Raw genomic sequence first — 69,610 nt, forward strand, 5'->3', positions numbered from 1 at the left:
CGAGAGAGAGAAAGAAAGAGAGAAAGAGAATTAGGGAGAGCATACTTAAATTCACACAGGACACCGGATAAGACAGGAGAAGTACTCCAGATATAACAAACTGACCTTAGCCCCACCGACACAAACTACTGCAGCATAAATACTGGAGGCTGAGACAAGAGGGGTCAGGAGACACTGTGGCCCCATCCGATGATACCCCCGGACAGGGCCAAACAGGAAGGATATAACCCCACCCACTTTGCCAAAACACAGCCCCCACTCCACTTGAGGGATATCTTCAACCACCATCGTACCATCCTGAGAAAAGGCAGAGTATAGCCCACAAAGATCTCCGCCATGGCACAACCCAAGGGGGGGGGGCGCCAACCCATAGATCCCCATGTGATAGGGGGAATGGAATGCAAGCTTACCAAACACATGTAAATAGTTTAAACATTTCTAGACTGTCTCTCTAGAGGTAACAGGGTTGATGTGTTATAATTCACCCACCCAGTGGTGATTGCAGCATGTACATCTTGGTGGGGAAAACTCCCCCAAAATGTTTTAGATGAATGCCAGCAAAGCCACTACACAACACAACACTAAACAATACATTAATTGCACTATAACTTTAACAAACGATGCCCACAAACTGTTAGGGTCTACATAAAGCTGATGAACGTAGTCAATATAACAATTTGTTCAGCACTTTTGAAATGAACATGGGCCATTCTTACAGCATTCTCCCTGTACACCAAGTCATAACTACATATAAGCAGACAATGAAAGCTCTTACAATATCTGATGATTACATGTCTCTAAAACAGGCTATAGTCTACATGTGCATCATCAAGTCAGAGCAGTAGGCTAAGTTATGAGAGGGGAAAGGGACAACATTATTAGGGTGAGGCAAATGGGCTCCTAACAGCTTACTTACTACGGGGTGGCAGGGTAGTCTAGTGGTTAGAGTGTTGGACTAGTAACCAAAAGGTTGCAGGTTCAAATCCCTGAGCTGACAAGGTACAAATCTGTCATTCTGCCCCTGAACCGGCAGTTAACCCACTGTTCCTAGGCCGTCATTGAAAATAAGAATTTGTTCTTAACTGACTTGCCTAGTAAAATAAAGCACAACATACACTTAGTATTACTTTCTTATCTAAAGTATACACATCTCCCTGGCATATTACATCATTTATAGAGCAGCATTCATTACATTTTTGGACTCACCTTGTTGTGCTGTGCTCACTTGAACAGGAAGGTGTAGCGGCGGTTTGGCATCAAGCTCAGTCATTCTCTGGATTTATGGTGCTTTCAAGACAACTGGGAACTCGGGAAAAAACAAGGTTGAATCATGACGTCAGTGATCTTCAGGTCAGAGCGCAAGAAAGAGGCCCGAGTTCCCGACTTGGAGTTCTGAGTTTGATGACCGTTCAAAACTGGTTTTCCCAGTCAGAGTTCCCAGTTGTCTTGAACTCACTGAAGTCTAAGATTTCCCAGTTCCGAGTTTCCAGTTGTCTTGAACTCACTGAAGTCTAAGATTTCCCAGTTCCGAGTTTCCAGTTGTTTTGATTGCGGCAAGAGTCATGTTGAATAGCAGGCTAGTGTTTGGTTTGTTATGCTTGCAGTTAGCCACTGATTCCTTCCAAACCACTCATTGTTGAAGAATGAGAACTACAACAAAAAAATCATGACGTCAGTCATCTTCTGGTCTGGAAAGTTTGGAACTCCAGAAAGATACACAAGTGTCCGACTTTGAATTCTGAGTTGGATGAAAAGATTTTATCAGTCGGATCTCGTTTTTTCCCCAGTTGTTAAGAATGCCCTGGAATCGGAGACTTCAGACCTCCGAGTTGCTATCTCTAGTCCTCGGAGGATGTCTCTAGTCCTGTAGGCTCAAAGGAGGGAGGGAGAGAACATAACCGATGTGAAATGGCTAGCTAGTTAGCGGTGGTGCGCGCTAATAGCGTTTCAATCGGGTGACGTCACTAGCTCTGAGACCTGAAGTAGTTGTTACCCTTGCTCTGCAACGCCCGCGGCTTTTGTGGCGCGATTGGTAACGATGCTTTGTGGGTGACTGTTGATATATGCAGAGAGTTCCTGGTTTGAGCCTGGGTTGGGGCGAGGGGATGGACTAAAGTTATACTGTTACAAGAGCATGAGAGGGTTCACCTTCCACGGCCCCTGCTCTCTCTCCCTCCATTCCTCCAGGGAGACTGAATAGAGAGAGGGGACACCTGATGGCGAAACTCGAATCACACTGCATATCTGCCTCATGCACAAATGCATGTTCTGCCTGTGACCAGAGAAAGCTAAATATTCCTTTCTGATGGGCCAGTGAAGGTAGGAAACATCTCCTCCACCCCGCTGATCCTCAACACTGGGGCCCCACAAGGGTGCGTGCTCAGCCCACTCCTGTTCTCACTGTTCACCCATGACTGCGTGGACATGCACGCCTCCAACTCAATCAGCAAGTTTGCATATGACATAACAGTAGTAGGCTTGATTACCAACGACTATGAGACAGCTTACAGGGAGGAGGTGAGAGCTCTAGGAGTGTGGTGACAGGAAAATAACCTCTCCCTCAACGTCAACAAAACAAAGGAGATGATCATGGACTTCAGGAAACAGCAGAGGGAGCACCCTCCTATTCACATCGATGGGACAGCTGTGGAGAAGGTGGAAAGTTTTAAGTTCCTCGGCGTACACATCACTGACCAAACTGAAATAGTCCACAGACAGTGTGGTGAAGAAGGCGTAACAGCGCCTCTTCAACCTCAGGAGGCTGAATAAATTTGGCTTGTCACCTAAAACCTGTCGTGCTGTATCGCTGCCTGGTACGGAAACTGCACTACACACAACCAGCAGGGCTCTCCAGAGGGTGGTGAGGTCTGCACAAAGCATCACGGGGGCAAACTACCTGCCCTCCAGGACACCTACACCACCCGATGTTACAGGAAGGCCATAAAGATCATCAAGGACAACAACCACCCGAGCCACTGCCTGTTCACCCCGCTATCATCCAGAAGGCGAGGACAGTACAGGTGCATCAAAGCTGGGACCGAGAGACTGAAAAACAGCTTCTATCTCAAGGCCATCAGACTGTTAAACAGCCACCACTGACACAGAGAGGCTGCTGCCTACATACACAGACTTGAAATCATTGGCCACTTTAATTATGCCACTTTAATAATGTTTACATATCTTATACTATTCTACTGTATCTTAGTCTATGCTGCTCTGACATTTCTCATCAATATATTTATATATTCTTAATTCCATTATTTTACTTAGATTTCTGTGTATTGGGTATTTGTTGTGAAATTGTTGGATATTACATGTTAGATAGATATTTCTGCACTGTCGGAAACTAGAAACACAAGCATTTCGCTACACCCGAAATAACATCTGCTAAACACGTGTATGTGACCAATTAAATATGATTTGATGTGATATTAAAACTCACACAACCAGCTGCTAATAATAATTAAAACGCAGCACTATCAATACACTTGGCAACTCACTCATTGCAGCGCAAGTGGAAGTAGGGAGAAGCACGTTTTATGTTTTGTAAGAGTGTTGAATAAAAACAGTGTTGATAGTAATGTGTAGGCTAGTATCAATCTTTGTAGGCTAGTATCAATCTTTGTAGGCTAGTATCTCACCTTGTCTAGCCTATTTAGTTTTGTCGACATTTGGAAAGTTGTTATGTTTCCATCAGGCTTGTCATTAAAATGTTTTGCCCGACATACCTAACTCGCATTAAAAAAAAAGTTGGATGGAAACCGGGTTAGTGTCGTAGAATAAACCGCCCAAGTTTGACCCCCACCTAACTGCGGTTCGCCCAAAAGCGGGTAGCTAACCTCCAGAACGGTTGAAGTATGTACTTGATCCTCACGGTATTGGACCTGACGGAATCCCTATGAGAGAGGGCTGAGCTGAATCCGGGTTGACGTAATAACGTACTGTAGCCCTGTTATGCGCTGCTTCTGCGTTGTCGAGCGCGAGCAAAAAACAAACATATCCCAAGCGTCAGTGATTAGGCCTATTATTCGCGTGAATATTGAGGACAACGGACAAGGTGGATACTATTGACACGATAATAACATCGTTAGCAACCTGCTTAAACGTAAGTATAGTCGCCTTCGTGTCTTTCTAGTAGAAGGCTGTGATATAATGGTAAGAGAGGGAGAGGGGAGAAGCAATGCAGCATTGCTTGGACAGCATCACATCGGAAGCTGGAAAATCACGCCGTAGCACCATAACGGTAAAGGAACAGCAAAAACCGGTCTTGCAACAAAAAATGTCGTTATTGATAATGGGCCTATATCGCTTCAAGTGCATTTTAGACTACCGTAGCCAGTAGCGGATCTTAGTCTGTAGCCTAACATTTCTGTGAAGGAATCATACGTTGCCATGAAACGGGCCTCGATCTGCTATAAACCTTTACAAAATTGTCTCCAACAATAGTCGTTTCGATCTTGGTGTTGGTACTGACTTCGCCATGTGGTCTATATGAAAGGGCACTTCATTGAATATAACAGGCTTTTTGAAAATGAAGTATTGTTGCACAATTTCTACTTAGAATATCAAAAGGGACGCACGTTGAATCATTTCATAGAATGACCCAGCCTATAGATGCTCTATATGAGCCTAAGCAATGTATTTACGTGAAATAGTCAAACTATTTCTGATAGCATACCCGATGTTGAGAGTTGTGACAACAAAGCAGCGCTTGTTCTTGTGCTCTGCTCTTGTCTCTATAACTGCGTTGTGTTGTTATTGTCGTGTTTTTATTGTCGAGTTTTTATTGTCGCCTCTGCGGCTGTGGAACGCACTTCCAGACACTCTTGGGGTTTCAGAGTCTCTGTTCTCCTTTATGGCACAGCTCAAGACCGTGCTGTTCAGTAAAGCTTTCAAGAACCGCTGCTAAATTCTGTCCTCATGTCCACCTGTATATAGTTTTGTTTGTTTGTCTGTGTTCTGTGGTTTGGATTGTTTTTATTAGTTGTGTTATTATTTTGCGCCTTGAGTAGTAGAAAATTCTTTACAAATGACAATGATTATTATTTCACCTATATCGGCTAGTGGTCATTCCTGCTTTGCATTGGAGAAGCTTGGCAGAAGAAAGAGAGAAAGATGTTCACTGTTCATTTCTGATTGTTCATTTAATTTTTGTTTATTATCTATTTCACTTCCTTTGGCATTGTTAACATGTTTACCATGACAATAAATCCCGATGAATTGAGAGCGAGAGATGCAACCAAGCTTGTCTGTGTTGCCTATCCTCCAGTTATGCAACCCGCATATAAGTGGTGGCAGGTAGCCTAGCGGTCAGAGCGTTGGGTCAGTAACCGAAAGGTTGCGAGACCGAATCCCCGAGAAAATATGAATTTGTTATTATCTGACCTGCCTAATAAAATACAAATATTTCCATCTTCATTCTGGCTAATCAAAAGTTTAGTGTCCCGAATCGATTCCGCTCAACACAGACAGAGCGAGGCAATCATTACAATGATAGGCTTCAAATGTGTAAGTATGTCTAGGTATTTTCCTATACTCGCCCCAGGCCTCTAGTAGCCCGGCTGCGGCTTAACTCTGTCTCCACCCTGTTCAGATCAAGTTCCCACTTGTCCTGGCTCTATAGAAGGAGAAGATGACAATCAATTCTCTTCAGTATTTTGAGACAGAAACAGACTGAGTGACTGAAGGTGGTAAAGGACAAGGCACCCTATATCCCAACATAGTGCGCTACTTCTCAAATCAAATGTTATTGGTCCATACACACATTTGTGTAAAGTACTTAAGTTAAAATACTTTAAAGTACAACTTAAATATTTTCTTTAGGGTATCTGTATTTTACTATTTATATTTTTGACAACTTTAACACCACTGCATTCTTAAAGAAAATAATGTACATTTTACTCAATACATTTTCCCTGGCAGTGTAGCCTAGTGGTTAGATCGTTGGACGAATAACCAAAAGGTTACAGGTTCAAATCCCCGAGCTGACAAGGTACAAAATCTGTTGTTCTGCCCCTGAACAGGCAGTTAACCCACTGTTCCCAGGCTGTCATTGAAAATAAGAATTTGTTTAGGCAGCTTGATGTACATGTACACCCCCAAGGACAGGACACGAGCAGAGATTATTTACACCCCCAGGGACAGGACACTAGCAGGGATCATGTACACCCCCAGGGACAGGACACTAGCAGGGCTCATGTACACCCCCAGGGACAGGACACTAGCAGGGCTCATGTACACCCCCAGGGACAGGACACTAGCAGGGCTCATGTACACCCCCAGGGACAGGACACTAGCAGGGATCATGTACACCCCCAGGGACAGGACACCAGCAGGGATCATGTACACCCCCAGGGACAGGACACCAGCAGGGATCATGTACACCCCCAGGGACAGTCTACAGAATGTGAAGACGACGTTACAGAACACAGATATAACATCCACCCTGCGTTGCGGACAGAGAGTGAAATTGCAGGCTCTACTTAACCTGTGTTTACACTACAGTACACTTAGTAGATATTTCACTAGAGGTGTACTTGTATAACAAGCTTACTATGTTACGTAAAGAGAGTAATCTTCCTATAGGCCGGTAAGGGAAGGAAGAGAGGAGGGATCAGAGAGGGTGATGTGCTGTCTTTAGCCCTGACACACACATGATCAGGGATCAGAGACGGTGTGACTCCTGTTCTGTTTTTAGCCAGTGAGATCAGTGAGTCATCCTAACACTCCGTTGTTTCCAATGACAGAGGAAATAGGGGTGGATGTACGTTGTCCTGCCGAAGGAACACACACACACACACACACACACACACAGGTTAGTTAGTACGATTGACTGTGTACGTTAGTGTTGTGAATGTGGGTTGTGGAGAATGTGGGTTGTTGTGAACGTGGGTTGTTGTGAACGTGGGTTTGCATCCCGGGCCAGGCGTTGCATCCCGGGCCGGACCGTGGTGGTGTGTGTCTCTGTGTGAGTAGGACAAAGGCTCTTTTAGTCAGTGAACATTCACACACACACACACACACACACACACACACACACACACACACACACACACACACACACACACACACACACACACACACACAATCACAGAGAAGCTTTGACACACACACACACACACAAGTACATCTGACATTCATAAAGCAGTGTAAAGGCTGAGAGAAGGAGGGAGGGAGGAAAGAGACATGGAGAAGGGAGGGAGGAAAGAGACATGGAGAAGGGAGGGAGGGAGGAAAGAGACATGGAGAAGGGAGGGAGGGAGGAAAGAGACATGGAGAAGGGAGGGACGAGGTTGCTAAGTGACATCCCGTCGTATATAAATGGGGACTTTCTTAGACAGGGTGACCGTTGGACACACAACTAGCAACAACAAACAAGACTTTCGAGTAATCCAGAAAAGAAAAAGTAAAAACCACAAAGAAATTAATTCCAAAAGCGAGAGACGTTCTTCGTTTCATTTCAAAGGCACACAGTTGTCTGTAAAAGCCATTCTGGCTCCTAACATTTGACTTTAAACACAATATTATAGATGGTATTACGGTAATGATGTCCATCTCCACCACGCCCCTCGCTGGCTGTCTCTGTAGCTTCTCTGGGGAGGTCTGCTCTGAATCCCAGCCCTGTTCCTGGAAGTATAGTCCTGATGATGTAAGAGGGAGGAAGGGGGAGGCAGGGAGAGGGGGAGGGGAGGCGGGGGGGCAGGGAGAGGGGGAGGGGGAGGGGGGGGGGCAGGGAGAGTGGGAGGGGGAGGCAGGGAGAGGGGGAGGGGGGGGGGCAGGGAGAGTGGGAGGGGGAGGCAGGGAGAGTGGGAGGGGGAGGCAGGGAGAGGGGGAGGGGGAGGCAGGGAGAGGGGGAGGCAGGGGGAGGGGGAGGGGGAGGCAGGGAGAGGGGGAGGGTAGGAAGGGGGGGCAGGGAGAGGGGGAGGGGAGGAAGGATGTCCTTTGTTTGTAGCTTTTCCTTTCCTTAAAGTGTCTACGTTCTTTGACTCAAAATAGGAATATATGGTGTGTGGTTGGTTGTGTTGTAGAGATTTGATGTTAACCTTTGTGGTGTGGTGTGTAAAATCAAATCAAATTTATTCATATAGCCCTTCGTACATCAGCTGATATCTCAAAGTGCTGTACAGAAACCCAGCCTAAATCCCCGAACAGCAAGCAATGCAGGTGTAGAAGCACGGTGGCTAGGAAAAACTCCCTAGAAAGGCCAAAACCTAGGAAGAAACCTAGAGAGGAACCAGGCTATGTGGGGTGGCCAGTCCTCTTCTGGCTGTGCCGGGTAGAGATTATAACAGAACATGGCCAATATGTTCTAATGTTTATAAATGACCAGCATGGTCCAATAATAATAAGGCAGAACAGTTGAAACTGGAGCAGCAGCACGGCCAGGTGGACTGGGGACAGCAAGGAGTCATCATGTCAGGTAGTCCTGAGGCATGGTCCTAGGGCTCAGGTCCTCCGAGAGAGAGAAAGAAAGAGAGAAAGAGAGAATTAGAGAGAGCACACTTAAATTCACACATGACACTGAATAGGACAGGAGAAGTACTCCAGATATAACAAACTGACCCCAGCCCCCCGACACATAAACTACTGCAGCATAAATACTGGAGGCTGAGACAGGAGGGGTCAGGAAACACTGTGGCCCCATCTGAGGACACCCCCGGACAGGGCCAAACAGGAAGGATATAACAACACCCACTTTGCCAAAGCACAGCCCCCACACCACTAGAGGGATATCTTAAGGGGGGGGGGCAACACACTAACTTTAGGGTTTGGCTGTTTGCTAATGATGATTATACAAAATATATATTTAGTCACATATATGGATATATGCAGTGTAATGTGTTGTTTTACAGGGTCAGTCATAGTAGTATGATAGGTGTTGTTTTACAGCACATATGTCAGAGTCAAGGCCCGCGGGCCACATCCGGCCCGCGAGAAGGTTTTTTACGGCCCCTGGGATGATCTTGATTTATTATTAGAACCGGCCCGCAGACCGCAGCAAGCCGGCAGCCCGCAGATCTTTTACACGCACCAATACTACATTTCCCACAATGCAACGGTGACGCACCGAGCAGTAGGCTGCTTCATTTCAATATTTATTGGCACAGCAGTCGTCAGCATCACAGTAAAATTAACTTTCAGATACCCATCAAAAATGGCAAAACGGAAGGTGGACACTGAGAACCGGGGTTTCAAACAAGGTGGGAGTCGGAGTATATGTTCACGGAGGTAGCTGGAAAACCTGTGTGTCTTCTGTGTGGAGAAAGTGTGGCGGTACTGAAAGAGTATAATCTGAGACGACATTATGAAACGAAACACGCGGACAAAAACAAGAATATGGACATGGAACAAAGGCTACAAAAGGCAGAGGAATTAAAACGAGGCCTCAAATCTCGACAGGCTCTGTTCAAAAAAGCCAAATCACAAGGCCAGGCTGCTGTCAAGGCCAGTTTTATTTTGGCAGAAGAGATCGCTAAATCAGCTCGGCCATTTACGGAGGGGATTTCATCAAAAACTGCATGATTAAAGTTTGTGACGAAGTTTGCCCAGAAAAAGGCAACTCTTTTTAAATGTGAGTCTGAGCAGAAACACCATTGCCGAGAGAGTAGACCAGTTGTCCATCAATCTAAAAGAGCAGCTTGTGAAAAAGGGAAAAGATTTCATTGCATATTCCTTGGCTGTGGATGAGAGCACCGACATTTCTGACATTGCCCAGTTGTCAATTTTCATCCGCGGAGTGGACTCCAGCCTAAGCGTGACAGAGGAGTTTTTGGCTTTACGTCCTATGCATGGCACAACTACGGGGCATGATTTGTATGAAGAGGTGTCAAGATGTGTAAATGAGATGGAGCTGCCTTGGGAAAAACTCGTGGGTTTGACAACCGACGGAGCACCTGCGATGTGTGGACACAGGAGCGGACTGGTGGCGAAGATACGGGAAAAGATGCAAGAGGAAAACGCGACAGGTGAGCTGACAGCTTATCATTGTATCATACACCAGGAAGCGTTGTGCGGTAAAGCCTTGAAAATGGAGCATGTAATGAGCATCATCACGCGCACAGTTAACTTTATCAGAGCCAAAGGTTTGAATCACCGCCAGTTCAAGGCATTTCTGACGGAGTTAGAAACGGAGCATGGTGATTTGCCTTATCACACAGAGGTGCGATGGCTAAGCCAGGGAAAGGTGCTTCAAAGATGTTTCGAGCTTCGTGAGGAGATTTGTCTGTTCTTGGACAGCAAAGGGAAAGACACAACACAACTCCGAGACGAAATGTTTCTGTGTGAAATGGCTTTTCTGTGTGACATTACGAGTCATCTGAATGCAATGAACTTGCAGCTGCAGGGTCGGGATCATGTCATCTCTGATATGTACAGTACAGTGAAGGCATTTAAAACCAAACTGACTCTGTGGGAGACGCAGATGCGGAAAGAAAATTTGAGCCACTTTCCCAGCTGCCAGACCATGAAAGAGAAGCTCTCTACCAGTGCGTTCCCGAGCGCACAGTTGGCTGATAAAATAGGTATGCTTGCCGCTGACTTTCGACGCCGATTTGCTGACTTTGAAGCACAAAAAAGCAGGTTGGAACTGCTCGGTAACCCATTTGCTGTTGACGTGGAAAGCTCACCACCAAACCTCCAAATGGAGTTGATTGACCTCCAATGCAATGATGCACTGAGGGCAAAATATGCGGCAGTGGGTGCTGCGGAGTTCGCCCGTTTCCTCCCCAACACAATGCCCCAGCTGCGCATCCAGGCTGCTCAAACGTTGTCTATGTTTGGCAGCACATACCTGTGTGAACAACTTTTTCTTTGATGAACCTGAACAAAACATCACACAGAAGTCGACTTACTGCTGAACACCTCCACTCAATTCTGAGGATTTCCTCAGCTCAGAGCCTTACCCCGAACATTGATGAACTTGTGGAAAAGATGGGACACCACCAAGTATCACCCTCAACCTCAAACAAGTGAACATTACTGTGCAATCACATATTTAGAGTTTTTACTCAGTTCAAGTTTAAAAGTTAAAGTTTAATATTTGTTTTCACTGCATGTTACTTCTCCTTAAACAAAGTGTTGTTTTTGATTAATAGATTTTTGCACTTTATTTTATTGTATTTCAATCCAATTATATTTTAAAAATATTTCAGTTGAGTGGATGATAGAAAATTGCTATTATTGTTTTTTTCTTTGAAGTAAATTTAGCCCACTTTTGCTAAAATAGAAAATATAGGCTACTGATGGTGCCTTGAATACCGGTTTCTTTCATTTAATGTTCATGTTATGGGGATTTTTATATAAAGGAAATTTGTCTTTTGTGTCTGTTGAAAATTAAAGATTACTGACAGAGCCATAAGAAAATATTGCTTTATTTATCTGATCATATTGGAATATATTTGTTAGGTTTTCAGTAGGTTCAATTAGGTTCACTAGACTATATGCGTCATTTAAAAAGTTTTCAATGAACATTCGAACAGTCCGGCCCTCGGCTTGTAGCTAAATTTTTTATTTGGCCCTCCGTCCATTTGACTTTGACACCCCTGTTTTACAGGGTCAGTCATAGTAGTATGATAGGTGTTGTTTTTAGCTAGCTTGCTGTTGCTAGCTAATTTGTCCCGGGATTTAAACATTGAGTTATTTTACCTGAAATGCACAAGGTCCTCTACTCCGACATTGAATCCACACATAAAACGGTCAACTGAATCGTTTCTAGTCATCTCTCCTCCTTACAGGCTTTTTCTTCTCTTGACTTTATAATGCGATTGGCAACTTTAATAAATTACTGCATTACCGCCACTGACCTCGTTCGTCTTTCAGTCACCCACGTGGGTATAACCAATGAGGAGATGGCACATGGGTACCTGCTTCTATAAACCAATGAGGAGATGGGAGAGGCAGGACTTGCAGCGCGATCTGCATCAGGAATGGAACTGACTTCTATTTTAACCCTTGGCAACGCAGACGCTCGTTGACACGCGCCAGCAGTGTGGGTGCAATAATTGAATAACATAGATTTCTACATTTATTTTTGCAACGCTCGCGCTCGGTGTAGTCAGCCTATTAGAAGTTGAGAGTTAGGTCAGTTTGTGAAGTCTCCACCCTCGCAAAAGGAAACTCTCAGTCCCTATAGATTCTTCAGTCTACAGAATCTGCCCACAAAAGATTAAGACCAGGGTGGAAAACGTACTCAGTGGAACTCATTCAGAGAATGTGTATGTGTGTGCATCCTGGGTTGGCCGGCATGTGTGAGTTTATGTGTGTCATGTTAGAGCTGGGGGTTTACCAGTTTGAAGTATGACAGAGTTTAAGGCCAGGCACCACACCCTCATAGGGTAATTCTTTACCCTTAATCATATCACAATCAACGTTTACCAGTTGCTTTTACCAGTTGACACCAATTATAATACTTTTCTGAATTAAACATTTTCAGAAATATGCTATTAAAATATGCAAATGAGGCAATATCTCATATGCATGTATTTGCATATCAGGCTAATCCATTTTTCTGGACATCGGATGATTTGAAGTCAGCCTTGGTTTAAATTTGTTAAGATGCTCCAGGACCGGACTTGTTTTCATCTTTCTATCAGTAAAATACTAAAGACATGCTGAGAAATTCAAAGAAAATGTTATCTAGAATTATTATTTTTTACCTTTATTTAACCAGGCAAGTCAGTTAAGAACAAATTCTTATTTTCAATGACGGCCTAGGAACAGTGGGTAAACTGCCTGTTCAGGGGCAGAATGACAGATTTGTACCTTGTTAGTTTGGGGGTTTGAGCTTGCAACCTTCCAGTTACTAGTCCAACGATCTAACCACTAGGCTACCCTGCCGCCTCTACACTCTAACCACTGGGCTGCCCTGCCACCTCTACACTCTAACCACTAGGCTGCCCTGCCACCTCTACACTCTAACCACTAGGCTACCCTGCCACCTCAGGGTATCCTGCTTTATCAACAATTCCCTCTGGACCAGTATGGGGAAAATACTGTATAAGGATAACCACACAACATGTAGTAGATGCAGATGTTTCTGAGGCTGAGAAAAAAAATCTGTTGGCATGTGGGAAGAGTCTGACGTTCAGGAAATGGCAGTTGAAGACAAATATAAATAAATCCTGGACCCAATCACCAGCTCTTTCAAAGTAAGTTAAACAATGACGTGTAATTTAATCAAGTGAGCTTTGAAAAGCTTTTATCAATGTATGTCCAGTATAAAGGGGTTAACATTTATGAAAATGTTGACGAAGGTAGTTGACGGTAGTATGATTAACTAAAGAAAATATACATTTTCATCAAGTTTGAGACATTTTTATGTTTACTTTCTTGAAAATGCTAATATTATTGGAAAAACATTTCAGCCTGGTCTCAATATGAGATGTAGGTTCTGTGGCGTTAGCCTCGTGTTGGTCTGGTTCACTCTATCCATTGCCTGTGTTGAGTTTAGGCTAATATTTACCCAGACAAGGCCTGCTGGCAGGGGCGCCGCCAGGGTTTGTGGGCCCCACGAACAGATATCACATTGGACCCCACCACCACAGGCCACACCAACCCTATGCAAACAGCTCTAACCACACACCTCCAGAAGCCAATCGACACATTCAAAGCTTTAAATAACTCTACCTTTTGCAGGCGTGCAACTCTCTTGTCGTCCAATAGTTACTGTATGATGTTAACTGGCAGTGAGCTGTGATAATATAACGCTGTGCATACAGTGGAAGTCACTATTTCATGCAAGACTGATACCCTCATTATGAAATGTGCATCTATCTATATATCCATCTTTTACACTCTTACACTGAAAAATTCTCTTAACATTAATTAATAACTTAAAATAAATATCATTTGAATATACATTAACCTTTTGTAATTAAAATAAATGAACACGATCATCAATAGAATGATATAACAAACAAAATAATAAATTCAGCAGCAGATTTTTTGAACTAAGTATTACATACCAACTAGAAAATAAGCCGATGGAAAATGGAAAACACAATGGAAATTGAAAGGCCTGATGGTGGCGCTAGAGGAAAGGTCAAGAGGTCACCAAACCAACAAGTTTCTCCCACTTGGGGTCTTGATTGTGCACAACAGATTTTATGGTAAATCCAGCCATTACTTTGAGATATATCTTGTTCTCAGTCTTGTTCTCAGCCAGTGGGCATTATGTGTGTCGTGATCCAATATCCATCGTCGTGCCATTTAACAGATATCACTGGCCCTCGCTCAGCCTTACTCACCAAGAGCCCTCGCTCAGCATTACTCACCAAGAGCCCTCGCTCAGCATTACTCACCAAGAGCCCTCGCTCAGCATTACTCACCAAGAGCCCTCGCTCAGCCTTACTCACCAAGAGCCCTCGCTCAGCATTACTCACCAAGAGCCCTCGCTCAGCATTACTCACCAAGAGCCCTCGCTCAGCCTTACTCACCAAGAGCCCTCGCTCAGCCTTACTCACCAAGAGCCCTCGCTCATTCTTACTCACCAAGAGCCCTCGCTCAGACTTACTCACCAAGAGCCCAGCGCCGAGCCTTCTTGCTAGCAAAGTCACTGATCAAGTCTTTGAAGTCCAGCTTTCTAGCTAATTGACGTTCAATGGACAGCATGGCAACACTGCAAAGGCTGTCTTGGGACATAGTGGACCTCAAGTCGTTTTTTTTAAATCCGTTTTAGCTTACTGAAAAACTCTCTCGCCACCAGGAACAGTCACAGGCATTGTACAAAATATACTTAAAGCAAATGCACACTTCTCCAAAAATGCTTTGCAGCTGTATCTTACAAATTACGTTAAGGAGACAAGTTAGGAGGGGAAGGGTCAGCATATACAGTGTTCAGGTGACCAAGAGGGGACAGGTTAGGAGGGGAAGGGTCAGCATATACAGTGTTCAGGAGACCAAGAGGGGACAGGTTAGGAGGGGAAGGGTCAGCATCTACAGTGTTCAGGTGTTTAACTTCATTTTGAAACTCAGGTGTCAGATCTCTGGAATACTTCATGATCTGTGGTTGGCACACAGACGGGACTTTATCCTCACTCATCTGACCAACTTTCAGAACAGCAGGAAATTATTCTACAATTTTTGCAGTGGTGTGGAACCTAGTGTCCAAGTCACTTATGATGTCGTCCATAGCAGTAAAAACACTGTGTTCTGGAACCTAGTGTCCAAGTCACTTATGATGTCTTCCATAGCAGTAAAAACACTGTGTTCTGGAACCTAGTGTCCAAGTCACTTATGATGTCGTCCATAGCAGTAAAAACACTGCGTTCTGGAACCTAGTGTCCAAGTCACTTATGATGTCATCCATAGCAGTAAAAACAGTGTGTTCTGGAACCTAGTGTCCAGGTCACTTATGATGTCGTCCATAGCAGTAAAAACACTGTGTTCTGGAACCTAGTGTCCAAGTCACTTATGATGTCGTCCATAGCAGTAAAAACACTGTGTTCTGGAACCTAGTGTCCAAGTCACTTATGATGTCGTCCATAGCAGTAAAAACACTGTGTTCTGGAACCTAGTGTCCAAGTCACTTATGATGTCGTCCATAGCAGTAAAAACACTGTGTTCTGGAACCTAGTGTCCAAGTCACTTATGATGTCGTCCATAGCAGTAAAAACACTGTGTTCTGGAACCTAGTGGCCAAGTCACTTATGATGTTGTCCATAGCAGTAAAAACACTGTGTTCTGGAACCTAGTGTCCAAGTCACTTATGATGTCGTCCATAGCAGTAAAAACACTGTGTTCTGGAACCTAGTGTCCAAGTCACTTATGATGTCATCCATAGCAGTAAAAACACTGTGTTCTGGAACCTAGTGTCCAAGTCACTTATGATGTTGTCCATAGCAGTAAAAACACTGTGTTCTGGAACCTAGTGTCCAAGTCACTTATGATGTCGTCCATAGCAGTAAAAAACACTGTTCCAAAACACCGTTGCTCCACTGTCCTGAGCCGTCTCTTCTTGAGAGGTCTCATCATGGAATCTCTACCTTTTCCTCTGGCGGCTGTGTTCCATGCAAAAGTTCAAATCAAATCAAATTGAGGTGCAACATCCATTTGCGTGGCAATCAGTGTTGCCTCAGACAGGAGAGACTCCCATCCATCTCTAAGAGCCCGCATCTCTTCCTTTTAAGGCTCTGATATTGGCTGCCTCTGTGTCAAGTGAGATTTTTCCTGACAGGATAATTACATTCCTGCCCACAGTGCATTGCAGTACCTGCAATTATGCCAATTGACATATCATTCAACCCAATGCTGCTCACCTCCTTCTTCAGTTGTGAGTAGGGCTGGTTCAGGGGGATGGGGAGACGGGGCTGGTTCAGGGGGATGGGGAGACGGGGCTGGTTCAGGGGGATGGGGAGACGGGGCTGGTTCAGGGGGATGGGGAGACGGGGCTGGTTCAGGGGGATGGGGAGACGGGGCTGGTTCAGGGGGATGGGGAGACGGGGCTGGTTCAGGGGGATGGGGAGACGGGGCTGGTTCAGGGGGATGGGGAGACGGGGCTGGTTCAGGGGGATGGGGAGACGGGGCTGGTTCAGGGGGATGGGGAGACGGGGCTGGTTCAGGGGGATGGGGAGACAGGGCTGGTTCAGGGGGATGGGGAGACGGGGCTGGTTCAGGGGGAGGGGGAGACGGGGCTGGTTCAGGGGGATGGGGAGACGGGGCTGGTTCAGGGGGATGGGGAGACGGGGCTGGTTCAGGGGGAGGGGGAGACGGGGCTGGTTCAGGGGGATGGGGAGACGGGGCTGGTTCAGGGGGACATTTTGGACATTATCAGTGTGTTTCTTCATTTGGGACATTATCCGTGTGTTTCTTCATTTGGGACATTATCAGTGTGTTTCTTCATTTGGGACATTATCCGTGTGTTTCTTCATTTGGGACATTATCAGTGTGTTTCTTCATTTGGGACATTATCAGTGTGTTTCTTCATTTGGGACATTATCCGTGTGTTTCTTCATTTGGGACATTATCCGTGTGTTTCTTCATTTGGGACATTATCAGTGTGTTTCTTCATTTGAGACATTATCAGTGTGTTTCTTCATTTGGGACATTATCCGTGTGTTTCTTCATTTGGGACATTATCTGTGTGTTTCTTCATTTGGGACATTATCCGTGTGTTTCTTCATTTGGGACATTATCCGTGTGTTTCTTCATTTGGGACATTATCCGTGTGTTTCTTCATTTGGGACATTATCCGTGTGTTTCTTCATTTGGGACATTATCCGTGTGTTTCTTCATTTGGGACATTATCCGTGTGTTTCTTCATTTGGGACATTATCCGTGTGTTTCTTCATTTGGGACATTATCCGTGTGTTTCTTCATTTGGGACATTATCCGTGTGTTTCTTCATTTTGGACATTATCCGTGTGTTTCTTCATTTGGGACATTATCCGTGTGTTTCTTCATTTGGGACATTATCCGTGTGTTTCTTCATTTGGGACATTATCAGTGTGTTTCTTCATTTGGGACATTATCCGTGTGTTTCTTCATTTGGGACATTATCCGTGTGTTTCTTCATTTGGGACATTATCCGTGTGTTTCTTCATTTGGGACATTATCCGTGTGTTTCTTCATTTGGGACATTATCCGTGTGTTTCTTCATTTGGGACATTATCCGTGTGTTTCTTCATTTGGGACATTATCCGTGTGTTTCTTCATTTGGGACATTATCCGTGTGTTTCACTCTGTTATCCCATGACTCTGGTTGTTTGTTCCTTGGCATTCTTCCACTGAAACAAAAAGGAACAGAATGTCACATCAGAGGAACACTAGTGCCAACTGTTAAAACTTATTGACTTTAGTAAAAAAGTGTTATTTTATCCTTATTTAAGTCGGCAAGTCAGTGAAGAACAAATTCTTATTTTCAACGATGACCAAGGAACAGAGGGGTTAACTGCCTTGTTCAGGGGCAGAATGACATATTTGTACCTTGTCGGCTCGGGGATTTGAACTCGCAACCTTTCGGTTACTAGCCCAACACTCTGAACACTAGGCTACCCTGCTGCATTATAATGGTGTCATAATGCATCGTAAGAGTTAACATAAATCACCGATAACCCCCTACTGCTGTGTGCTCTTGCAGATGGCATTGAACATAAGTCATGTGAACTGCTACTACGACCTCTGTTGATTTTGATACAGTACAGCCATCAAAGATAGTAGCCGACACTAAGCAGGGATTGTACCGTTCTAGTCTTTAAAAAAAAAAACAGTACGGGACAGTTAACCCCAATCTGATCCTTCAGCCAATCCCTTAATTTCATTTGAAGAGTCAATGGTGGGGTGGGTGAGTGCTACACATTAGGCCAATGCGGTTAGCTTCAGGCTGAATTTGTGTGGTTTGACTGTTGGCTTGTCCTTAGACTGCTAATATGCTAGGCTATTGCTTTTAGGATCTGGTGTGGTGGGTGTTGGCTTGTCCTTAGACTGCTAATATGCTAGGCTATTGCTTTTAGGATCTGGTGTGGTGGGTGTTGGCTTGTCCTCAAAGTGCTAAACTAAGCTAATAAGCTAGGCTAATCCTGTTAGCATTGACCACTTTCTCTCTCTGGGAACAGCTGGTCATACAGAAACACTGCAGCAGTGTAGCTGCAACTGTGGATTTAGGACAGTATTTAAACCGTATTCACTGTTTGAAAGGTTGTATGTTTGCTGGGTACCGTGCGCTGGACATTGTTATGTCAGGAGACGCTAGGTTCTTGTTAAAGGAGAATGGAGGAGAGAAGTTTGTTTTGAAGGTTGGATGGAGATGGGTGGAGATGAATGGAGAAGGAGTGATAATTGTTGAAGGGGGGGATGTTGAGGAGGAGAAGAGGGGAGAGCAGACTTAAGTAAGGGGGATGATCCTCTGACAACATCCTGTATGACTCACTGTAGCTGGCTCAGAGACAGGAAGTGGGGTGTGGGGATTCCGTCAGTGTTGTTGTCTGTGTCTCCCTTCTGCCTCAGGCATTTCAGATAGACCTGTAATTGACCCTTGAAATTGAATGGATTTGACCTGCCAGTGTGTGTGTGTCTGAATCTGTGTGTATGTGTGTGTGTTTGAGCAGATAGAGCTACTGGTCTGCTGTCTCTAACCCCACCTGCACTGTCAGTCTCTGTAACAATTGTGGATTATAAATATATCTAGGATTATGTCTGAGTTAGAATCAATCTATCCAAGATTACTCGCCAGTAGGTGTTGAGTCTGGATTAGAGTCATCTTGATTTGCCAGCGGCCACCTCTCTGCCCGTGATGACACCTGTCACCGCCCTGCGCCAGGGAGTTTATGAGATGCCTGTCTAGCCATAGACATATCCAACGGCATTGATTAGATGTTAGCAATGAAAGTATGAGAGAGTGGAAGATTAGATGTGTGAGCTCATACTGTGTGTGAGAGAGAACCTGTCTCACCGTTTCCACCTCACATGGCAGTGACTCATGACTCCCCTGCTGTATGAGAAGACTTGTTATTTAACAGCTTCACAAGTCGCTTAAGATCTTTAGATATCATACGGTGGTGGAAATCATGTGACAGTGTAGAGTATCTGCCTGTTGTGTTGACTCTGGCTCTGGCTCTCTCTCTCTCTGGCTCTCTGGCTCTCTCTCTCTCTCTCTCACTGGCTCTCTCTCTCTCTCTCTCTCTCTGGCTCTCTCTCTCTCTCTTACTGGCTCTCTCTCTCTCTGGCTCTCTGGCTCTCTCTCTCACTGGCTCTCTCTCTCTCTCTCTGGCTCTCTGGCTCTCTGGCTCTCTGGCTCTCTGGCTCTCTCTCTTTCTCTGGCTCTCTGGCTCTCTGGCTCTCTCTCTCACTGGCTCTCTCTCTCTCTCTCTCTCTGGCTCTCTGGCTCTCTCTCTCACTGGCTCTCTCTCTCTCTCTCTCTCTCTCTCTCTCTCTCTCTCTCTCTCTGGCTCTCTGGCTCTCTCTCTCTCTTCCTCTCCCTCTCTCTCTCTGGCTCTCTCTCTGTCTCTCTCTGTCTCTCTCTGGCTCTGGCTCTCTCTCTCTCTCTCTGGCTCTGGCTCTCTCTCTCTGGCTCTCTCTCTCTGGCTCTCCCTGTCTCTCTGGCTCTCTCTCTCTCTGGCTCGCTCTCTCTCTCTGTCTCTCTCTGTCTCTCTGGCTCTCTCTCTGTCTCTCTCTGTCTCTTTCTCTCTCTCTGGCTCTCTCTCTGGCTCTCTCTCTGGCTCTCTCTCTGTCTCTCTCTATCTCTCTCTCTCTCTCTCTCTCTCTCTCTCTCTCTCAATTCAATTTTCAATTCAAGGGCTTTATTGGCATGGGAAACATGTGTTAACATTGCCAAAGCAAGTAAGGTAGTCTGTCTCTGTCTCTCTCTCTCTCTCTGGCTCTGGCGCTCTCTCTCTCTTCCTCTCCCTCTCTCTCTCTGGCTCTCTCTCTGTCTCTCTCTCTGGCTCTCTGGCTCTCTCTCTCTCTTCCTCTCCCTCTCTCTCTCTGGCTCTCTCTCTCTTCCTCTCTGTCTCTGTCTCTCTCTGGCTCTCTCTCTGTCTCTCTCTGGCTCTCTCTCTGTCTCTCTCTGGCTCTGTCTCTCTCGCTCTGGCTCTCTCTCTCTCTCTCTGGCTCTGGCTATCTCTCTCTCTCTGGCTCTCTCTCTCTGGCTCTCCCTGTCTCTCTGGCTCTCTCTCTCTCTGGCTCGCTCTCTCTCTCTGTCTCTCTGGCTCTCTCTGGCTCTCTCTCTGTCTCTCTCTGTCTCTTTCTCTCTCTGGCTCTCTCTCTGGCTCTCTCTCTGTCTCTCTCTGTCTCTCTCTCTCTCTCTCTCTCTCTCTCTCTCTCTCTCTCTCTCTCTCAATTCAATTTTCAATTCAAGGGCTTTATTGGCATGGGAAACATGTGTTAACATTGCCAAAGCAAGTAAGGTAGTCTCTCTCTGTCTCTGGCTCTCTCTCTCTCTCTCTCTCTCTCTCTGGCTCTGGCGCTCTCTCTCTGGCTCTCTCTCTCTCTCTCTCTCTCTCTCTCTCTCTCTCTCTCTCTCTCTGTCTCTCTCTCTGGCTCTCTCTCTGTCTCAATTCAATTCAATTCAAGGGGCTTTATTGGCATGGGAAACATGTGTTAACATTGCCAAAGCAAGTAAGGTAAACAATAAAAATTAACAGTAGACATCACACATACAGAAGTTTCAAAACAATAAAGACATTACAAATGTCATATTATATATATATTTACAGTGTTTTTACAAGGTACAAATGTCTCTCTCTCTCTCATATTTATTTATTTATTTATTTATTTATTTATTTATATATATATATATATATATACACACCTTCAATTTAAGGGGCTTTATTGGCAATGGTGTTTGTAATTCACTGGTTGCCCTTTTCTTGTGGCAACAGGTCACAAATCTTGCTGCTGTGATGAAAAACTGATATTTCACACTGTAGATATGTATCAAAATCGGAATTGTTTTTGAATTCTTTGTGGATCTGTGTAATCTGAGGGAAATATATCCCTCTCATACGGTCATACATTTGGTAGGAGGTTAGGAAGTGCCGCTCAGTTTCCACCTCATTTTGTGGGCAGTGAGCACATAGTTAGACCTGGCTCTCGAGAGAAGACAGGCTATGGTGGTCTTTCTCAATAGCAAGGCTATGCTCACTGAGTCTGTACATAGTCAAAGCTTCCCTTAAGTTTGGGTCAGTCACAGTGGTCAGGTATTCTGCCACTGTGTACTCTCTGTTTAAGGGCAAATAACATTCTAGTTTACTCTGTTTTTTTGTTAATTCTTTCCATTATGTCAAGTAATTATCTTGTGTTTTCTCATGACTTGTTTGGGTCTAATTGTGTTGCTGTCCTGGGGCTCTGTGCTGTGTGTTTTTGTTTGTGAACAGAGCCTCCGGACCAGCTTGCTTAGGGGACTTTTCTCCATGTTCATCTCTCTGTAGGTGATGGCTTTGTTATGGAAGGTTTGGGAAGCGCTTCCATTTAGGTGGTTGTAGAATTTAACATCTTTTCCAGATTTTGACAATTAGCGGGTATCGGCCTAATTCTTCTCTGCATGCATCATTTGGTGTTTTGCGTTGTACACTGAGGATATTTTTGCAGAATTCTGTATACTGAGTCTCAATTTGGTGTTTGTCCCATTTTGTGAATCCCTGGTTGGTGAGCGAACCCCAGACCTCACAACCATAAAGGGCAATGGGTTCTGTATGTTTTTTCCCTATTTTAACCGCACACTTGTTGTTTGTGTACATGGATTTTATAATGTCGTATGTTTTTCCCCCAACACCACTTTCCATCAATTTGAATAGCAGACAAATTTAGTCGGAGGCTTTTTGGAAATCAAAAGAAGCATGCGAAGACTTTGCCTTTGTTTTGGTTTGTTTGTTTGTCCGTTAGGGTGTGCAGGGTGAGTACGTGGTCTGTCGTTCGATCATTTGGTAAAAAGCCAATTTGACATTTGCTCAGTACATTGTTTTCCCTGAGGAAATGTATGAGTCTGCTGTTAATGATAATGCAGAGGATTTTCCCGGGGTTGCTGTTGATGCATATCCCACAGTAGTTATTGGGGTCAAATTTGTCTCCACTTTGATGAATTGGGGTGATTAGTCCTTGGTTCCAAATATTGAGGAAGATGCCAGAGCTAAGGATGATGTTTAAGAGTTTTAGTATAGTCAATTGGAATTTGTTGTCTGTATATATTATAATTTCATTGAGGATACCATCAACCCCACAGGCCTTTTTGGGTTGGAGGGGTTTTATTTTGTCCTGTAGTTCATTCAAGGTAATTGGGGACCTAGAACTAGCATCTCTGTTTTGTCCAAGTTTAAAAGTAAAACATTTGCTGCCATCTACTTCCTTATGTCTGAAACACAGGCTTCCAGGGAATTTTGGGGCTTCACCATGTTTCATCGAAATATACAGCTGTATGTCATCCGCATAGCAGTGAAAGTTAACATTACATTCCCGAATGACATATACCATCTCTCTCTCTCATACCCTCTCTCTCTCTCTCTCTCTTCCAGATGTACCACTCGGACCACAGAGTCGATTTCCTTGACCTCTCCTTCACCATCCCAATCCCTGGAGCCTTGGGCCTAGCATCAAACCACTGAACCAACCCCCTGTCCTATATCCCTCCACATATCCTATACCCCCACGCCAGCACTCACACAACCTTTTCCCCTACCCCCTGTCCAAACCCCCATACCCAGAGGACCATGGACAGCCCCCCCAAGCTGACTGGCGAGACCCTGATCGTTCATCACATCCCCCTGGTACACTGCCAGGTGACCGGGAGTCGGCAGGGCTACAGCGGAGGAGGAGGGGGGTCCCTGAAGAGATCGAACCAACCAGAGAACCTGGGCCTGAGCCTCACCACCTCCCTCCCTGAGCGAGATGTACTCCAGAGGGAAGCCCTGGTGTACAGCAGCCTCATCCAGACCGCTACAGGAGGAGGAAGAGAAGGAAGAGGGGGAGGAGAAAGAGAAGGAAAAGGGGGAGGAGAGAGAGGAGGAGGACGAGGAGTAGGAGAACGAGGAGTAGGAGGGAGAGGAGTAGGAGAACGAGGAGAAGGAGGGAGAGGAGTAGGAGAACGAGGAGAAGGAGGGAGAGGAGTAGGAGTAGGCAGCACAGGGAGAGATAATTTGTCTGTGACGTCCAGTAACTCGGAGGACCAGGTGATGGTGGACAACACTCTGCTCAGGGTGAAACCAAGGGAACAGGCCAACAACCCTCTCCGGCTCCGCCACAACCCTTTTCTGCTCAACACGGAGGAGGAGGAGGAGGATGACGAGGAGGAGGAAGAGGACGAAGACGATAGTGATAATCTCAACGGTTACCTGGAAGATTCATCCTTCCATCTTCATGGCAATACAAACTCCGCCCTAGATGAGGAGGGAGACGGGGTCACGCCCTTTCACCTCCACGACCTGGGGTTCACCACACACGAGCCCTTCCTGTTGCAAAGCACCCTGGGAAAGCACTCCTGGGGCTGCTCTGGGGGACGGGATTCCCTCAGGGGTGTTGCCTCCGATCTCTCCGCCCACCTGGAGGGCCTAGACCTGCTGGTATTGGATGGTCCTCGCCGACACGGCAGCAGCGGCTCCACCCTCTCCATGGACTGCGGAGAGCAGGAGTGGGCCGAGGATGATGAGGAGGAGGAGGAAGACCCACTGAGGGGTGGTGGGAGGAGCAGTAGCCAGGCTGACTCGTCTTCCTCCAGCTCCGCCCACCAGCTCTGCTCCTGCTACGGCCTCTCACAGACTTTTCACGAACACTTCCCGGAACAGTTTTCCCAGTCGTTGGAATGCCAGCTGGGCTACGGCAGTGAATCGTCCTGTAACAGCTCGGATGGCATGCTGGTCAACTTCAGTGCCATTTATAACAAGATAAATAACAGTGTCCCTTCGACCTCCTCTGAGCCACCTCCTCCTGCCACGACCACCAACCTGAACAGTTCCACTGACCACTCCTACACCTCCTCTGTCTGCACCTCTTCTGTACTGGATGGGGAGGCAGGGAGCCCAGGAAGAGCCAGAGACAGGGGTGCTTTCTACCTAGACCTCCACACTTCCCCCACCGAGCCCCCCAACTCTCATCAACCATCTTGCTCCTCCAATAGCACCCTGTCGTTTGGACTCCACCCCTACACCAACACCTCCGCATGCACCTGCTCAGCCGAACACCAAGGGGCGCTAGATCTGGACGCCAACTGCAATTCTTACCAGCCTCCCCACCACTCAGACTCAGGAAGTGACCTCACATCCTGTCTGCAGGTATGAAATCCTAAATCTCCTTCTGTAGAGCCTTTCAGGCAACTGCTACATGGGCGCCGTAGTATGGCTGCCCTCTGCTCCAGCCTTTCCGAGGGGATAAAGAGGAAGTCAATTTCAAGTTAGAATTGTATTTAATTGCACAACAAATTAATCCTTCTTCTTATTCTTCTGCTAATTTTTCTTCTTCGGCAGAGCCAGGCCCGTCTCGTGGTAGCCACCCAGAACTACTACAAGTTAGTGACCTGTGACCTTTCATCTCAGTCGCCACCGAGCCCTGTGGGAAGCTCCGCGTCTTTTACCAGCTGCTCTGACGAGCACAGCAAGGAAAGCCCCGCTCCCGACACGCCCAACACCACCCAGCCAAACGAATACTACCTGTTCAGACGGCCACCTGGGGGAGAGGAAAAGGAGGCCGAAGAGGAAGATGAGGAGGGAGAGTTGTCACAGGTAAGTGGAGGAGGACGTTGGTTCTGAAGCTCAGTTGGTGGAGCATATTGCCTGAAACACAATGATAGAGGGTCCGATACCCTGGACCACCCATATATGTTGAAATGTACTGTAGGTCACTTTGGGTGAAAGTGTCTGCTTAATGGTATAAAAAAAATATATATTTTTTTTTAAAGTCAGACAGAGTTCTGTTTTCTGTAAATGGGGGTGATATGTAGCTCAGAGGTTCAGAGAGGTGTTAACCAGTGTTACAAAGTAAAAACTATATTTCCAGGGGTAAAAAAAAGATGACTTAATGAATGACAACTCAGTTCATATTACAAAGATCACATAAGGGAGGTGGGGATTGAGATTTCAATTACCAACATGTACAGTAGCAGTCAAAAGTTTGGACACACCGACTCATTCAATGGTTTTTCTTTATTTAGACTATTTTCTACATTTATAGAATAATAGTGAAGACATCAGAACTAAGAAATAACACCGATGGAATCATGGAGTAACCAAACAATTGTTAAACAAATTAAAATATATTTGAGATTTTTCAAAGTAGTCACCCTTTCCTTTGATGAGAGCTTTGCACACTCTTGGCATTCTCTCAACCAGCTTCATGAGGTAGTCACCTGGAATGCATTTCAATTAACAGGTGTGCCTTGTTAAAAGTTAATTTGTGGAATTTCTTTCCTTCTTAATGCGGTTTGAACCAATCAGAAGACAGCCCTATTTAACTGCACCTCAGATTGCAGCCCAAATAAATGCGTCACAGTGTTCAAATAACAGACCCATCTCCACATCAACTGTTCAGGGGAGACTGCGTGAATCAGGCCTTCATGGTTGAATTTCTGCAGAGAAACCAACCTCCGTGTCTTTGTGAGATGCAGAGTAGGCGAACGGCTGATCTCCGCATGTTTGGTTGCCACAGCGAAGCGAGGAGGAGGAGGTGTGATGGTGTGGGGGGAGGGTGCTTTGATAGTGACACTGTCTGTGATTTTATTTAGAATTCAAGGCACACTTAACCAGCATGGCTACCACAGCATTCTGCAGCGATACGCCGTCCCATCTGGTTAGTAGGTGTGTCTAAACGTTTCACTGGTACTGTACCCTCCTTGACCTCCGACCTCTAGAACCTATTCGGTAAAGTTATGTATAATTTGCACTACTAAAGGAGTTGATACAGTTGAAGTCGGAAGTTTACATCCATTTAGGTTGGAGTCATTAAAACTGATTTTTTTAACCACTCCACACATTTCTTGTTAACAAACTATAGTTTTGAACAGTCGGTTAGGACATTTAGTCATTTTTCCAATGGTTGTTTACAGACAGGTTGTTTACAGACAGGTTGTTTACAGGCAGGTTGTTTACAGACAGGTTGTTTACAGACAGGTTGTTTACAGGCAGGTTGTTTACAGGCAGGTTGTTTACAGGCAGGTTGTTTACAGACAGGTTGTTTACAGACAGGTTGTTTACAGGCAGGTTGTTTACAGACAGGTTGTTTACAGGCAGGTTGTTTACAGACAGGTTGTTTACAGGCAGGTTGTTTACAGACAGGTTGTTTACAGGCAGGTTGTTTACAGACAGGTTGTTTACAGACAGGTTGTTTACAGGCAGGTTGTTTACAGGCAGACTGTTTACAGGCAGGTTGTTTACAGGCAGATTGTTTACAGACAGATTGTTTACAGGCAGGTTGTTTACAGGCAGGTTGTTTACAGGCAGATTGTTTACAGACAGGTTGTTTACAGACAGGTTGTTTACAGACAGGTTGTTTACAGAGTTATTGATATATATATAAAACGGTGTTTTTGTGATCAGATTTATATTGGAAAAAAACATCCCGCTCTTTGAAAGTACGCCTTGGAAAACATAAACCCACTATAACACGTAAAGATATCACCTCACCAGTTGAGAGATACAGAACCACATCATTCTGTTCATGAACTCGGTCGCGTCGGGATGGAAAAAAAGTTCATGCACCACGTAGAGGAGGTAACTATGACAACAAATAACTCCAAAGAGAAGCCATGTGGATTTATACATTCAATTCTGTATCTCCATACAGTTTAAACAAATAATTAGATTTCCTCCTCCTTCCTATAAGCCAAATTTAGACCGTTATACAAGAAACACTGTCCATATCAGATGTTGCATATCGTTTGAGTTGGCCCCACATATTTATGAATGGCTGTGCCTGCTATTCTTTGTGGTGGGCTGTCTCATGAATTGACATGATGTATTTAGGTGAGCGGACACCTGGGGGGGTTGATTTGGGACTTGCCCTTCTTGCCTGGTCCCATAGTCCATTATTCTGTATTTTTGTGACTAACAACTGTGACTAACAACTGCTACTCATCTGTCGTTCTTTATAAATGCTGTTTTGAATTCAAATTAAATTGTACCTACACATTAAAGAAGGCTGGAAAGCCGAAGTGTCTGTGTACACTATCCCTGATTCAGTGAAAATATATTTTATTAAATTAATAATTCAGTACGTTTTTTTTAATTACCTTTTTATTTAACTAGGCAAGTCGGTTAAAGAACAAATTCTTATTTACAATAACAATAGCTTAATGCGGCCATCTTTTTGAATGGAAACACACTACACCTGTTTGTTTGACAGAATTGGCACGTTTAATTGCTGGTTTAAGTCCCGGGCCAGGCGACGTAATAGACCATTACTACCATCTATTACCGTTGCACTGAGGCAGCTGGGAATCCTGTAAGGGTGTATTCCTGGAGAGTGTGTCTGTCCCAGATTCTGTCTACGTGCCTTCAGTGGGTGTGTTGTTGACCCAATATAGATAGTTCTATTTACAGTGCTGCAGTCTGATGATATCCATGCTATTATTGGGGCCACCGAGTGGCGCAACGGTCTAAGGCACTGCATCTCAGTGCTAGAGGCGTCACTACAGACCCTGGTTCGATCCCGGGCTGTATCACAGTGGTCTAAGGCACTGCATCTAAGTGCTAGAGGCGTCACTACAGACCCTGGTTCAGCGGTCTAAGACACTGCATCTCAGTGCTAGAGGCGTCACTACAGACCCTGGTTCAGCGGTCTAAGGCACTGCCTCTCAGTGCTAGAGGCGTCACTACAGACCCTGGTTCAGCGGTCTAAGGCACTGCCTCTCAGTGCTAGAGGCGTCACTACAGACCCTGGTTCAGCGGTCTAAGGCACTGCATCTCAGTGCTAGAGGAGTCACTACAGACCCTGGTTCAATCCCGGGCTGGATCATAGCGGTCTAAGGCACTGCATCTCAGTGCTAGAGGCGTCACTACAGGCATCCTAGTTCGTATCCAGGCTGTGTCACAACCGGCTGTGATCGGGAGTCCCGTAGGGCGGCGAACAGTTGGCCCAGCGTCGGTGTAGGCCGTCATTGTAAATAAGAATTAACTGACTTGCTTGGTTAAATAATAAATAAATAAATAATAAACGTGTGGCTCTCAAGGACATATTCTGTCATCAACAGTATCTCTTGGGACTTAAAGGTAACATCAGGAACTTACTGAATCGGAGGGAAAATTTTACAGTGAAGATTAAATTAATGAAAAGTCAAAAGTCACTTTTGTTGTTGTACCGGTGTAGACCCCATAAGTGGAGTGGCTGTGGTTATTGGAGGTGAACCTGGATCTAACCCGTCTCTGTCCCTCTCTCTCCACAGCGTGATGAAAACGAGGAAGAGGAGAGGAAGAAGACGGAGCAGCAGCAGATGGGCGGAGCCTGTTCAGACCTCATCATCGAGGGACAGGTGTACGTTAACATCTCCCCTCCCGTGGTTGACCGAGGACCCGTCGGAGGCGGGACTCCCCGTTCCCGTAGTTACGACCGGAACCTGGACAAGTCCCCGCCCCCTCGGCTTGGCTCATTGGAGCGCTGCCCTGTTCATCTCAGTGAGGACGCCGTCCCCCTCGGCCCTCCCACTCCGCCACGGGTCACTTCCTTCGCCGAGATCGCCAGGAGCAAGAGGAAAAACGGAGGAAGCACTGGCTCTCCTTCTCTCAGGATGGGGGGAAGTTCAGATCCCTTCTCCTCCTCCCACTCGGCCCACTCCCACTCCTCGGCCGACTTCTCCCCCATCCTGGAGGGTCAGGGTCCGAGCCACAGTGTGCCCTTCCAGCGCTGCTACAGCCAGGGCAGTGTGGACCGCCCTGGTGGTGGCGCCAGAGAAACACGCTCCACGGCAGAAGGTAAGAAGAGAAGAAGAGCACCTATTAGGAACTATAATTATATAAAACGATTATGGCCATGTTCCAGCTTGACTATGTTGCAGTCGCCTGCCAGATGTCACAATGCGTGGATAGGTATTTAGCATATCAGCCAACCACATCGTATGATATAGCAATCTGATGATCTATTTAGCATATCAGCCAACCACATCGTATGATATAGCAATCTGATGATCTATTTAGCATATCAGCCAACCACATCGCATGATATAGCAATCTGATGATCTATTTAGCATATCAGCCAACCACATCGTATGATATAGCAATCTGATGATCTATTTAGCATATCAGCCAACCACATCGTATGATATAGCAATCTGATGATCTATTTAGCATATCAGCCAACCACATCGTATGATATAGCAATCTGATGATCTATTTAGCATATCAGCCAACCCCATCTTATGATATAGCAATCTGCTGATCTATTTAGCATATCAGCCAACCACATCGTATGATATAGCAATCTGATGATCTATTTAGCATATCAGCCAACCACATCGTGTGATATAGCAATCTGATGATCTATTTAGCATATCAGCCAACCACATCGTATGATATAGCAATCTGATGATCTATTTAGCATATCAGCCAACCACATCGTATGATATAGCAATCTGATGATCTATTTAGCATATCAGCCAACCACATCGTATGATATAGCAATCTGATGATCTATTTAGCATATCAGCCAACCACATCGTATGATATAGCAATCTGATGATCTATTTAGCATATCAGCCAACCACATCGTATGATATAGCAATCTGATGATCTATTTAGCATATCAGCCAACCACATCGCATGATATAGCAATCTGATGATCTATTTAGCATATCAGCCAACCACATCGTATGATATAGCAATCTGATGATCTATTTAGCATATCAGCCAACCACATCGTATGATATAGCAATCTGATGATCTATTTAGCATATCAGCCAACCACATCGTATGATATAGCAATCTGATGATCTATTTAGCATATCAGCCAACCACATCTTATGATATAGCAATCTGCTGATCTATTTAGCATATCAGCCAACCACATCGTATGATATAGCAATCTGATGATCTATTTAGCATATCAGCCAACCACATCGTGTGATATAGCAATCTGATGATCTATTTAGCATATCAGCCAACCACATCGTATGATATAGCAATCTGATGATCTATTTAGCATATCAGCCAACCACATCGTATGATATAGCAATCTGATGATCTATTTAGCATATCAGCCAACCACATCGTATGATATAGCAATCTGATGATCTATTTAGCATATCAGCCAACCACATCGTATGATATAGCAATCTGATGATCTATTTAGCATATCAGCCAACCACATCGTATGATATAGAAATCTGATGCCTGATTGTTGATGTTGCAGGCAAACTGTTGATGCAACGTACCTTTGTTGTTTATTTGGCATTTTGTGGACAGGAGAGCCATTGAAATGATGTGCTTCCTGTTGCATAGGGTCAAGGGTCATTGGCTGAGGTTGTTTGGTTGATCATTGATAAGTGCAGTGGTATGATAGTGAAAGTTTGGCTGTTTGTGCGTATTATTACATAACACAGCTGGTACGAGGTGAGTTAGACATGTAACTTATCTAACTTCTTGTTTGAAGAGAACTGGGGACAGGGAAAAGTGCTGTGTGTTTTGTGTGCGTGTGTGTGTGTGTGTGTGTGTGTGTGTGTGTGTGTGTGTGTGTGTGTGTGTGTGTGTGTGTGTACGTGCGTAGGCTACTGAAACTCTAGGCTATTATAGTGTTGTAAACTTTGTCAGCAAAGGAACTGGGTAGCAAGGGGAACTGTGGCGACCATGAGGCGAATAGGACTGTAGTTTGTACTGCAGAGAACAGCCTTCGCTGAGCCATACTCTAGCTACACACACAGCCTTCGCTGAGCCATACTCTAGCTACACACACAGCCTTCGCTGAGCCATACTCTAGCTACATACACAGCCTTCGCTGAGCCATACTCTAGCTACACACACAGCCTTCGCTGAGCCATACTCTAGCTACATACACAGCCTTCGCTGAGCCATACTCTAGCTACACACACAGCCTTCGCTGAGCCATACTCTAGCTACACACACAGCCTTCGCTGAGCCATACTCTAGCTACATACACAGCCTTCGCTGAGCCATACTCTAGCTACCCACACAGCCTTCGCTGAGCCATACTCTAGCTACATACACAGCCTTCGCTGAGCCATACTCTAGCTACACACACAGCCTTCGCTGAGCCATACTCTAGCTACATACACAGCCTTCGCTGAGCCATACTCTAGCTACACACACTGCCTTCGCTGAGCCATACTCTAGCTACATACACAGCCTTCGCTGAGCCATACTCTAGCTACCCACACAGCCTTCGCTGAGCCATACTCTAGCTACCCACACAGCCTTCGCTGAGCCATACTCTAGCTACATACACAGCCTTCGCTGAGCCATACTCTAGCTACACACACAGCCTTCGCTGAGCCATACTCTAGCTACATACACAGCCTTCGCTGAGCCATACTCTAGCTACACACACAGCCTTCGCTGAGCCATACTCTAGCTACACACACAGCCTTCGCTGAGCCATACTCTAGCTACACACACAGCCTTCGCTGAGCCATACTCTAGCTACACACACAGCCTTCGCTGAGCCATACTCTAGCTACATACACAGCCTTCGCTGAGCCATACTCTAGCTACATACACAGCCTTCGCTGAGCCATAATCTAGCTACATACACAGCCTTCGCTGAGCCATACTCTAGCTACATACACAGCCTTCGCTGAGCCATACTCTAGCTACACACACAGCCTTTGCTGAGCCATACTCTAGCTACACACACAACCTTCGCTGAGCCATACTCTAGCTACATACACAGCCTTCGCTGAGCCATACTCTAGCTACACACACAGCTCCTGAGGGTCTATAGGGTGTTTTGTGGACAGTTTTTTCCCCAGTCTGCTCTATGTATCAACTAGTTTGGTTGTCTACGTGCTTTATCCAATATCTTTCCTTTCCATATTATGTTTGAACAGGTAAGAATCGCTGTGACCAGATATACTCTAGACATACAGTAGCCAAGATGTTCAGTAGCCAAGATGTACAGTAGTCAAGATGTTCAGTAGCCAAGACGTTCAGTAGCCAAGACGTTCAGTAGCCAAGATGTTCAGTAGCCAAGATGTTCAGTAGCCAAGATGTTCAGTAGCCAAGACGTTCAGTAGCCAAGACGGTCAGTAGCCAAGACGTTCAGTAGCCAAGACGTTCAGTAGCCAAGACGTTCAGTAGCCAAGACGTTCAGTAGCCAAGACGTTCAGTAGCCAAGACGTACAGTAGCCAAGACGTACAGTAGCCAAGACGTTCAGTAGCCAAGACGTTCAGTAGCCAATAAGTACAGTAGCCAATAAGTACAGTAGCCAATAAGTACAGTAGCCAATAAGTACAGTAGCCAAGACGTTCAGTTGCCAAGACGTTCAGTTGCCAAGACGTACAGTAGCCAAGACGTTCAGTAGCCAAGACGTACAGTAGCCTAGACGTACAGTAGCCAAGACGTACAGTAGCCAAGACGTTCAGTAGCCAACATGTACAGTAGCCAAGATGTACAGTGCATGGGAACGGAATGAAATAGTATGTGTGTATGTGAGAGTGCAGGTGGTGCAGGCCTGTTCCCCCTGCTCACTGTGTTTGTCCCTTCTGATAATAGCACTTTGGTCCTTGACGTGTCCTTTCCAGGCCTCAGGACTAAAACTACAGTGACAGAGAGTTGGAGTGTTTATCCCTGCTGATAGTAAAGCTTAGGTCCTTAACATGTCCTTTCCAGGCCTCAGGACTAAAGTGACAGTGTTTCGAAAGCGTTTGAAATTCCTAAGAATTTCTCTGCGGACCATTGAGTGTCAGAGGACTCTGAATGGAATGTTCTAGTAGGACAGACAGACTGGCCCAGCTGTTCCCAATGTGGGAGGGACTCCGGGAGAGCATACTAGTGCTTCAGAAGGAACACCGGCATCAGTCCAATGGGAGAGAGAGGGAGAGAGAGAGGGAGAGAGAGGGAGAGAGAGGGAGAGAGCGAGGGAGAGAGCGAGGGAGAGAGAGAGGGAGAGAGAGAGGGAGAGGGAGGAAAAAAACACATTCCAGTCACCCTAGAGTGGCCAAAACAGATGTACAGACACTTTGTCACAGTGAAACAGGGAGACAGACTTTTAATTTAGGTTGAGAATATGGAGTGTTAGGAGGGCTGGGATTAAGCCAGGGGATGTGGGGGAGGGGGGGGCTGGAGGTGTAATAATATATACTGCACTGCCTGGAATTATAAATATTAATGAGTGAGGGGGGGGGGTGGGGGACGAGAGATGAATCATAGATGAGAGAGAGGAGGAGAGAAGGGGGTTGAAAGAGGAGAGAGAGGAGGGGAGCAGTGGGGGGGGTTGAAAGAGGAGAGAGAGGAGGAGAGAAGTGGGGGGTTGAAAGAGGAGAGAGAGGAGGAGAGAAGTGGGGGGTTGAGAGAGGAGGAGAGAAGGGGGTTGAAAGAGGAGAGAGAGGAGGAGAGAAGTGGGGGTTGAAAGGGGGAGAGAGAGGAGGAGAGAAGTGGGTTGAAAGAGGAGAGAGAGGAAGAGAGAAGTGGGGGGTTGAAAGAGGAGAGAGAGGAGGAGAGAAGTGGGGGGTTGAAAGGGGAGAGAGAGGAGGAGAGAAGTGGGGGGTTGAAAGAGGAGAGAGAGAAGGAGAGAAAGGGGTTGAGAGAGGAGAGAGAGAAGGAGAGAAGGGGGTTGAGAGAGGAGGAGAGAAGGGGGTTGAAAGAGGAGAGAGAGAAGGAGAGAAGGGGGTTGAGAGAGGAGAGAGAGAGAAGGAGAGAAGGGGGTAGAGAGAGGAGGAGAGAAGGGGGTTGAAAGAGGAGAGAGAGAAGGAGAGAAGGGGGTTGAGAGAGGAGAGAGAGAGAAGGAGAGAAGGGGGTTGAGAGAGGAGGAGAGAAGGGAGTTGAAAGAGGAGAGAGAGAAGGAGAGAAGGGGGTTGAAAGAGGAGAGAGAGGAGGAGAGAAGTGGGTTGAAAGATGAGAGAGAGAAGGAGAGAAGTGGGTTGAAAGAGGAGAGAGAGAGGAGGAGAGAAGTGGGTTGAAAGATGAGAGAGAGGAGGAGAGAAGTGGGTTGAAAGAGGAGAGAGAGAGGAGGAGAGAAGTGGGTTGAAAGAGGAGAGAGAGAGGAGGAGAGAAGGGGGTTGAAAGAGGAGAGAGAGAGAAGGAGAGAAGGGGGTTGAAAGAGGAGAGAGAGAGGAGGAGAGAAGTGGGTTGAAAGAGGAGAGAGAGGAGGAGAGAAGTGGGTTGAAAGATGAGAGAGAGAAGGAGAGAAGTGGGTTGAAAGAGGAGAGAGAGGAGGAGAGAAGTGGGTTGAAAGATGAGAGAGAGAAGGAGAGAAGTGGGTTGAAAGAGGAGAGAGAGAGGAGGAGAGAAGTGGGTTGAAAGATGAGAGAGAGAAGGAGAGAAGTGGGTTGAAAGAGGAGAGAGAGAGAAGGAGAGAAGTGGGTTGAAAGAGGAGAGAGAGAGAAGGAGAGAAGGGGGTTGAAAGAGGAGAGAGAGGAGGAGAGAAGTGGGTTGAAAGAGGAGAGAGAGAGAAGGAGAGAAGTGGGTTGAAAGAGGAGAGAGAGAGAAGGAGAGAAGGGGGTTGAAAGAGGAGAGAGAGAGGAGGAGAGAAGTGGGTTGAAAGAGGAGAGAGAGAGGAGGAGAGAAGGGGGTTGAAAGAGGAGAGAGAGAGAAGGAGAGAAGGGGGGTTGAAAGAGGAGAGAGAGAGGAGGAGAGAAGGGGGTTGAAAGATGATGATGATAATAAGAAGTGGGAAATAAGGACATTTTATACAGTATAAAATAAGGACATAATGTCATACAGTATAAAATAAGGGTATCCATTAATACAGTGTATAATAAGGGCATTTAGGCGTATATACCGTTTATACAGACTATGGGAGGCACACAGTACTACATAGAGCCATGACTACATGGAACTCTATTCCAGATCAAGTAACTCATGTCAGCAGTAAAATTACATTGAAAAAACACCTTATGGAACAGCGGGTACTGTGAAGCAACACAAACATTGACACACACACACACACACACGATAACATACGCACTGTACATACACACGGATTTGGGACTGTAGATATGTGGTAGTGGTGGAGTAGGGGCCTGAGGGTACACAGTGTGTTGTGAAATCTGTGAATGTATTTTTAAAATTGTATAAACTGCTTTCATTTTGCTGAACCCCAGGAAGAGTAGCTGCTGCTTTGGCAGGAACTAATGGTGATCCATAATAAACCCCAGGAAGAGTAGCTGCTGCTTTGGCAGGAACTAATGGGGATCCATAATAAACCCCAGGAAGAGTAGCTGCTGCTTTGGCAGGAACTAATGGGGATCCATAATAAACCCCAGGAAGAGTAGCTGCTGCCTTGGCAGGAACTAATGGGGATCCACAATAAACCCCAGGAAGAGTAGCTACTGCTTTGGCAGGAACTAATGGGAATCCATAATAAACCCCAGGAAGAGTAGCTGCTGCTTTGGCAGGAACTAATGGGGATCCATAATAAACCCCAGGAAGAGTAGCTGCTGCTTTGGCAGGAACTAATGGGGATCCATAATAAATACAAATACAATATTCGGGGAGTATTTCGAAATGCCAACGGTATGATTTTTCAGTACCATTTGTGGTTGGCGGGACCCACGCTTCGCAGGGGCTGCAGCGGAGGCTCCTCAGCGGAAGAAAGGGAGGACCATCCTTCTCAGTAAATGTCTTACAAATAAAAATAGTAAAGCATTAAAAAAGCTGTACTTTTTTTTAGATAAAACTATACTAAATATATTCACGTGTCACCAAATAATTGATTAAAATACACTTTTGCAATGCAGGTCTACAGTAGTAGCCTCAACAGAACTCTGTAGCACCATGGTGTAGCCGGAGGACAGCTAGCTTCCGTCCTCCTCTGGGTACATTGACTTCAATACAAAACCTAGGAGGCTCATGGTTTTTACCCTCTTCCACAGACTTACACAGTAATTAAGACAACTTCCAGAGGTAGTCCTCCAACCTATCAGAGCTCTTGCAGCATGAACGGATATGTTGTCCACCCAATCAAAGGATCAGAGAATGAATCTACTACTGAAAGCTTAAGCTACAGCTCGTTAGTTGAACAGTTTTGAACAAATTAATTTCTTCCAAAATTAAGTAGAAGCAAGAGAGAGAGCTATATTTTGTAGAATCTATTTTTCACTTTCACTTAGCGAGCTAGCTAGTTTAGCCTATTCAAAGGCCAGGCTCAAACAGAGAGTGATGCTATCTATGTTCGTAACCTGGCTATGGTTATCCAACACTGGAACTCTTCCAAGTCAAGGTAAACTTTTGGTTTGGAGCCCACCGGTGTAACTGCTAAACTGCATGATTGTAACTAACGGGTTAGTTCTAGTAGCTATGTTGACCATGACATTAATATGGTGAAAACGATGTAGGCTGTGTGTAGCGGTTATGGTATTGACGTTTGGCCTCGGACAGGTTTATTCCCCCAGTCACAGGCAGTAGTACTGTATGCTGAAGTCCACAAGTGAAAGGAGAAGGTATTATTTATTTCTTAATTTAATTTAACCTTTATTAGTTAAGAACAAATTCTTATTTTTAATGATGGCCTAGGAACAGTGGGTTAACTGCCTGTTCAGGGGCAGAATGACAGATTTGTACCTTGTCAGCTCGGGGGTTTGAACTTGCAACCTTTCGGTTACTAGTCCAACGCTCTAACCACTAGGCTACCCTGCCACCCCAACGAGCAAGTGATCATGCGGTTTACGTTATTTGTGGCCGTGTTTGCGTGCAATCAAAGGTGTGTTGATTCTGTTGAAAAAAAATAATTTCTTAAACGGAATTAAAACGAGGATAAACATACCTGAGTATTTCCAATAGGAACTCTCGTTTGCAACTGTTGGACTAATGATTAAACCCTAGATCAGCTAGATGCAGGCAAGTGTGTGCAAGGTGTTATTGAATGTGTCACTGTCTGTCACCTTGATGACTCTAATTTATTTCTACCTGTGCACCTACGTTGTGAACTTTAAATCGTAGGCTAGGTTGTAGCAACGTCATGATGGTTATTGGGAAAATTCTAGTATCATGTAGTAGACTAAACCAAACCAAGCGAATGATGCCTACAGGGAGAGATGACCTGGAAAAAACCCCTTAGCTGGATAATCGATTCATTCATGAAATAGGAGAGGAAGGGAGGAGAGGGAGAGGAAGGGAGGAGAGGGAGAGGAAGGGAGGAGAGGGAGAGGAAGAGAGGAGAGGGAGAGGAAGGGAGGAGAGGGAGAGAGAGGAAGAGAGGGAGAGATTTTTTTCCAGTCAGAGGACAGTACTCATGACTCAATACTGCCTCTGTGGCTGAGATGTGTTACTGCATCCAGGCTGACTGACATTCCATGGCAGAGCATAAACAGCTTGCGCAATGTTGCTGCTGACGTCACACACACCCACGTCGCTCACGCAGCGAACAGATCGAGGAATACAACACACACACACACACACACACACTGACACGCTACAGTACATGCTCACACACTGACACGGATACACAGAGAGACAGAAAGAAGAGAATACTGGAAAAAGGGCTGTTCTTTGGTGTTTCTGCTTTCGGACAGACTGACGCAGTATTCTCCAGGTGTGTGTGTGTGTGTGTGTGTGTCTGCCTATCACAGTATACTGTGTCTCTAGTTACAAGGCAGTCTGGGCTGCATGTGATCTGGACTATCAGTCTGCTGATACTAGCAGCTTTCTGGGCAATTTGTGTTTGTCTCTGTGGATCAGTTCAACTTCACCTTCATTTTCCCGACATGTTCATTCATTTGTAATACAGACTGTGTAATGGCTGATACAGTGCCTGTGTTATCAGGGAATAACACATGCTTTGTAAATTATGATGACAGACCTAAAGTTGAGAATTGTGCCAAGAGAAATGGTTTAACCTTTACTGACCTTGTCTCTTTCTTTCTTTCAGGTGGTCTCTCTAGCTCTTCGTGCAGCTCTGCTGTTGTCCGCTACACTAAAGACCAGCGTCCTACCACCCTCCCCATTCAACCCTTCACCTTCCACCACCAGTTCTCCAAGCCGTCCCAGCCCAAGCCCATTCTTCCCCTGCTGACGGGCTACGTTTCTGGGATGCAGGCGCGGGGTGGAGGGCCTTCTGGAGGTCCAGAGGGGTCTGATGGAGTCGATGACGACCGATGGGAAGACTCTTTACGTCGATGCCAGAGTGGGGGTACGATGGGTGGGATGGTATCAGCGGTGGCTCCGCTCGGCCCTGGCTCTGTCCGGCCCTCGCCGCTGGGTAGCTATTCCCCCGTCCGTCTCCAGGGGCTGACCTCCACTTCCTGTTCTACCTGCACCCACAGCCCCCAGACTCCTCGCAGCCTCTCCTGCCCCCTGTCGGCCGGGCTCCTGCCCCTCCACCACACCCATCCACCACCAGCACGGCTGGCGGCTGTCCCTCTGCCTCCCACTCCTTCACCTCCGCCCCAGGGGGTGAAGCGGGGTGCGGTGCCCCCCATGCTGCCTCCGGTCCAGGGTCAGTGTCACCAGCACTACCACCGTGGGACCCTCCCCGTCCTGCCGGCCGTGCTCCAGGACAGTGAGATTTCACTGCGATACGAGGAGACGTCAGACTCTGTGGTGGGGAGCAGAGGACCAGGGTCCGCGACACAACATGGTAGGTGTCTCTGTCTTCAGTGCGGTCCGGTCAGGAGTTGTCATGGATGTGGTGGTATCAGTGAGGTTGTTGGATTATGGGTTGGCCGGTCTTGTCCCCCTCATGTCTTCTACTGGTTTCTTTCAGTCTTTTTTCTAATTTTATTTCTCTTGTACGTTATTTGTTTGCAGTCAACTCACCTCTTATGGTGATTTAACAGACATACTGTAGTCATGGTGATTTAACAGATATACTGTAGTCATGGTGATTTAACAGAATAACTGTAGTCATGGTGATTTAACAGATATACTGTTGTATACTGTTGTCATGGTGATTTAACAGATATACTGTAGTCATGGTGATTTAATAGATATACTGTTGTATACTGTTGTCATGGTGATTTAACAGATATACTGTAGTCATGGTGATTTAACAGAATAACTGTAGTCATGGTGATTTAACAGATATACTGTTATATACTGTAATCAGGGTGATTTAACAGATATACTGTAGTCATGGTGATTTATCAGATATATTGTTATATACTGCAGTCAGGGTAATTTAACAGATATACTGTAGTCATGGTGATTTAACAGATATACTGTAGTCAGGGCGATTTAATAGATATACTGTTGTATACTGTTGTCATGGTGATTTAACAGATATACTGTAGTCATGGTGATTTAATAGATATACTGTTGTATACTGTTGTCATGGTGATTTAACAGATATACTGTTATATACTGTAATCAGGGTGATTTAACAGATATACTGTAGTCATGGTGATTTATCAGATATATTGTTATATACTGCAGTCAGGGTAATTTAACAGATATACTGTAGTCATGGTGATTTAATAGATATACTGTTGTATACTGTTGTCATGGTGATTTAACAGATATACTGTTATATACTGTAATCAGGGTGATTTAACAGATATACTGTAGTCATGGTGATTTAACAGATATATTGTTATATACTGTAATCAGGGTGATTTAACAGATATACTGTAGTCGGGTGATTTAACAGATATACTGTTTTTGCTGTAGTCAGGGTGATTTAACAGATATACTGTTTTTGCTGTAGTCAGGGTGATTTAACAGATATACTGTAGTCAGGGTGATTTAACAGATATACTGTAGTCAGGGTGATTTAACAGATATACTGTTTTTACTGTAGTCAGGGTGATTTAACAGATATACTGTAGTCAGGGTGATTTAACAGATACTGTAGTCATGGTGATTTAACAGATATACTGTTTTTACTGTAGTCAGGGTGATTTTACAGATATACTGTAGTCATGGTGATTTAACAGATATACTGTAGTCAGGGTGATTTAACAGATACACTCTCTAAGTGACTCTCGTCTTTCTTTTTCTTCTTATCCATAATCATTTCTTATTCTTATCCTCTGCCTTCTACCATGTACACTCACCCCATCTCTCTCATTTTCTCAACCTTCCTCTTCCTCTGCCTTCTACCATGTACACTCACCCCATCTCTCTCATTTTCTCAACCTTCCTCTTCCTCTGCCTTCTATCATGTACACTCACCCCATCTCTCTCATTTTCTCAACCTTCCTCTTCCTCTGCCTTCTATCATGTACACTCACCCCATCTCTCTCATTTTCTCAACCTTCCTCTTCCTCTGCCTTCTACCATGTACACTCACCCCATCATCTCTCTCATTTTCTCAACCTTCCTCTTCCTCTGCCTTCTACCATGTACACTCACCCCATCTCTCTCATTTTCTCAACCTTCCTCTTCCTCTGCCTTCTACCATGTACACTCACCCCATCTCTCTCATTTTCTCAACCTTCATCTTCCTCTGCCTTCTACCATGTACACTCACCCCATCTCTCTCATTTTCTCAACCTTCATCTTCCTCTGCCTTCTACCATGTACACTCACCCCATCTCTCTCATTTTCTCAACCTTCCTCTTCCTCTGCCTTCTACCATGTACACTCACCCCATCTCTCTCATTTTCTCAACCTTCCTCTTCCTCTGCCTTCTACCATGTACACTTCGTCGACCTCTCTCTCCTCATTTAATCTTGCTTTCCCCAATCCTCCACATGATAACCAACCTCTCTCATCTCCCTGTCTACCATCACCCCTCTTTTGGCTCCTTCTCGTTTCACACCCACTTCTTCATCCCCCTCCATTCCCCCGTCCCCTCCGCCCACCCTCCCTCACAGGACACCACCTCTCTCCCCAGACTCTGAAATGGAGGGAGTATCGTCGTAGCAACCCCCTGGGGGTGGAGAGGTGTTCCTCTGGGGGATCAGGCGTACCTGCCCTATCAGGCAGTCTGGATGGGAATGGTCATAGGGGCGTGGCCAGGGGACAGCGAATCACACGACGGAATGTGTTTGACTTCCCTCCGGCCTCTAGTGGCCACGCCCCCCTGGGACGACTCAATGGTGCACATATACTACTAACATTGCTGATTAGATGCTGTGTGTGTGTGTGTGTGTGTGTGTGTGTGTGTGTGTGCGTTTCTGTGTGTGTGTGCGTTTCTGTGTGTGTGTGCGTTTCTGTGTGCGCATTTCTGTGTGTGTGTGCGTTTCTGTGTGTGTTTGTGTGTGTGCGCACAGTAAGGTGTGTTTCTGTGTGTGTGTGTGTGCGCATGGTAGGGTGTGTTTCTCTGTGTGTGTGTGTGTGGTTTTCTCATCCTTCCCATGTGTTCTCAGGCCAGTCTGTGAAGCAGCAGTACTACAGTGACTTCCTGCCAGACTACTTCTCCCTGACGGAGCGTCCTCCAGACGAGTTCTGTCTCTCTCCTGACGCCTCCTCTTCGTCATCGTCCTCCACTTCCTCACAATCCCACATCTCTGTGAACCTGCAGCAGAAGAGAGGTGTGATGTAGTCGTATAAACCAAAGCATTCGGAAAGTATTCAGACTCCTTGACTTATTCCACATTTTGTTACATTACAGCTTTATTCTAAAATAGATTATTTATTTTTTAAGGGTCAACCCCCCCCCCCCGCCCACCCTTATTTACATAAGGATTCAGACCCTTTACTATGAAACTCAAAATTGAGCTCAGGTGCATCCTGTTTCCATTGATCATCCTTGAGATGTTTCTACAACTTGATTGAAGTCCAACTGTGGTAAATTAAATGGATTGGACATGATTTGGAAATGCACACACCTGTCTATATAAGGTCCCACAGTTGACAGTGCATGTCAGAGCAAAAACCAAGCCATGAAGTCGCAGCAATTGTCCGTAGAACTCCGAGACAGGATTGTGTCGAGGCACAGCTCTGGAGAAGGGTACAAAAACACTTCTGCAGCATTGAAGGTCCCCAAGAACACAGTGGCCTCCATCATTCTTAAATGCCAAACTGAGCAATAGGGGGAGAAGGGCCTTGGTCAGGGAGGTCACCAAGAACCCAATGGTCACTATGACAGAGCTCTGGAGTTCCTCTGTAGGGAGAACCTTCCAGAAAGACAACTATCTCTGCAGCACTCCACCAAGCAGGCTTTTATGGTAGAATGACCAGATGGAAGCTACTCCTCAGTAAAAGGCACATGACAGCCTGCTTGGAGTTTACTAAAAGGCACCTAAAGACTCTCAGACCATGAGAAACAAGATTCTCTGGTCTGATGAAACCAAGATTGAACACTTTGGCCTGTATGCCAAGCGTCACGTCTGGCACCATCCCGATGGTGAAGCATTGTGGTGGCAGCATCATGCTGTGGGGATGTTTTTCAGCGGCAGGGACTGGGACTGGGAGACTAGTCAGGATCAAGGTAAAGATGAACAGAGCAAAGTACAGAGAGATCCTTGATGAAAACCTGCTCCAGAGCACTCAGGACCTCAGACTGGTGTGTTGTTTCACCTTCCAACAGGATAACGACCCGAAGCACACAGCCAACACAATGCAGGAGTAGGAGTGACTTCAGGACAATTCTCTGAATGTCCTTGAGTGGCCCTGCCAGAGCCCGGACTTGAACCTGATTGAACATCACTGGAGAGACCTGAAAATATCTGTGCAGCAACGCTCCCCATTCAACCTGACAGAATTTGAGAGGCTCTGCAGAGAAGAATGGGAGAAACTGCCCAAGTACAGGTGTGCCAAGCTTGTAGCGCCATACCCAAGAAGACTGGAGGCTGTAATCACTGCCAAAGGTGCTTCAACAAAGTACTGAGTAAAGGGTCTGAATATTAATGTGATATTTGATTTTTTTTTTAATTTTATATAAAAAAATGTAAAAAATTATAACTGTTTTTGCTTTGTCATTATGGGGTATTGTGTGTACTGTATATTGAGGGGAAAAAATGTAATATGTTTTAAAATAAGGCTGTAACGTACCAAAATGTGGAAAATGTCAAGGGGTCTGAATACTTTCCGAAGGCACTGTATGTTTGTGCTTGTGACATCAGGATATAATAGCATATATTTACTTTCCTTTACTGTGGTACTGAACACAGCAGTATGTTAAGTGCAGTCTTTATCTCTCCCTGGCTCCCTCTTTCTATCAATTTCAATTAAAGGGGGTTTATTGGCATGGGAAGCCTGTCTTCTCTTGACAGCCAGGTCTGCCTGCAGTCAAAGATTTCCTTAATTTTGGGTCAGTCACAGTGGTCAGGTATTCTGCCGCTGTGTACTCTCTGTGTAGGGCCAAATAGCATTCTAGTTTGCTCTGTATTTTTGTCAATTCTTTCCAATGTGTCATGTAATTATCTTGTTGTTTACTCATGATTTTGGTTGGGTCTAATTGTGCTGCTGTCCTGGGGCTCTGTGGGGTGTGTTTGTGTTTGTGAACAGAGCCCCAGGACCAGCTTGCTTAGGGGACTCTTCTCCAGGTTCATCTCTCTGTAGGTGATGGCTCTGTGGGGTGTGTTTGTGTTTGTGAACAGAGCCCCAGGACCAGCTTGCTTAGGAGACTCTTCTCCAGGTTCATCTCTCTGTAGGTGATGGCTCTGTGGGGTGTGTTTGTGTTTGTGAACAGAGCCCCAGGACCAGCTTGCTTAGGAGACTCTTCTCCAGGTTCATCTCTCTGTAGGTGATGGCTCTGTGGGGTGTGTTTGTGAACAGAGCCCCAGGACCAGCTTGCTTAGGAGACTCTTCTCCAGGTTCATCTCTCTGTAGGTGATGGCTCTGTAGGGTGTGTTTGTGAACAGAGCCCCAGGACCAGCTTGCTTAGGGGACTCTTCTCCAGTTTCATCTCTCTGTAGCTGATGGCTTTGTTATGGAAGGTTTGGGAATCACTTCCTTTTAGGTGGTTGTACAATTTAACGTATCTTTTCTGGATTTTGATCATTAGAGGGTATCGGCCTAACTCTGCTCTGCATGCGTTATTTGGTGTTTTACTTTGTACACTGAGGATCTTTTTGGTGTTTGTTCCATTTTGTGAATTCTTGGTTGGTAAGCGGACCCCAAACCTCACAACAATAAATGTTTAAGATTCAGTTCAGATTCAAGAATTTTTTGCCAGATTCTAATTGGTATGTCAAATTTGATGTTCCTTTTGATCGTCCACACCTTTGTGGAAGTCACCTGTGGCGCTGATGTTTAGGCCGAGGTATGTATCGTTTTTTGTGTGCTCTAGGGCAACAGTGTCTAGGTGGAATTTGGGTTCGGGGCCTGGCAACTGGACCTTTTTTGGAACAGCATTATCTTTGTCTTACTGAGATTTAATGTCAGGGCCCAGGTCTGTCAGGGCCCAGGTCTGTCAGGGCCCAGGTCTGTTAGGGCCCAGGTCTGTCAGGGCCCAGGTCTGTTAGGGCCCAGGTCTGTCAGGGCCCAGGTCTGTTAGGGCCCAGGTCTGTCAGGGCCCAGGTCTGTCAGGGCCCAGGTCTGTCAGGGCCCAGGTCTGGCAGGGCCCAGGTCTGTCAGGGCCCAGGTCTGGCAGGGCCCAGGTCTGTCAGGGCCCAGGTCTGTCAGGGCCCAGGTCTGTTAGGGCCCAGGTCTGTCAGGGCCCAGGTCTGTCAGGGCCCAGGTCTGGCAGAATCTGTGCAGAATATCTAGGTGCTGCTGTAGGCCCTCCTTGGTTGAGTACTGAGGCACCAGATCATCAGTCAACAGTAGACATTTGACTTCAAATTCTAGTAGGGTGAGGCCGGGTGCTGCAGACTGTTCTCGTGCCCTCACCAATTCATTGATATATATGTTAAAGAGGGTGGGGCTTAAGCTGCATCCCTTTCTCTCCCCCAGGCCCTGTAAAAAGACGTGTGGTTTTTTTGGTCAATTTTAACCCCACACTTGTTGTTTGTGTACATGGATTTTATGATGTCGTATGTTTTACCCCCAACACCACTTTCCATCAGTTTGTATAGCAGACCCTCATGACAAATTGAGTCGAAGGCTTTTTGGAAATCAACAAAGAATGAGAAGACTTTGCCTTTGTTTTGGTTTGTTTGTTTGTCAATTAGGGTGTGCAGGGTGAATACATGGTCTGTTGTACGGTAATTTGGTAAAAAGCCAATTTGACATTTGCTGAGTACATTGTTTTTGCTGAGGAAATGTATGAGTCTGCTGTTAATGATAATGCAGAGGATTTTCCCAAGGTTGCTGTTGATGCATATCCCACGGTAGTTATTGGGGTCAAATTTGTCTCTACTTTTTGTGGATTGGAGTGATCACTCCTTGGTTCCAAATATTGAGGAAGATGCCAGAGCTACGGAGTTTGTGGTCTGTATATTTTACAATTTAATTTAGGATACCATCAACTCCACAGGCCTTTTGGGGTTGGAGTGTTTGCATTTTGACCTGTAGTTCATTCAATGTAATTGGAGGATAGAGTGTGTTCTGGTCGTCTTTAATAGTGTTTTTGGTTGGACAGGTTTCTCAATTTCTTTCTTAGGTTTTTGCATTCTTCATCAAACCATTTGTCATTGTTGGTAATTTTCTTAGGTTGTCTGCTTGACGTTTTTAGATTTGATAGGGAAGCTGAGTGGTTAAATATACTGTTTAGGTTTTCTACTGTTAAGTTTGTACCTTCACTATAACAGTGAAACATTTTGTCCAGGAAATTGTCTAGAAGGGATTGAATTTGTTGTTGCCTAATTATTTTTTGGTGTCTTTCCATACATTCCTTCCATCTATAGCATTTCTAAATATTTACTGTTCCTTTGGCTTTGATGACAATGTTGATTTCCCCCTCCAGGATGGAGAAGCTGTCATCTTTAAAGTATGGGAATTCTAGTGTTATGCTGTCATAGTTGTGCCTAGGGGGCACCTGTGGGAGGGAATGCTGTCACCTGCAGGCAGGTGTTTGTCCTCCTGTGTGCTGAGGGTGTCAGGTTCTTGTCCGGCTCTGGCATTTAGGTGGCCACAGACTAGTACATGTCCCTGGGCCTGGAAATGATTGATTTCCCCTCCAGGATGGAGAAGCTGTCATCAGTATGGGTATTCTAGTGGGGGGATATAGGTAGCACACAGGAGGACATGTTTCTCTGTTAAGATAATTTCCTTATTAATTTCTAGCCAGATGTAAAATGTTCCTGTTTTAAATTATTTAATAGAATGGGTTAGGTCTGCTCTATACCATATTAGCATACCCCCTGAGTCTCTTTCCTGTTTCCCACCTGGGAGTTTGGTGGATGGGACTACCAGCTCTCTGTAACCAGCTCTCTGTAACCAGCTCTCTGTAACCAGCTCTCTGTAACCAGCTCTTTGTAACCAGCTCTCTGTCTCCTCTATATCAGGTTTCTTGTAGGATGACAATGTCTGTATTTCCAATTTCTTTGATGAAGTCTGGGTTGCTGCTCATTAGGTTAAAGGCAGATGACCTCCGACCTTGTATATTCCAGGATGAGAAAGTAAAAGCTTTGTGTTCCATAGTGTCTAGTGTTGTTTCTGTGTGGTTTCGGCCCCGGACTGTCAGAGTAGGTGTGAGCAGAGCATGTTGAGCCTCTGATGCATACCTCTTAGGTCGCAGGATGGTGCTTGGGGGGGTGTAATAGTGGGGTGGGTGTAATAGTGGGGATTGGGCCTGTTGCTCTGCTCACAGCCTGGGCATGTCCTGCTGTCATGTTAAGGTCCTTGCCACAGGGGCGGGGGTCATGGGGTGGGCAGAAGGGGCTTAGGTCTAATATGGGGGGGGCCTATAAAGGGTGTGGCCAGTGTTTGCTTGGGGTGGTCTGAGCTGGTTGGGGTGTGGCTGGTGATGCTGGTGTCTGGGGTCTGTAGGTCCACTTGGTGTGGGTTCTCTTGGTGCAGGTCCTTCAGGAGGGGGTCTTGCAGGTCTGGGAGGGTGTCTCTCTGGTCTGGGCGGGGTGTCCGTTGCTTTGTTGCTCCTGTGTGAGGTCCTGAGGCTACGGTTGAGGGTGACGTCCTTCAGGGTCCTGGCAAAAGCTTCCTTGTAGAGGTGGACCTGGTCATAAAGGCTGTTCAAGTCCAGGGTGGAGTGGTGGGCCCGGTAGACATTAGGTTTTGAGGCACAGTCTCGTAAAATGGTTGCAATCATCTACTGTATGGTGGCAGGGGGAAAGTATTCTCGTGGTAGCAGATAACCACTTGTGCGTTGGAAAAAGTGGAAGAACCTTTTTCAATCACTCCCTTGAGTGCTCTTGCCACACTTTCCTGCTGGGCGTTCAGGTCATTTATGCTCGTGTGAGTTATGAAGTGTCTGGGGGACCCTGGTATGTCCTCTGACAACAGCTCCAAGCCCAGTGTTTGTGCACCAGAGCTTAGCCACTTTGTGTTTGGGGAAAAAGTTAATCATCTTGAATGTATTTGCCATTTGAGTCAATGAGGAGCACAATCTCTGGCTTTTGTGTGTCTTCAGTGGATGTGTGGGGGATGTCAGGGGAGCCTGTTAGGAGGGGGTGGGGTCTGTTGGGTTGTGGTCTGGGTATGAGGTCCCCCACAATGCTAGAGGGATATCTTCAACCACCAACTTACCATTCTGAGACAGGGCTGAGTATAGCCACCCTGCATACCACTGCTGGCTTGCTTCTGAAGCTAAGCAGGGTTGGTCCTGGTCAGTCCCTGGATGGGAGACCAGGTGGTGTTGGAGGCCCAGTAGGAGGCACTCTTTCCTGTGGGCTAAAAAATATCCCAATACCCCAGGGCAGTGATTGGGGACATTGCCCTGTGTAGGGTGCTGTCTTTTGGATGGGACGTTAAATGGGTGTCCTGACTCTCTGAGGTCATTAAAGATCCCATGGCACTTATCATAAGAGTAGGGGTGTTAACCCCTGTGTCCTGGCTAAATTCCCAATCTCACCCTCAAACCATCACGGTCACCTAATAATCCCCAGTTTAAAATTGGCTCATTCACGTCCCTCCTCTCCCCTGTAATTATTCCCCAGGTCGTTGCTGCAAATGAGAACGTGTTCTCAGTCAACTTACCTGGTAAAATAATGGATAAATAAAAATAAATAAATAGCCCACAAAGATCTCTGCCACAGCACAACCCAAGGGGGGGCGCCAACCCAGACAGGAAGATCACGTCAGTGACTCGACGCACCCCTCCTTGGGACGGCATGGAAGAGCACCTCACTATCTCCCCCTCTCTCTCTCTCAATACCTCTCTCTCTCTCACTACCTCTCTCTCTCACAACCTCTCTCTCTTGATCTGTCTTTTCTCTCCCTGTAATCTCTCTATGAGTGTCACTAGGTCTTTGATCTTGGTCCTTCCACTAGACCCCACTAACTCCCACTAGTGACTCTGAACTCCTAAACCAGTATCCACAAAATATTATAAAGATACAGTGCCTGCAGAATAGTATTCACACCCCTTGACTTTTTCTAATTTTTTCTCATTTTGTTGTTGTTACAATTTTGTTGTTGTTACAATTTTCGTTTTTTGTCAATGATCTGCACAAAATATTCTATATATATATTCTATAACTTTTGTTTTTGAGCATGTTGCTTTGCTCTATCATTCTTTACTGCACTTGACCATAATACAGTGATCAAGAACGGCAGGTAGCTTAGTGGTTAGAGCTTTGGATCGGTAACCGAAAGGTTGCTAGATCGAATCCCCGAGCTGACAAGGTAAAAAAAATATGTTGTTCTTTCCCTGAACAAGGCAGTTGACCCACTGTTCCAAGGCCCTCCTCATCTTCACAACAGCTTTGTCAATAATGAAGACATGTATATCTACTTTCAAGCCTTGCAAAATCAACATTTTCTGCTTTAGGTTGTCCATTGGGAACTAACTCATTCTCATTGTGGAAAGGAGAAACGAGTGATGACCATAACATAAAAGAGTGTGACTGCAGTCTGTATTAGACTATACTTACTGCTGTGAAGTGCCTCTTGTAATCGACTACCTCTTCTCTTGCTGTCTCTCCCTCTCTCTCCCTTTATTTCTCTCTCTCAGGTTTAGTCAAAGCCATCAATACAGCGGTAGATTTAATCGTGGCTCATTTTGGCACCAGTCGGGACCCTGATGTTAAGGTATAGTGTTCTACTGGGTGATTTACCCCTAAAGACAACTATATAGTTCAGGTATATTGCATTCTGTGAGTTTACTTCTCTTGTTGGGGACTGTTCTGATTTTGCAACATTAGAATGTCTATTTTTCCTAATCATAATTTCTCCTTTTCTCTCTCCCCCTTTCTCTCTCTATTTCTCTCCCCCTTTCTCTCTCTATTTCTCTCCCCCTTTCTCTCTCTATTTCTCTCCCCCTTTCTCTCTCTATTTCTCTCTCTCTATTTCTCTCCCCCTTTCTCTCCTCCTTTCTCTCTCTATTTCTCTCCCCCTTTCTCTCTCTATTTCTCTCCCCCTTTCTCTCCCCCTTTCTCTCTCTATTTCTCTCCCCCTTTCTCTCTGTATTTATCTCCCCTTTCTCTCCCCCTTTCTCTCTATTTCTCTCCCCTTTCTCTCTCTATTTCTCTCCCCATTTCTCTCTCTATTTATCTACCCCTTTCTCTCTCTATTTCTCTCTCTATTTCTCTCCCCCTTTCTCTCCCCCTTTCTCTCTCTATTTCTCTCCCCCTTTCTCTCTCTATTTCTCTCTCTCTATTTCTCTCCCCCTTGCTCTCCCCTTTCTCTCTTTCTCTCCCCCTTTCCCTCTCTATTTCTCTCCCCCTTTCTCTATTTCTCTCCCCTTTCTCTCCCCCTTTCTCTCTCTATTTCTCTCCCCCTTTCTCTCTCTATTTCTCTCCCCCTTTCTCTCTCTATTTCTCTCCCCCTTTCTCTCTCCCTTTCTCTCTATTTCTCTCCCCCTTTCTCTCTATTTCTCTCCCCCTTTCTCTCTATTTCTCTCCCCCTTTCTCTCTATTTCTCTCCCGCTTTCTCTCTCTATTTCTCTCCCCCTTTCTCTCTCTATTTATCTCTCTCTATTTCTCTCCCCTTTTTCTCTCTATTTCTCTCCCCCTTTCTCTCTATTTCTCTCCCCCTTTCTCCCCCCTTTCTCTCTCTATTTCTCTCCCCCTTTCTCTCTCTATTTCTCTCCCCCTTTCTCTTTATTTCTCCCCCTTTCTCTTTATTTCTCCCCCTTTCTCTCTATTTCTCTCCCCCTTTCTCTCTATTTCTCTCCCCTTTCTCTCTCTATTTCTCTCCCCCTTTCTCTCTATTTCTCTCCCCCTTTCTCTTTATTTCTCCCCCTTTCTCTCTATTTCTCTCCCCCTTTCTCTCTATTTCTCTCCCCCTTTCTCTCTCTATTTCTCTCCCTTTTTCTCTCTATTTCTCTCTCCCTTTCTCTCTCTATTTCTCTCTCTCTTTCTCTCCCCCTTTCTTTATTTCTCTCCCCCTTTCTCTCTCTATTTCTCTCCCCCTTTCTCTTTATTTCTCTCCCCCTTTCTCTCTCTATTTCTCTCTCCTTTTCTCTCCCCTTTTCTCTCTATCGATCTGTCTAACCTTTCCTTTTTTCTTTCCTCCCCTTCCACCACTTCCTCTCTCTCTCCTTCCTTCCACATCCTGTTCACACTCTCTCCCTCTACCCCCCCCCCACACCCTCCCCCGTCCTCTAGGCGAAGCTGGGTAACAGTTGGGTGAGTCCCAACGTGGGCCACCTGATCCTGAAGTACCTGTGTCCGGCTCTAAGGGAGGTGCTGGGGGATGGGCTGAAGGCCTACGTCCTGGACCTGATCATCGGACAGAGACGCAACCAGCCCTGGAACCTGGTAGAGGCCTCCACACAACTAGGTAATGATGATAGTGATGATGATGATTAGGCCATAAGCCCTGAAGCCTGGTAGAGGCCTCCACAAAACTAGGTAATGATGATGATTAGGCCATAAGCCCTGAAACCTGGTAGAGGCCTCCACACAACTAGGTATGTCTGGAAAGTGGAGGAGGAGGAGAAGGCAGGAGGAGGAGGGGATGGAGCAGGTGGAGTGGTGAGGAAGATGGTATTAATAATGATGATGATGACTATGAAGATGATTCAATAACGTTTATGTGTGAATGAACAGATGAATGAGTATTTTCAAATGGAGCAGGGGTCTCCTAGGTGTTGTAATTCTGACCTCTCTCCATCTCTCTCGCCATCTCTCTCTCTCTCTCTCTCTCCAACTCTCTCTCGCTCTCTCTCCATCTCTCTGTCTCTCTCTCTCCATCTCCCTCTCTCTCCATCTCTCTCTCTCTATCCATCTCTCTCTCTCTATCCATCTCTCTCTCCATCTCTCTCTATCCATCTCTCTCTCTCTCCATCTCTCTCTCGCTCTCTCTCCATCTCTCTGTCTCTCTCTCCATCTCTCTCTTTTATGTATATATATATATCAATCCCCACTCCCGCCCCCGTGATACCTACATCAGGCCCATCCACCTGTGTTGTCCACAGCCTGTTCTCCAAGGTGTCCCAGTACTCAGAGCTCACCAGCCACAGCATGAGACTCGACTCATTCATCTTTGGACTGCTGAAGTGAGTACCCTCTATGTGCTCTATACTACAACTGTTTACTGGTGTCTCGTCACCATCAAACAGATATGTTTATTGTTGCCAGCATGTACAAGTGAAAGAGTCAAGTTAACGACTCTCTCTTTTTTGTTTCTCTCTGTTTCAGCTTGCGATCTTTGGAATTTTGGTTCAATCATCTCTACACTCATGAAGGTGAGACAAATCAAGCACACCTCGCTAAAGTCATTGAAAGATATCAGTACTTTTTTACACCCAGGTTTGGTATTGTGTGCTTCCGATAGTCTAACATCTTCTTCTTCTTCTTCTTCTGCCTGTCCCCCCCCAGACATCGTAGCGGCTCACTACCACCCGTGGGGTTTCCTGCCGTTGTCCCAGGGGCCGTGCCAGCCTCTCTTGGAGGAGCTCCTCCTCCTCCTCCAGCCTCTGTCTCTGTTGCCCTTTGATCTGGATCTGCTCTTTGAGCCGCGATTGGTCCAGAGGAACCAGGAACACCTGAGAAGCAAGGAACAGCTCTGCTCCGCCTCCGCTGGCCAGGGCCTGGACCAATCAGCATGCTCCACCTTCCAGCTCATGAGGGGGTGGAGCACGGAGTCACGGAGAGCAGAGTCTATGAGAGAAGGGGCGGAGGTTAAAAAGGAAGGAGGCGGGGTGGGGAACAGAGAAAGGTTGGGGCTGAGACGAGAGGGGACGTGGCCTAGGATGGAAGGGGTTGGAGAGAGAGGGAGGAGAGAGGGGATGATGCAGAGGATGGGGTCGAGGAGAGAGGGGGTGGGGATTGCTAGTTTAGGGGCGGGGCTTGTAGAAGCACAGTCAATGACAACCGAAGTAGGGACAGGATTTGCAAACCTGTGGAGAGAGAGCGGGAGGGGGAAGGGCACAGGAAAGAGAGTGAGGGGGGTGGGAGGAGTAAGCCATGAGGATGAGGGAGAGAAGGAAGAGAGGAGGAAGGGGATAGAGAGGGATTGGGCGCAGGAGGGTCGTCAGCAGCAGGAGCGTGATCGCCAGGCGGGCTGGTGGTACCAGCTCATGCAGAGTTCCCAGGTCTACATCGATCAATCAGCTCAGGGTGGGTCGAAGTTCGTTAAGAGTGAGAAGAGGAAGAAGTCTGCAGAGAGGCGGAGCCAGAGTCAGCACCCACTCCCCAGGAAGGGTGTTGTGGAAGGGGCAGAGTCTATCCAGGAAGAGGAGGTTCTTAGGGAGAGAAGCAAGAAGAGCAGCTCCAGTGGTGAGTGGACAGGGTCCAGGGGAAGAGGAAGACCATCCTGGATGGGGAGTCCCCCAGAGTCAGTGCTCACCCAGGACAAGCAGAAAGAGAAGGATCCAGGATCCGCAAGGGCCACAGCGACCCAGCCAGCAGCCCAGACTGAAGACCCCTCCCAGGGCCAGAGCATGCGCTGGGTCAGACTGTTTGGGTCCAGCATGGGTGGTGGTGGACCCCCCTCCAGGCCAGATGGAGCAGAGCAGAGACCATCCAAAAGCAAGAGGAGCAGGTGACTGAAGTGAAGTGATGTACAGGTGCTACGGTAATAAATGAGTTAACTCTTTGTAATATATTTCTCTTTGTTCTGTTTGTCCCTCGCAGGCTGCCGTCTGGATGGCTGACAGGTCTGGACATGTCCGTGCTGGACCTCTTAGCCCAGACGGTGGGGGTGGGGACAGTGAAGAGGGTGGAGCCTTCAGCTCCTCCGGCCCCTCCCACTCTGAACCAACCCTCTCCACCTCCTCAGCCACCACAGGGGACCCAAACCAAACAGCTGTGGTAAGATAAACCAAAGCTGTACGAAATACAACATATCTGATTATCTTCTTGATTTTTTTATCAGACTTAAAGGATAAAAACACAGCAATACAATAGACTAAAAACACAGCAATACAATAGACTAAAAACACAGCAATACAATAGACTAAAAACACAGCAACATCATGAAATTACACTAAAAACAGAAACATGGACAATTAAAAAATACAGGATACAAGCAATAATATGTTTTTGTCCTTCTTTCTCTCTTTCTCTCTCTTGCTCTCTCTCTTCCCCACCCCACCCCCCAGTGAGGTACGTGCCCTGTGCCACCACATAGCCACAGAGCCTGACCAGCTGAGTTTCCATCAAGGGGACGTACTGACTGTCCTGAGCCGGGCTGACTCCGACTGGCTCCTCTGCTCCCTGGGGGCCCAGCAGGGCCTGGTGCCTTTCATCTACGTTACCCTGAGGGGTCTGGAGGACAGCCAGGCTCCACAAGAGCCTCAGGGGCCACTCTGACCTGACCGACTCAACTAGGGTTCCAAAGTTCAGGTTTTCCAGAAATCCTGGTTGGGAGATTCCTGGAATCAGGAGGGAATAAGTAGGACATCTGTATATCCTCCAACCTAGGGATTTCGGGAAAGCTGCTGGGACTTTGCAACCCTAGACTGAACCCAGTGCCCAGAGGCCACAGTAGAGGATGAGGGTGGAAGGTAGATAGGGGAAAAGGATTCAGAGGGCCAAAAATGGATATACAGCATACTACAGCACAAGACGATGGGATACTCATGGAGAAGAGACCTTGATATGACTGGTTTAAAGTGTAATTATTGTACTATGGAGAGGCGTATGAAACACTCACACACTCACACACACAGACACAGACGTAAACATGCATTAATGTACATATATGCACATGCAAGCATGCAGCCACAAATACGCTATACTTCCCTATGTATGCATGTCCACTAAACTTACACACACGCACCAAACTGCCTGGGGATATTTTACAGAAAGGAGACAAGGCTAGCTACTGACTGCCTTGTCCCCATCACATACTGTATATAAATCCCTAGCTGTGTTTTACTTTACCATGCTACAGAGCATACTCTTATCTATCATTCATCTAGCTGTGCCACTCTTTGAATGCCAATGCTATGCTAACGCGCTAATGCTAGTGCTAATGCTAGTGCTAATGCTAGTGCTAATGCTAGTGCTAATGCTAGTTCTAATGCTAGTGCTAATGCTAGTTCTAATGCTAGTGCTAATGCCAGTGCTAATTGTTAATGGAACATTTCAGAGACTGGTTAAAGGACTTGTCATCCAATGGATCCACGCCAACATGCTTTTCTCTGAGGTTCATTCACCCAGAGATCCCCTGCTTTGTAGTAGGACGTAAGTAGGAAAAGTAGTTTTGTTATAAAACAGAAAATAAAAGCTTTCTTAGTGTGTGTGATACAGCTGTCGACAATCCCCACATCTCTGTGTGGAGTAAATACAAATGGACAACCGGTTTAAACTCGCTTCTTCATTACAAATGGACAACCGGTTTAAACTCGCTTCTTCATTACAAATGGACAACTGGTTTAACCTTGCTTCTTCATTACAGATGGACAACCGGTTTAAACTCACTTCTTCATTACAAATGGACAACCGTTTTTTAACTCGCTTCTTCATTACAAATGGACAACCGTTTTTTAACTCGCTTCTTCATTACAAATGGACAACCGGTTTAAACTTGCTTCTTCAATCTCCAGATTCCTGATTTTCATCATCTTGTTAACGCTATGGGTGCGTTCCTCTGCCCAGGCGTTGCTGACGCATGCCAGATCTTACAAAGCTTGGATACGTATTTTACATATCGGCTAACCACAGCAATCTGTCAGGACGTGGCACCACCAATGATTACCAACGATGGACTGTCAAACCTGACTCTGATTGGACAAGCCCACTAACATCCTCTGGCTCCTCCCTTCACATCCTGTTGTTTTGATGGATGGGACGAACTGACCTATCACTGCAATTGTCTGGAAAGAAAAGGGCAGAGCCGGGCCAAGTGCATGTAACCTAGCAACAGACGGACAACGTTTTGTGTCTTTTTACAGTGTCTTCACCCCTGTTCTGACCCCAAAACCCTAGCTCCTCCCACCTACCCCGCCTCTCTACCCCTTAACCAATACAACTGCACAGCTTTAGGAGGAGCTGCAGTACCACGATTACAGACAAAACCAAGTGATTCAATAAGCTTTGAACTCTGTCTATATATCTATCCAAACTTACTGTAAATGCATATACTTACACACGTTTATTTATTGACTAATGACGATGTCATGTATCATTGTTGAGGCAAAAACCGTGTGAATGGAAAGGCAGTAGAGGTGGATAAAGAAGGGATGTCCAATGAAAATGTCCAATGAAAACAACGTATGACTTTGGAGGTGTGTTTAGGTGTTTCGGTGTTCTTAACGGAATGTGTTGTTTGGAAAGGCTGTATAATCACCATGGCCACCCCAACCCCACCCGAACCTCCCTATTGTAAAAATGGGTCTACTAAAGAGAAAAAGTATGTTTAAACGTTTTTAAAAATGCTTCAAATTATTCTGATTGGTAGTATGTAAAGAGAAAGAGAGTCATTTTTTCTTGTGTATGCCTTTAAAGTCCTTGAGAAAGAACCACAGAGAGAGCTGCTGTGTTGGAGGTATCTAGCGCCTGACTATTCCTGTGGTCCCGACATGATTCTTATATATGTGACGGTGCGTCCAACCAGCCACTTTCATTTACATTACATTTACATTTAAGTCATTTAGCAGACGCTCTTATCCAGAGCGACTTACAAATTGGTGAATTCACCTTCTGACATCCAGTGGAACAGCCACTTTACAATAGTGCATCTAAATCATTTAGGGGGGGGTGAGAAGGATTACTTATCCTATCCTAGGTATTCCTTGAAGAGGTGGGGTTTCAGGTGTCTTTCCCTGGGTTTCAGTCGGAAAAAGAGTATATATTTTCTCTGGTAATAGAGAAAAAAGTATATGGCTATTTTTTAGGGTGGGACTCTTAAAATAAACCCCAACACATTTCTTGGTGGCAGGAGTGGCCTTAGGTTCAGATTGAGCCAGGAAACTAGAGCTGGCAAAACGTTAGGGATTACGTTAAAACCCTATATGTTGTCAAAACCTTGTGGATTAGGCCCTAGATTAGGGTTTGTTAGAGCCAAAATTATCTACAATGAAATTATGTAATGTAACTTTTAAAAAAAATATATGGGTTAGCGAAACAGAAAAATTGCAAGGACGAATTCACACTGGACAAGAGTTAGGCCTCGATTCAATCAGACCGATAGTTAATTTAGCTTGTTAATGAAACTGTACTATTATTTCTATTCAAAATAATTTGTTGAAATGTATTTAGTTCTTCCGTTATTCTCTTTTGTTGTACAGTTTAATTTTGTTTAATTTTTGTCAATTCCTTTGGATTCTGCATAAATAATTTAAATATTTTGTTAGCTCTGAATTGTAAATATATTTAATTTCTTCAATTTTTTTTAAAGATAGAAACAGATATGAGGTATGGATATGTACAAAATATTTGGAACACATTCCTAGTATTGAGTTGCAACCCCTTTTGACCTCAGGATAGCCTCAATTTGTCGGGGCATGGACTCGACAAGGAGTTGAAAGTGTTCCACAGGGATGCTGGCCCATGTTGACTCCAATGATTCCCACAGTTGTGTCAGGTTGTCTGGATGTTCTTTGGATGGTGGATCATTCTTGATACACATGGGAAACTGTTGAGCGTGAAAAACCCAGCAGCGTTACAGTTCTTGACACACTCAAATCGGTGCGGCCTGGTACCTACTACCGTACTCTGTTTAAAGGCACTTAAATCTTTTGTCTTGCCCATTCACCCTCTGAATGGCACACATACACTGTCAATGTTTGAATGTTCTCAAGGCTTAAAAAGCATTCTTAAACCTGTTTCCTACCCTTCATTTACACTGATTTGAAGTGGATTTAACAGGTGACATCAATAAGGGATCATAGCTTTCACCTGGTCAAGTCTATGTCATGGAAAGAGCAGGCGTTCCTAATGTTTTGTACACTCAGTGTATATTAATACATTATTGCATTAATAACAAACATTTGTAAATGTGAGTTAGTATCATGTTATGGGCATGGTCAATGGACAGCTATGGGGATACATGCCTGCCAAGAGTATTGTGATTATAACAATGTATTTGTTATTGTGTTTTTGGCACATACAGTGTCTTCAGAAAGTATTCAGAAAGTAGAAAGTACAGACCCCTTGACCTATTCCACATTTTGTTGTGTTACAGCCTGAATTCAAAATGGATTAAATAGATTTTTCTCACACACAATACCCCTTAATGACATCACAATAACCCATGATGACATCACAATAACCCATGATGACATCACAATAACCCATGATGGCATCACAATACCCCATGATGACATCACAATACCCCATAATGACATCACAATAACCCATGATGACATCACAATAACCCATGATGACATCACAATAACCCATGATGACAAAGTGAAAAACATATTTGTAGAAATCTATGAAAATAATGAAATACAGGAATATCTCACACCCCTTTACCACGACTCTCCACATTGAGCTCAGGTGCATTGAATTTCCTTTTCCCCTCCTTTAGATGTCACTACAACATGACTGGAGTCCACCTGTGTCCAATTCAATTGCTTGGACATGATTTAGAAAGACAAACGCCGGTCTATATAAGGTCCCACTGTTTGCAGTGCACGTCAGAGCAGAAACTATTCCATGAAGTCCAAGGAACTGTCCGTTGATCTCTGAGATATATATCTGGGGAAGAGTATAAAACAATTTCCAGAGAACGTTTACATAAGTGGTCTCCATCATACAAAGTGGTCTCCATCATCGAGAAATGTTAAATATGAAACTACCCAGACAAAATATTCTGTCGTCTGATAACAAACAAATGTAACTGTTTGGCCAGAATTCAAAGAAAACCAGGCACAGCTCATCACTAGTCTTAACACCACCCCTAACATGAAGCATGGTGGTGTTATCATCATGCTCTGGGGATGAATTTCAGTGGCAGGGACTAGGAGACTGGTTAGGATAGAGGGAACAATGAAAGGAGGCAAATCCTTGATGAGAACCTGCTTCAAAGTGCAAACGAGCTTAGAATGGGAGAGAGTATCTAAGTTCCAACAGGACAATGACCCCAAGCATACAGCCAAACAATGCTGGGAGAGAGTATCTAAGTTCCAACAGGACAAAGACCCCAAGCATACAGCCAAACAATGCTGGGAGAGAGTATCTAAGTTCCAACAGGACAAAGACCCCAAGCATACAGCCAAACAATGCTGGGAGAGAATATCTAAGTTCCAACAGGACAATGACCCCAAGCATACAGCCAAACAATGCTGGAATGGCTTCAGAACTGATCCTAGGCCGTCATTGAAAATAAGAATTTGTTCTTAGTTAAATAAAGGTAAAATTTAAAATAACAAGAATGTGAATGTCATTGAGTGGCCCAGCCAAAACCAATAGTTGAATCCCATTTGAAAATATGTGGAAAGACTTGAAGATTGCTGTTCACCACTACTCCCCATCTAACTAAACATCTGCAAGGAAGAATGGGAGAAAATCCCCAAATCCAGATGTGCAAAGCTGATGAGCACATACCCAAGACTAATCAAAGCTGATGAGCACATACCCAAGACTAATCAAATCTGATGAGCACATACCCAAGACTAAACAAAGCTGATGAGCACATACCCAAGACTATTCAAAGCTGATGAGCACATACCCAAGACTAATCAAAGCTGATGAGCACATACCCAAGACTAATCAAAGCAGTAATCACCACCAAAGATCCTTCTTCAACAGGGATTTTTATTTTATTTAACATTTAGTTAACTAGGCAAGTCAGTGAAGAATGACGGCCTCCTGCAAGGGGTTAAAAATAATAAATAATGATAATAACAAACATAAATACAAATATATAAATATAGGACAAAACACATCACGACAAGAGAGACAACAATACATAAAGAGAGACTTAAGACAACACAGCATGGCAGCAACACATGACAACACAGCATGGTAGCAACACAAAATGACAACAGAATGGTAGCAACACAAAATGACAACACAGCATGGTAGCAACACAACATGACAACACAGCATGGTAGCAACGCAACACAACATGGTAGCAGCACAAAACATGGTACAAACATTATTGGGCACAGACAACAGCACAAAGGGCAAGAAGGTAGAGACAACAATACATCTCACAAAGCAGCCACAACTGTCGGTAAGAGTGTCCATGATTTAGTCTTTGAATGAAGAGATTGTGATAAAACTGTCCAGTTTGAGTGTTTGGTGCAGCTCGTGAGGCCTAAGAGGATTTTATAAATAAACATCAACCAGTGGGTCTTGCTACAGGCATACAGAGATGACCAGTTTACAGAGGAGTATAGAGTACAGTGATGTGTCCTATAAGGAGCATTGGAGGCAAATCTGAAGGCCGAATGGTAAAGAACATCTAGCCGCTCGAGAGCACCCTTACCTACAGATCTATAAATTATGTCTCTGTAATCTAGCATGCGTAGGATGGTCATCTGAATCAGGGTTAGTTTGGCAGCTGGGGTGAAAAAGGAGCGACTATGATAGAGGAATCCACATCGAGATTTAACTTTATGCTTTGATATGTGCTGAGAGAAGGACAGTGTACCGTCTAGCCATACTCCCAAGTACTTGTATGAGGTGACTACCTCAAGCTCTAAACCTTCAGAGGTAGTAATCACACCTGTGGGAAGAGGGGCATTCTTCTTACCAAACCACATTACCTTTGTTTTGGTGGTGTTCAGAGAAAGCTTGTTAGACACTAAGAAAGCTTTGTTGTAGAGCATTTAACACAAATTCTGGGGAGCGGCCAGCTGAGTATAAGACTGTATCATATGCATATAAATGCATGCGAGAGCTCCCTACTGCCTGAGCTATGTTGTTGATGTAAATTGAGAACAGCATGGGGCCTAGGATCAAGCCTTGGGGTACTCCCTTGGTGACAGGCAGTGGCTGAGACAGCAGATTGTCTGACTTTATACACTGCACTCTTTGAGAGAGGTAGTTAGCAAAGCAGGCCAAAGACCCCTCAGAGAAACCAATACTGCTTAGCTGGCCCACAATAATGGAATGGTCTACCATATCAAAAGCTTTAGCCAAGTCAATAAAAATAGCAGCACAACATTGCTTAGAATCAAGGGCAATGATTTACATAATTGAGGACCTTTAAGGTTGCAGTGACACATCCATAACCTGAGCGGAAACCAGATTGCATACCAGAGAGAATACTATAGACATCAAGAAAGCCAGTCAATTGATTATTGACAGGTTTTTCAAACACTTTTCATAAACCAGGGCAAAGTAGAAATAGCCTATAACAGTTTGGATCAGCTTGATCTCCCCCTTTTAAATAAAGGACGAACCGTGGCTGCCTTCCAAGCAATGGGAACCTGCCCTGAGAGGGTTAAAGGTCAGAGAAAGGCTTGGCGATGATAGGTGCAGCAACCTTAAAGAAGAAAGGGTCTAAACCATCTGACCCAGATGTTTTTTGGGGGATCAAGTTTCAGGAGCTCCTTTTGCACCTCGGACTCAATGACCGCCTGCAGGGAGAAACTTTGTAGCGGGGCAGGGCTAAAAAGTGGGAGGAGCATCAGGGATAGTCCCATTACAAAGGGGGGGAGATGAGGAAATGTTGGACGGGCAAGGAGGCATGGCTGAGTCAAATCCTGACTTATTGAAGTGGTGATGAAAGAGCTCAGCCATGTGCTTATTGTCAATAACAACCGCATCATCAACATTAAGGGACATGGGCAGCTGTGAGGAAGAGGGTTTATTCTCCAGGTCTTTAACCTTTTTCAAATCAAATCAAATGTATTTATATAGCCCTTCGTACATCAGCCTATATCTCAAAGTGCTGAACAGAAACCCAGCCTAAAACCCCAAACAGCAAGCAATGCAGGTGTAGATGCACGGTGGCTAGGAAGAACTGCCTAGAAAGGCCAAAACCTAGGAAGAAACCTAGAGAGGAACAAGGCTATGTGGGGTGGCCAGTGCTCTTCTGGCTGTGCCGGGTGGAGATTATTAGAGAACATGGCCAAGATGTTCAAATGTTCATAAATGACCAGCATGGTCAAATAATAATAATCACAGTAGTTGTCGAGGGTGCAGCAAGTCAGCACCTCAGGAGTAAATGTCAGTTGGCTTTTCATAGCCGATCATTAAGAGTATCTCTATCACTCCTGCTGTCTCTAGAGAGTGAAAAACAGCAGGTCTGGGACAAGTAGCAAGTCCGGTGAACAGGTCAGGATTCCATAGCCGCAGGCAAAACAGTTGAAACTGGAAGAGCAGCACGGCCAGGTGGCCTGGGGACAGCAAGGAGTCATCATGCCAGGTAGTTCTGAGGCATGGTCCTAGGGCTCAGGTCCCCCGAGAGAGAGAAAGAAAGAGAGAATTAGAGAGAGCATACTTAAATTCACACAGGACACCGGATAAGACAGGAGAAGTACTCCAGATATAACAAACTGACCCTAGTCCCCCGACACATAAACTAATGCAGCATAAATACTGGAGGCTGAGACAGGAGGGGTCGGGAGACACTGTGGCCCCATCCGACGATACCCCCGGACAGGGCCAAACAGGAAGGATATAACCCCACCCACTTTGCCAAAGCACAGCCCCCACACCACTAGAGGGATTTATTCAACCACCAAATAACCATCCTGAGACAAGGCCGAGTATAGCCCACAAAGATCTCCGCCACGGCACAACCCAAGGGGGGGCGCCAACCCAGACAGGAAGATCACGTCAGTGACTCAACCCTCTCAAGTGACGCACCCTTCCCAGGGACGACATGAAAGAGCACCAGTAAGCCAGTGACTCAGCCCCTGTAATAGGGTTAGAGGCAGAGATTCCCAGTGGAGAGAGGGGAACCGGCCAGGCAGAGACAGCAAGGGCGGTTCGTTGCTCCAGAGCGTTTCCATTCACCTTCAAATTCCTGGGCCAGACTACACTCAATCATATGACCCACTGAAGAGATGAGTCTTCAGTAAAGACTTAAAGGTTGAGACCGAGTCTGCGTCTCTCACATGGGTAGGCAGACCATTCCATAAAATGGAGCTCTATAGGAGAAAGCCTCCAGCTGTTTGCTTAGAAATTCTAGGGACAATTAGGAGGCCTGCGTCTTGTGACCGTAGTGTACGTGTAGGTATGTACGGCAGGACCAAATCAGAAAGATAGGTAGGAGCAAGCCCATGTAATGCTTTGTAGGTTAGCAGTAAAACCTTGAGATCAGCCATTGCCTTGACAGGAAGCCAGTGTAGGGAGGCTAGCACTGGAGTAATATGATCAAATTGTTTGGTTCTAGTCAGAATTCTAGCAGCCGTATTTAGCACTAACTGAAGTTTATTTAGTGCTTTATCCGGGTAGCCGGAAAGTAGAGCATTGCAGTAGTATAACCTAGAAGTAACAAAAGCAAGGATACATTTTTCTGGATCATTTTTGGATAGAAAGTTTCTGATTTTTTTCAATGTTATCCTCTTGAAGCTAGGGGGCACTATTTTAATGTTTGGAAGAATAACGTTCCCAAGGTAAACGGCCTATTACTCAGGAGCAGATGCCAGACTATGCATATAATTGACAGATTAGGATAGAAAACAGTCTAAAGTTTCCAAAACTGTCAAAATATTGTCTGTGAGTATAACAGAACTGATATTGCAGGCGAAACCCTGAGAAAAGTCAAACCAGGAAGTGGCTTCTATTTTGAAAACTCCATGTTCCATAGCCTCCCATTGCTCCATTTAAAGGGATATCAACCAGATTCCCTTTCCTTTCACTTCCTAAAGGTGTCAACAGTCTTCAGACATAGTTTCAGGCATTTATTTTGAAGAATGAGCGTGAACGACCACATTGCGTAAGTGGATAGGTGCGGGCTCTCAGAGTGAGTTGTGCGATAGGCTAAGCTGTGTTTTGCAATATTGCACTTGTGATTTCATGAATTAACATTTTCTAGAAATATTATTTGACTGTGGCGCTATGCTATTCAGCGTTGCTGATGACAATTATCCCGGATCCAGTATGGGTGGTTCAGAGAGGTTATGTAGATGGAAAAAATCTGTCCTTGAAACAGTCTTGATATGTTCGTCAAAAGGGAGATCAGGGTCCAGAGTAACGCCGAGGTCCTTCACAGTTTTATTTGAGACGACAGTACAACCATCAAGATTAATTGTCAGATTCAATAGAAGATCTCTTTGTTTCTTGGGACCTACAACAAGAATCTCTTTTTTGTCCTAGTTTAAAAGTAGAAAGTTTGCAGCCATCCACTTCCTTATGTCTGAAACACAGGCTTCTAGCGAGGGCAATTTTGGGGCTTCACCATGTTTCATTGAAATGTACAGCTGTGTGTCATCCGCATAGCAGTAAAAGTTAACATTTATGTTTTCGAATGACATCCCCAAGAGGTAAAATATATAGTGAAAACAATAGTGGTCCTAAAATGGAACCTTGAGGAACACTGATATTTACAGTTGATTTGTCAGAGGACAAACCATTCACAGAGACAAACTGATATCTTTCTGACAGATAAGATCTAAACCAGGCCAGAACTTGTCCGTGTAGACCAATTTGGGTTTCCAATCTCTCCAAAAGAATGTGGTGATCGATGGTATCAAAAGCAGCACTAAGGTCTAGGAGCACGAGGACAGATGCAGAGCCTTGGTCTGATGCCATTAGAAGGTTATTTACCACCTTCACAAGTGCCATCTCAGTGCTATGATGGGGTCTAAAACCAGAATGAAGCATTTCGCATACATTGTTTGTCTTCAGGAAGGCAGTGAGTTGCTGCGCAACAGCTTTTTCTAAAAGTTTTGAGTGGAATGGAAGATTCGATATAGGCCAATAGGTTTTTTATATTTTCTGGGTCAATGTTTGGCTTTTTCAAGAGAGTCTTTATTACTGCCACTGTTAGTGAGTTTGGTACACATCCGGTGGATAGAGAGCCGTTTATTATGTTCAACATAGGAGGGCCAAGCACAGGAAGCAGCTCTTTCAGTAGTTTAGTTGGAATAGGGTCCAGTATGCAGCTTGAAGGTTTAGAGGCCGTTGTTATTTTCATCATTGTCTCTCTTGATCCTAGGTCCTGGCAGGGTTGTGCAGACTCAGGTCAACTGAGCTTTGACGGAATACACAGATTTAAAGAGGAGTCCGTAATTTGTTTTCTAATGATCATGATCTTTTCCTCAAAGAAGTTCATGAATTTATTACTGCTCAAGTGAAAGCCATCCTCATATGGGGAATGCTGCTTTTTAGTTAGCTTTGCGACAGTATCAAAAATAAATTTCAGATTGTTCTTATTTTCCTCAATTAAGATGGAAAAATAGGATGATCGAGCAGCAGTGAGAGCTCTTCGATACTGCACGGTACTGTCTTTCCAAGCTAGTCGGAAGACTTCCAATTTGGTGTGGCTCCATTTCCGTTCCAATTTTCTGGAAGCTTGCTTCAGAGCTCGGGTATTTTCTGTATACCAGGGAGCTAGTTTCTTATGGGAAATGTTTTTAGTTTTTAGGGGTGCAACTGCATCTAGGGTATTGCGCAAGGTTAAATTGAGTTCCTCAGTTTGGGGGTTAACTGATTTTTGTCCTCTCCAGAACTTCTTGGGGTTAGACCCACAGAGAGAGAACTGCTCCTTAAGGTAACTAACTTTGGCCTTCCGCATAGCCTGAGTGCACTTATTTCTCATTTGCCTGAACGAGAGCCAGTCAGCCTGAGTGTGCGTGTGCCCAGCCTTTCGCCAAATGCAATTCTTGAGGTGGAGTAACTCTGCAAGATCACGGTCGAACCAGAGGCTGAAACCTGTTTTAATTCTCATTTACTTTATAGGGGCGTGTTTGTTAACAATACCACTGAAAATATCAAAACAGAAGGTCCAAGAATCTTCGACTGAGGGGATCAATTCTATACAATTTCTATAGAAGGGATCATCAACTAGATTCAGCCACGGGCTGATTTTTCCTTGAGTGGATGGTCAGGGGGCCAGAATATAATTACAAATTATTTGTAGACTACAAATTGACTGCAAGAAGTCCAAAAATATATAATATTTGACTAAAATGTAATAATTTCAAACCTTGCTTATATTTGTATATGACCACATATTCAGTGAGCTCCAGAAGTGTTGGGACAGTGACACATTTTATTATTGTTTTGGTTCTTCCAGCACTTTGGGTTTAAAATAATACATTGCAGACTGTAATTAGAGGGTATTTTCATCCATATCGGGTGAACGGTTTCGAGATTACCGCACTTTTTGTACATACTCTCCTCATTTTAGGGGACCAAAAGTATTGGGACAAATTCCCCTTATGTGCATTAAAGTAGAAAAACAGAAGTATTTGATCCCATATTCATAGCACTCAATGACTACATCAAGTTTGTGACTCTACAAACTAGTTGGATTCATTTGCTGTTTGTGTACGTTCTGTTTCAAATTATGTTGTGCCCATTTAGAAATCAATGGTCAATCATGTATTGTGTCATTTTGGTGTCACTTTTATTATAAATAAAAATTGAATAGATTTCTAAACACTTCTACATTAATGTTGATGCTACCATGATTAGGGAATGACTTGTGATGACTTGTGATGAAATTCTAACCTCCCCTGTTAGTATGTCTTGAGGGTATGATATAACATGCTAACCCCTCCCTGTTATTGTAACGATGAGAGGTTAGCATGTCTTGAGGGTATGATATAACATGCTAACCTCCCCTGTTATTGTAACGATGAGAGGTTAGCATGTCTTGAGGGTATGATATAACATGCTAACCCCTCCCTGTTATTGTAACGATGAGAGGTTAGCATGTCTTGAGGGTATGATATAACATGCTAACCCCTCCCTGTTATTGTAACGATGAGAGGTTAGCATGTCTTGAGGGTATGCTATAACATGCTAACCCCTCCCTGTTATTGTAACGATGAGAGGTTAGCATGTCTTGAGGGTATCATATAACATGCTAACCTCCCCTGTTATTGTAATGGTGAGAGGTTAGCATGTCTTGAGGGTATGATATAACATGCTAACCCCTCCCTGTTTTTGTAACGATGAGAGGTTAGCATGTCTTGAGGGTATGATATAACATGCTAACCCCTACCTGTTATTGTAACGATGAGAGGTTAGCATGTCTTGAGGGTATGATATAACATGCTAACCCCTACCTGTTATTGTAACAATGAGAGGTTAGCATGTCTTGAGGGTATGATATTTGTGCGTTTTGTAACCTTCTCACTCATAATTATTCACGATGTGTACAGAGCCAAAACAACAACAAATATGCCACTGTCCCGATACTGGAGCTGATTTGCTGGTGTTTTTAAAGATTTTGTTTAAATGAGATATTTCTGTATTTCATTTTCAATAAATTAGCAAAGATTTTTAAAAACATGTTTTCACGTTGTCATTACGGGGTATTGTGTGTAGTATTGTGAGTAAAAAACATACTGTATATTTAATAAATTTTTGAATTCAGGCTGTAACACAACAAAATCTGCAATAAGTCAAGGGGGTTGAAATCTTTCTGAGGACATTGTATCTATCTCCATAACTCGAGAAAAGATGAATGGGTGACAGGAAAGCTGTCAGATGGGCAGAAAATATGCAGGAAAGATGCAGGAAGGATGCAGGAAAGATGTAGGAAGGATGCAGGAAAGATGTAGGAAGGATGTAGGAAAAGGTGTAGGAAAGATGTAGGAAGGATGTAGGAAAGATGTAGGAAGGATGTAGGAAAGATGCAGGAAAGATGTAGGAAAGATGTAGGAAGGATGCAGGAAAGATGTAGGAAGGATGTAGGAAAGATGCAGGAAAGATGTAGGAAAGATGTAGGAAGGATGCAGGAAAGATGCAGGAAAAGGTGTGTCAAAAATGCAGGTTGCTGCTGCTGGGCCATCAGACAGGGGACAGTATATGGACATGAACTGGAGGTTTTAATGGGGACATAACATAGTGAGGAGATACAGATAACTGTGTCAAATGGTGCAGATCCCCTTTTTCCCTTCTTCATAATAGCTAGCTGTTTCTGGGAGTAGAATAAACTAAAAGATTATCTCTCTTCCACTCTCCCTCTCACTCTCTCTTCCTCTCCCTCTTTCTCTCTCCCTCTCTCTCTCTCTCTCTCTCCCCCTCTCCCTCTTTCTCTCTCTCTCCCTCTCTCCCTCTCTCTCTCTCCATCTCTCTTCCTCTCCCTCTCTCTCCCTCTCTCTCTCTCTCTTCCTCTCTATCTCCCTCTCTTCCTCTCCATCTCTCTCTCCCTCTCTCTCTCTCTCTTCTCTCTCTCCTCTCTCTCTCCCCCTCCCTCTCCCTCTCTCTCCCTCTCCCTCTCCCTCTCTCTCTCTCTCCTCTCTTCTTTGTCTCCCTCTTCCTCTCTCTTCCCCTTCCTCTCTCTCTCTCTCTTTCTCTCTCTCTTCCTCGTCCTCTCCCTCTCACTCTCTCCCTCTCTCTCTCCTCTCCCCTCTCTCTTTCTCTCTCCCTCTTCCTCTCTCCCTCTTTCCTCTCTCCGTCTCTCTCTCTCCTCTCTCTCCCCTCTTCCTCTCTCTCTCCCTCTTCCTCATCCTCTCCCTCTCTCTTCCTCTTCCTCATCCTCTCTCCTCCCTCTTCTCTCTCTCTCTCCCTCTCCCTCTCTCTTCTCTCTCTCTTCCCCTTGTCCCTCTCCTCTCCCTCTCCCTCTCCCTCCCTCTCCCTCCCTCTCCCTCTTCCTCTCTCTCCCTCTCTCTCCCTCTCTCTTCTCTCCCTCTCCCTCTTCCTCTCTCTCTCCCTCTTCCTCATCCTCTCCCTCTCTCTTCCTCTTCCTCTCTCTCTTCCTCGTCCTCTCTCCCTCTTCCTCTCTCTCTCCCTCTCCCTCTCTCTTCCTCTCTCTCTTCCTCGTCCTCTCTCCCTCTTCCCCTCTCTCTCTCTTCCTCTTCCTCTTCCTCTCTCTCTTCCTCTTCCTCTCTCCCTCTCCCTCTCCCTCTCCCTCTCTCTTCCTCTCTCTCTTCCTCGTCCTCTCTCTTCCTCTTCCTCTCTCCCTCTCCCTCTCTCCCTCTCCCTCTCCCTCTTCCTCTCTCTCTTATGTTACTTTCCTACATGTTCTAATAGAGGCGAACTGTTATTCCTGTATTGTAGCACCATGGCGTTCCTCCTGTACTCCCATACAGTGACTTCATATGACTTGATTTATTCCCCCAAAAATGTACTGCCTGAATTCAAAATGTATTAAATGTTTTTAGATATGTTTGCAAATTGATTGAAAATTAAATATAAATATCTTAATATATATACGTTAACACACCTCTGAGTAATTTTTTAACATTTATTTTATTTATGGGTAAGTCTCTAAGGAAATTTCTACACCTGGATTGTGCAACATTTGCCCATTATTCATTTCTAAATTCTTCAAGCTCTGTCAAATTGGTTGTTGATCATTGCTAGACAACCATTGTCGGGTCTAACCATAGACTTTCAACTAGATTTAAGTCAAAACTGTAAATTGGCCACTCAGGAACGTTCACTGTCTTCTTGGTATTTTTACAATTATTATTATTTTTTTTGTAATTTTAATTTCACCTTTATTTAAATGGGATAGGCGGGACAGTCGAGTCTCACTTGGCCAATTGCCAGGGAAAATGCAGAGCCAAATTCAAATTAAATACTATAAAATTCAAACTTTCATTAAATCACACATGTAAGATACCAAATTAAAGCTAAACTTGTTGTGAATCCAGCCAACATGACAGATTTCAAAAAGGCTTTTCGGTGAAAGCATAAGATTCTATTACAACAGTAAACAAAGAGAGAGTAGCATATTTCAACCCTGCAGGCACCACACAAAACACAGAAATAAAATATAATTCATGCATTACCTTTGACGAGCTTCTTTTGTTGGCACTCCAATATGTCCCATAAACATCACAAATGGTCCTTTTGTTCGA

The 69,610-nt window shown here is 45.2% G+C and overlaps 1 protein-coding gene across 2 annotated transcripts; it reads left to right on the forward strand.

The window, feature by feature from the left end:
* The first annotated feature begins 3,851 nt into the window (after positions 1-3,851).
* On the forward strand, positions 3,852-57,073 carry LOC135511212 (AP-4 complex accessory subunit RUSC2-like). Of its 2 annotated transcripts, XM_064932869.1 has the most exons (14): positions 3,852-4,105; positions 22,941-24,692; positions 24,885-25,139; positions 28,793-29,318; positions 38,381-39,088; positions 41,265-41,489; positions 41,760-41,924; positions 49,349-49,425; positions 50,943-51,117; positions 51,730-51,835; positions 51,978-52,024; positions 52,158-53,322; positions 53,415-53,591; positions 53,882-57,073. In XM_064932869.1, the coding sequence occupies exons 2-14, from the start codon at positions 23,136-23,138 to the stop codon at positions 54,090-54,092; spliced, it is 5,394 nt and encodes a 1,797-aa protein (XP_064788941.1). In that variant the 5' UTR covers positions 3,852-4,105; positions 22,941-23,135; the 3' UTR covers positions 54,093-57,073. The 2 variants fall into 2 exon arrangements, with proteins under 2 accessions (XP_064788941.1, XP_064788959.1); XM_064932887.1 differs by lacking the exon at positions 41,265-41,489 and having other exon boundaries at positions 3,853-4,105.
* Positions 57,074-69,610: the final 12,537 nt, after the last annotated feature.

The sequence above is a fragment of the Oncorhynchus masou genome, chromosome 1, assembly GCF_036934945.1.
Source record: "Oncorhynchus masou masou isolate Uvic2021 chromosome 1, UVic_Omas_1.1, whole genome shotgun sequence".
Lineage (NCBI taxonomy): Eukaryota > Metazoa > Chordata > Actinopteri > Salmoniformes > Salmonidae > Oncorhynchus > Oncorhynchus masou.

What these genes read in the sequence shown, in the direction of transcription:
- LOC135511212 (XM_064932869.1), top strand. Translation starts at nt 23,136, where the DNA reads ATGGACAGCCCCCCCAAGCTGACTGGCGAGACCCTGATCGTTCATCAC. An exon ending in AACACGCTCCACGGCAGAAG is followed by an intron (nt 29,319 to 38,380) that starts GTAAGAAGAGAA and finishes TCTTTCTTTCAG; the next exon opens with GTGGTCTCTCTAGCTCTTCG. An exon ending in TTCATCTTTGGACTGCTGAA is followed by an intron (nt 51,836 to 51,977) that starts GTGAGTACCCTC and finishes TCTCTGTTTCAG; the next exon opens with CTTGCGATCTTTGGAATTTT.